This window comes from Amblyomma americanum, chromosome 1 (assembly GCF_052857255.1).
Source record: "Amblyomma americanum isolate KBUSLIRL-KWMA chromosome 1, ASM5285725v1, whole genome shotgun sequence".
NCBI lineage: Eukaryota > Metazoa > Arthropoda > Arachnida > Ixodida > Ixodidae > Amblyomma > Amblyomma americanum.
This window is the reverse complement of record NC_135497.1, coordinates 73,283,760-73,355,848: the sequence shown is the minus strand read 5'-3', so window position 1 is coordinate 73,355,848 and position 72,089 is coordinate 73,283,760. Positions and strand designations below refer to the sequence as shown.

General features: G+C 48.2%; 1 pseudogene; it reads right to left on the bottom strand.

The window, feature by feature from the left end:
* Positions 1-25,949: 25,949 nt before the first annotated feature.
* On the bottom strand, positions 25,950-31,512 carry LOC144105519 (uncharacterized; annotated as a pseudogene).
* Positions 31,513-72,089: the final 40,577 nt, after the last annotated feature.

Below are 72,089 nucleotides of genomic sequence, written 5' to 3'. Positions count from 1 at the left end.
TTCGTCATTTTTACAGTGTGCCGCCATTGCTAAAAATGGCTGCAATTTGCGGCCGTAATTACGCAAGGCCGAAGATACCCGAGTTATGCAAATGAGCGAATGCAACGCCGATTTATGCGACGTTAGGTCGCCGCAGTTCAACAGGTATTTATCTGAAACCAAAACTAAGCTGATGACGGTCTGGTTTTTTTTGCACAATGCAGTGAAATGGCGTCATAAGGTCACATGTGAAATGAACAAGGGATCAAACCGTCTTTAACCAGAGCTTAAGTGTACAGCCGCATAGGGGCGATAACTGCTCTCTCGTTGCAAAACCTTCGCTCGCAGTGAGAAATCATCGGTCCGTGCTTTTAATGTAACGTGGTAATAGCGGCGCCGGCGGTGCGTTTGGATGAGTTTTGCTTATCGTTGCATTTATTCGTCGTTTGTTAAGCCATGGAACTGCGAGAGGTGAGCGACTTGTAACCGCAACACGGTGCTTTCGAGTGGTCTCTGAGTAGACAGCTCGTCTGTGCAATCATTTTACGAGGCGTATGATGCGGTGGCTGTGCAAGGATGCACTGCGGTGAGAAGCAGTGTAGAACTGTCGAGCTCTGAATTGCGATCGCCAGCAGTGAACGTCGCTGAACGGACGGGCTCTGCGCGCATGATGAGTGGATGACAAGATAGGTGTTCGCGCGGCTGAACAACAAACTCCAGGAATGTGTCGGGCTTCTTGACGACTCATCTGACGCACTATCTCATCACAGCGGTGTCAGCAAGACTGCCTAAACATCTGTTGGGAAAGGTACAGCGTGACAAAGCTTCCAGAGTCATTGAGGTAAGGAAAACGAAAGCTGTTGCAGTGACAGTTTGTGTAGCGTCATAATCAAACCTTTTGCATGCAGGCTGAAAATGAATTTAAATCAGGACGATATTTTTGGCTTTCAATTTAGTACTAGTGTGAATAACAACAGAGATTAGTTTTAATTCAAAAGCCTTTACAGGCTCAAGAATCACCAGCGGGGATGTTCGCAGAAACGTGCCACACTATAGCTATCAATGAAGCGTGGTTGACGTGTCCACCGAGATTTCGAGATTTCAGAGCTACTGCGTCCTTTCCTCAAAACAAATGCTTTCACAGTCCTCCAGGTAAGCAAACAAGTGTCCTCAGAGTTAAATAGTAATTAGTTAATTACCGATACTAGTGCTTAATACTTGCGCTTCACCCCTCTGCGCATGCGTTTGATGCACACGCGCATGCACAAATGCACTCCGCTCTTCAAGAAGCGTTCAATTTTTGGATGCGGTAAACCTGAGTCACAGGGAAATTCTAGAGGCATGCCATATCGTCAAACAAGCAGATCGATGTGTAAGTGACACGACGGTAATTAGATATTATTACCGTTATTAGATAAAGAAATAAGATTTTTGAACTCCTTAACATAACCTTTAGTAGCATGTCAGCCCGACAACCAGGCAGACCTCTCCTGTTTCATTAAAGTTCTCCTCCTCCAAAACGCACATTGCAACGCCTACGGATGGTAGATGGCCTTCATTGAACTGTAGACGTCATGCTTTTGGTGTGCATAGAGGGTTTTCGTTGTTCATTTTAATGCACAGTAAAGGAAACTACTTTGAAAGTGAATGAAGTTCATTGAGCATTACTCCCGTGCAGTGCACATTAGTGCCATCACAAGACCTTCATTGCATCAGTGTATGGTGTAAATGTTAACTAATAGCATTGTGATATACCGCTCGAAAAGAACCAACAATTGTCCTAATATGTATGTGAAAAGGAGTGTACACAGGGAAGGTCATACAGTTGCACATCAGGCAACAAACATTGCTGAAGCCTGTTGTAGATTCCTCGTGGAGTGGACATGGCTTGCGAAAACCAATACACATCCAGTGTTATCATGCAGCATTAATGAACCTTTGCCAGAATACCACTGCCTATGTGCGATGCTGACTCCCTGAAATATTGTGCTGAGGGCCACTTTTGCCTAGCATTTCTGGCCTCCTTTGCGTGTTATCTTAGTGCTGTGATTCTTGTGCTTTTCTGGCCGTGTAGCTGTTCTTCCTTCTTAATTGTGGTGCCTGCAACTTCATAGTTTTTATTCTCCTTTGGTTCCTTCGCCTCACCCTGAGACATGTTGACGCCTAATGTGCCACGTGCACTAGATAATGCGTGTGTATGTGCACATTAACATAACAACCACATGAAGCGAATTAAGCAAGTGTCTCGCGCACTGCATGAGGCTGTATGTAATGTGGCATCGCCCTCTATCTTCACTCCCCACCTCTGTATTCGCCCCATTCCCCTAGATGGAGTAGCATATGTGAAGACTTTTTTAATGGCTTTTAATGGGTTTCTTAGAAGTTTATCGTTCAGTAAATTATGGCTCTTACTAGCCCAAACAAAAAGTAGATGGAGCAAGAGGAAGTTATAAATTAAGGAAAAAACGCGTAACAGTTGTCTTATGTGCGGTCATATGAACCATTCCTCGAGAGAAAAGCTGCAGGTGTAAAAGATAGGAGAAGAAAATGTACTACGCACTCGCATCATGTAGTGTGTATATCTTGCGATCTTTCAACCAAGTTGTTCTACAAACAAAATGGCCAGGCGTCGTCTCAACAAAATTTACAGCTTCATTTCAACAAAAAAAATGGTAAAAAAATTTGCCGTCAGTGAAATACGCTTTAACAGCATTTTTCTAATGGATCTTTGATGTGCGGTATGCACTTGATAGATGTTTTTTATTTTTATCGGGACTAGCCGCTGTTATCAGGAGGCTTTTTCGATGTGAAATTCGATCTCAGAACATAGCCACCAATGTGCATAACCATCTTGTAACATAGAAAGTTACCAGGGCCCTATGAAAGGCCGGGCATTCCGACTGCCGGTGTGTCAGTGCCGCCTGATTTTGGTTTCTTGCTCGTTGCTGACGAGAACGCTTTGTGCGGGTTTTAATTGTCACGGGCGAATATTCCCTCTCGGATATCAGCTTTGAAGGTGTTGCCGCAAGGTGTCGGCGCTATGCTTTGTTACTGACACGAATTTATAGGTTTCTCGTCCAATGAGCTTTTCTCCCTGCAAGTGGAGGAGTTGCTGCGGCAGTTGCTGCGCCCTTAAGTGCGCATCTCTGACTATCATGTGACCTCTACACAAACTGGACAGGTTCTGCCAGCCTCGTATTTTTGTCACAGGTTATTTGCATAGATATATTTACAGCGATTCCATTGCAATCAGGTCCCTTTCCGAAGCACTGTTAGTCGCAGGCTTCATGTGATTGTGTAAGTTTACTTCATGTGCATGCGCATTCATATGGCGTGTTTTCACTCCTCGTAGACAACGATAAAGATGCTGTGTAAAAAATTCTCTCTCACTCTACCTTCAAGGCGCAGCCCAAGATTGAAACACGGACTGCCCATTACTGGGTCCTGCAATACTTTCTCTTAACCATGACAGCGGGAACGAATTGCGCATGTAGTCGCAAGCACACGAACTTACATTGGATTTTTTTTAATCCCAAGTTCAAAGTTCGCCGTCGCCCGTCGAGACTTGCGCCATTTAGGGCTCTTCCAAAATTGATCTTGAGACAGGGCCATTTGTTTCTCGCCAACATCTGGGAAGGCTTCCGCCATCTTGACCACTGAAACTTAGAAGCAGCGGCTTTTTACACAGGAGCGTGGCATGTCGTTCCACCCAGTCAGATTCTCAAATAAAGACTTTAATCAGGTTTCGAAGAGCTGAGAGGAAATCTGGTTAATGCCGCGGAGACCAAAAGCTTTGTGGCTATATGAGCGTTATGTTTTAGTTTACCAAGGAATATCTATTTTTTAGGCTTTGAATTTTCAATTCTGAAACTCTTTTAACTATCACTGATCTCACTACTACTGGCGCAGTGGCTGGACATGGCACTCCGTGACTCCGAACACCGCATAACAAAACTGTTTCAGCCAACAATGTTATTTGAGTTTATTTCTTTTGTACAAAGAATAACGACCCAGATACATCAACGCTGAGAATGGCTGTGGGAATCATAACCCCGGAAATCTGCCTGTAAAGATTAAGCTGATGCCTCTTTGTTCGTTTCTGCGATTCTCGCACAAAGAAGTCGGAAGAGAAAGTTTTACCAGCCTTGTGTTATGAGCGAGAGCCCACTTCCCCTTATTAACGACCAAGGATGCGGAAGAGAGAAAATAAGTGGTTGCTCAGCGAAAAGGCGGCGTTTTACGCTCACCTGACTGGTCGCTGAGGACCATTACTGCCAGCGGCCGTGCAACTTACAAAGACGATTTGAGAAGGATGCCCTCGCTTTGTGCGCTCGCCGTCTCATTAGAAGCTCGTCCGGACTATGAGCCCGGCCCTGGGAGAGAGCATCGCTTCTTTCGTTGGGGAAGCACCTATCTTCACTGCAGACCTAGGCACAATCTATGTGCAACATTTTTGGACAAAAATTTTGAATATTAGAAAATTTTAAGGCTCTGGTATGGAAATATTGAAGGTAATGATTCCTTCGATCTAAAATCTTTCTTTTAAAATTTTTCTATCGCCCCCATCGAGCAGTTAAGACAGCCGTAGAAAAACTATAAGGAACGCTTTTAAAGATGCCTAAACCTTCAAAAGTGAAAAAAAAAATGAAAGCGGACCGACGGGAGATTTGCAGATATATTGCTTATCATAGTGAAATCTTCAAATATATGAAGAAATGCGTTCACTAACACTTCGCCGTTCAAAAATCATTTTGTCAAGAATTTCTGCGCATGTCCTTGCCATGGTCTGCTGGAACGCTCAGAACTTTTTGAGACTGAGTGCCTTCCGGTTGGAAAGAACTGAGACGGACTGAAACCCTGGCATACTACGGTGCAGATAAATCCTCCGTTAAAATATGCAGGCAAATGATGGTTATCGCACAGGCGACTGCAACTGAAACAAGCTTAGCTCTGCAACCTATCACCGATTGTTTCCTATGGCAACAGCCACTCAGTGCTACAGCTAGCATTTGTGGTGGGGGCACGTGTTCGAGACGATGAGACCAGACGTGATGACCTGGCCCGTCGTGTGGTTCGATCGACGTTGACCTGGTGAATGCAGGCCGCATGAACGGACCTGGATCACATGTATACCAGCTTCTTATTATTCTTGCCAATTTGCTGCTGTTATGACACGTATGAAAAACAAAGCAGCTGCTACGAACGTGCGCTCAGTGAAATACATTAGAATATAATTTCACAATAGTGACTCTTAATGGTACGCAATTGCTGATTAAGCTCTACAAGAAAATATGAACTCAAAAACCCCACGAAACAAACAAGGAAGAGATGTGTTTCAAAGAGATTGTTCTGACCTGGCACTTAACGCGCAGATTCGCAGATTACGCAAGGGAAGAGTTAAGTGCCTATTGCGCTGCGTTAACTATGTGAACAGAATGTGTTCGAACTGGTCGCCCTAGCCATGTACCTGCGAGCCTTTCCAGGGTCGGCATTGAGGCAACTTACAACGTGAAAACGTTAGTCCTGGCGGGCTGCACTAGTTTTATACCACCCGTGGGGCCCACAAATACATTCAGACAGTAGGATTTTGTCTCGAACGACCTGCAATGCATTTAACGTATTTTGTTTTAAGGCGACATCTAAGCTCCGCCTTAAGGGCATGATGCGATAGAGTTAATGGGTTTCTTCAGCGGGCAGGCGTCCTGTTTGGGTATCAGTTCGCAGACACGGACATTGTTCTTTCTTTCCCCTTAACACAACGTTCAACATACCTTTAAGAGTACAATGCGATAGCATTAAGAGACCTCTCCCGCGCACGTAATCCCTGTCAGTCGCCTAGGGTCTGCTCACATGCCCATATATTCTGAATTCGTCATTCTCTTTTTATTCACAGATCGCTGTGAGCCCTCATACTATGCCTGCGGAGTGGTTCTGCGCTTAAGCAATGTGGCCCTGCCTCGCGCAGTGGCTTCTTCAAATGCAGGCGTCGGTGGGGCTGACAAGCTCCAGGTTTCTCTTCTAATAAACCCCTCGCAATAAGTCAGTAAATTAACTGCCGCATGGTGTACAGTGACCTCCAAGATCCGCGGCTAAAATTTGAGACGACGCATGCACTTCGGCTGCGGAATCGGTGTCTGAACGCCAAACCTGCATTTACATGTTTGATATTTTCTTTCTTATAAAAGCCCCATTCTCAGCGAGAGGAATATTTTTGCGATCAAAACGCTGTACCCTATTGACACAGCTCTACACGACCCTTAAAACATTGTTCGCTCTCCCGTTAATTTATCTGTTGTTAATTTTAAACTGCTTTAAGAATTGCACAACAGCTTAGCGGCGCACCTTATCTGGTTTTAATGGGCACAAATCGGTCGTAGCTGCTACCAGTTTTGTTCTTAATAAGGGCTGCGCCAGTATACGTTGTGATGGACTCGCTCTTTGAGTGAACCAATTGCATATCGCCCTGTCTTACTTTTCGCCTTTTTCCAACATCGGGCGGGGGATGCGTTTTTTTTTCATTGGTATGGGTGCAAATTCTATTTGCGCAGTCAACCTCTCGATCCATCTTCTTCGGATGAAATAAGAATAAATATAGTAGTTCCCTAGAGAGCTGCGGTTAAGCGCCCTTTCCAGGCTTCATCGGCGTCGGCGTTAGCGTCGCCTGTAATAGGATGATGAGGAAAAATAACAAAGAGGGGATTGGAGAGAACGAAATTATCTAGAAGAAGGAAACCAAGAGGAGGAGGTTAAATATGAAAAAAAAGGCTTTTTGTGAAGAAAGGAGCCGAATCTTTCCAACTTCTAGGTAGACATCACAACCGTGCCATGAGGGAAGAGAAGTTGGTTGCGAAAGGAGAAAGATATGCCATAGTGGAGGGCACCGGAATAATTTCGACCACATGGGGATCATTAACGGGCAGCGACATCGCACAGCACACGGGCTCCTTCTGCGTTCTGCCTCCACTCAAACGCGGCCGCCATGGCTGGATTCGAAGCCAGGTACTTCGGTTCAGCAGTCGAGCACCCTAACCTTTGGAGCCACCGCGGCCAGGCAAAATAGCTTCGTGGTGCTAAATGGGCGCATTCCATACGGAAATAAAGAGGCAGTGTGAAATCCTGAGGGTATTAAGCAGCCATTGCTGTATTTATCGGCGGTGGTTTTGGCATAAACGACCGAAACAAGTCATTTCAGTACGCAAATAATTTGTTATGCATCGAAATTCAGTCTAAATAACACCAGCTCTCGGAAACCGCGTCTCAAGAGAGAACGTATCAGTCGAGTGAGTTTTACTGCGTCTGAAGTATGAGTCATTTACCGAAAAAAGGTGGCATTTGGAGTACCGGCGAATGAAGCCTCCGAACATCAGAAGCGTTACTAAGAACCCACCCACAATCTCCGCCCTCCGGCCACTCCTTCTTCTCGAAAGATAACTTGCCCCCCCCTTTCCCCTGCCCACCTAACTCCACCCTCTTGAAAAACTCCCCGCAGGAGCTCGCGCAGCACCGGAATGAAAAACTGACCGCGAAATGAAATTTTGAGACACAATGTAAGGCGTCCTATATAAAAGGTGTGTCGTGTTACGTCTCGCCTACGACGCGCGGTATAGCCGGCGCGGATGCAACGGACGCCGCGGCTTCGTTCAAAGTGGCGGTCATTTTGGGCCCGTTCATCGCTGCCGCAACGCCTCCCGCCAAGCGCGTCCAGGCAGGTTTCAGTGCCACGTGTCGTCGTGCGTGCGTGTGTGTGTGTGTGCATGTTGGTGCCCACGCTTGTCAAAGCGCGGCAGCCGGGCAGAGGAGCTCCCCAACTGGGAGGCGAGGAGGTCTGACCGGCGCCGGCCCGGCGGACGCGCCCGTCACGTCTGGACATGTTCAAGCGTCGCCGTATCGGACGCCTCTTCCCAAGCCGTTCCTTCTTGCCCTCGACTCCGTGGGTATAAAGTGAGCTGCCCCGGACGCCAAAGAGAGACTTCGATTCCTTCCTTCGAGTAACGTGGTCGCCCTGACCGGCTGCTCTTTTGCGATGCCAGAATAAACAAGTTGTTCTGTTGCCAGTCGACTCATCATTTGCCGGGACCTTCGGATGTTTCCAGCTTTGCCCCAGGCCGCCAGGCCAACGCTACCCTTGGGGCTTGCAACCCATTTGCAACAACTGGTTGCCAGCGGTGAGATCCCGACAATGGAGGCCAGCAGCGAAGATATGCGGTCAACTGTATGCTGAGCAGCCCAACGACCATCCGGGAGCAGTGCAACGAGCCCTGTGTGATGACTGGTTGCCTGCAGCGGAACGACTGCGCTGAATTCTTGGCTGGGAGGTTTGGTGAGTGCGGGACTTTCTTCTTCTGAGTTTTGCCAGGCTTTTGTTAGTGTCAGAAACAGAGCTGGTAATTGTGTTGTCGTTGCTGCCGGGTTAGTTTGCGGCAAGACAATAGTAGGCAGTAGAGAAAGCAGCATTCGGAGCAGCCATGGATTTGAAGTCGTTGCGCAAACCGAAATTGCTGGAGCTTGCAAGAGAGTTGGGTCTGGATGTCTCAGACAAACTCAGAAAACCAGAACTGCTAAGGGCTATTCTTGAGTTGGAGGCTGAGGATGACGAGCTGTCGGAATGCCTTGAGACAATTGAGGAGAGGGAGCAAAAAGAGGAGCGCGAACGTAAAGAACAAAAAGAGAAAGACGAGCGCGAACGTAAAGAACAAAAAGAAAAAGAGAAAGAGGAGCGCGAACGTAAAGAGCAAAAAGAGAAAGAAGAGCGCGACCGTCAACACGCTTTGGAAATGAAGCGTCTCGAGGTAGAGATGGAACGCGCTCGTAACGGAAGTCAGGCACACGGTGCAGGAGAACGGGTATCGTTCAAAATGACTGACCTGATGCGACCGTTTAAGCTTGGAGAGGACATTGGTTTGTTCCTGGTTAACTTTGAGCGAACGTGCGAGAAGCAGGGGTTCTCTCGGGAAACGTGGCCACAGCGCTTGCTCACTTTGTTACCCGGCGAGGCGGCCGACGTAGTCGCTCGCTTGAAGAGAGAGGAGGCAGAGGATTTCGACCAAGTGAAATCGAGTCTGCTAAAAAAGTACAGGCTGTCAGCGGAGGCGTTCCGTCGGAAGTTTCGGGAAAATGAAAAAGGCAGAAGTGAGTCATATACAGAGTTTGCCTACAGGCTTATGTCAAACATGCAGGAGTGGCTCAAAGAAGAGAAAGCGTTTGGTGACCACGAGAAAATTCTGCAGTGTTTCGGGCTAGAACAGTTTTATAGTCGGTTACCTGAGAACGTGCGGTACTGGGTCTTGGATAGGCCAGACGTTAGTACAGTGGCTAAAGCCGCCGAGCTATCCGAGGAGTTTGTGACGCGTCGGGCTCGCGGAGCTAAGGACGGTCAAAAGGGTGAATTTGGCTCCAAGTCTGAGAGGCCGAAGTTCACACCCATGAGAGCAAGGGGGGACACACGTAGTGCGGATGCGAGTGAAAGCAGTCCGACCGAACGTAAAGAGACGGCGGCAGCCGAAGCCGAACGCAGAAAGCGGTTCGAGAGGAGGCAAGCGCGCGTGTGTTATACGTGCCAGAAGCCGGGTCACTTTTCGGCGCAGTGTCCAGAAACAAAAAGAGAAGTCGTGTGTTTGTCATTATGTAGCACTGACGAGAACATGAAGCTTCTCGAGCCTTACATGCGAGACTTCCTCGTGAACGGGAAAGAGTGCCGAGTGCTTCGTGATTCCGCAGCTACAATGGATGTAGTTCACCCCTCTTACGTAGAACCCGATATGTTCACGGGCGAGTGCGCATGGATCAAGCAAGCCGTGGAAGCTCATAGCGTGTGTCTGCCCTTAGCAAAAGTGCTTATTGAAGGACCTTTCGGAGCAATTGAGACGGAGGCCGCAGTGTCATCTATGCTGCCCCCCCAGTACCCGTACCTATTTTCGAACAGGTCCGATCACCTCCTGCGCGAGAAGGGGCTTTTGTTTGGTGAGGCTAGCGTTCAGGCCTTAACCAGATCGAGAGTTCGGGAGCTCGCTGCAAAGGCGGTAGTTGCGGGGCCGACGTTGTCGAACAATGAAAAAGGGTCGGAGGCGCAGCAAGCTGATATTCCGAGCACGTCCGAACTGGATAAAATTGAGCCTGTAGCGTTGAAGGCACCAGGTACTGGAGAGGAAATGCCTGACACGGGAAAGTTAGAAGAGCTTCCGGCCGAGCTTCCGGGACTAGGCTCAGTGACGAACAGGGAAGACACTGATCAGGTCATTAGTGACTTAATCATTAATGCACCGCTGTCGGCTGAGCAGAAAACCGAACTACACCAACTCTTACAAGAGTTTCAAGGTCAGTTTTCTGAGAGGCCTGGTAGGACTTCTGTCCTTACTCATGATATAGAACTTACCTCCCCAGAGCCAGTACGATCTAAGGCGTACCGGGTGTCACCCCGCCAGCGCGATATTATGGAGGCTGAGGTAAAGAAAATGCTACAGCTCGGTGTTATTGAGGCGGGTGAGAGTGATTATACCTCCCCTTTGATTTTAGTTGAGGTACCGGGCAAGGAACCTCGTCCTTGCGTCGACTACCGCAGGCTTAATTCCATCACTAAGGATCAAATTTATCCGATCCCTAACATCGAGGAGCGCCTTGAGAAAGTTAGTAGCGCTCAGTTTATTTCCACCCTAGATCTTGTCAGGGGTTATTGGCAGGTTCCACTTACAGAAGAGTCTAGTAGGTATGCGGCGTTCATTTCACCAATGGGAACATTCCGTCCTAAACTTTTGAGTTTTGGTTTGAAGAACGCGCCATACTGCTTTTCAAGCCTCATGGACAAAGTGTTGCGGGGACAGGAAGAATTCGCTTTACCGTATTTAGACGACGTAGCGATATTCTACGCATCCTGGTCTGAGCATATGGCACACTTGCGGGCAGTGCTAACCCGCCTGCGCGAAGCGGGCTTGACAGTCAAGGCTCCCAAGTGCCAATTAGCACAGGCCGAGGTTGTCTACCTCGGTCACGTGATTGGACAGGGTCGTCGCCGCCCCTCTGAAATAAAGGTGGCCGCTGTGCGAGACTTCCCGCAACCGCGCACGAAGACCGATATTCGGTCGTTCTTAGGTGTCGCCGGCTGCTATCAGAGGTACATCCCCAGGTACTCCGATATCGCGGCTCCCCTGACGGATGCTCTAAGAAAAACAGAGCCCCAAACAGTCGTCTGGGGCGAGACAAAGGAAAGAGCTTTTAGCGCCCTAAAGAGCGCCCTAACAAGCCAGCCTGTGCTACGATCGCCAGACTACACAAAAGGGTTCGTTGTTCAGTGCGATGCTAGTGAGCGAGGCATGGGCGTTGTACTGTGCCAAAGGGACAATGGAGAAGGGGAACACCCCGTCCTGTATGCTAGTCGTAAGCTGACCTGTCGTGAGCAGGCATACAGCGCCACCGAGAAAGAGTGTGCGTGTCTCGTGTGGGCCGTTCAGAAATTGTCATGCTACCTAGCCGGCTCGAGGTTTATCATTGAGACGGATCACTGCCCTCTCCAATGGCTGCAGACCATATCTCCCAAAAATGGCCGCCTCCTGCGCTGGAGCCTCGCTTTGCAACAATATTCCTTTGAGGTGCGTTACAAAAAGGGGAGTCTCAACGGTAACGCCGATGGCTTAAGTCGAAGCCCCTAACGTAGGAACCCGCCTCAAAGTTGTTGGTTACTGATGTTTTCTTCCTGAGGCAGGATTTTTAACATATTGCTTTTGTTTAGTGTTTCAAAGTGATTATGTGCTTTCTAGTGCAATTTTCCAATTTGTGGACGCGTTCTGAGTGCTGCTTGACTACTGTAAGGAACTAGGCAGTAGTATAAAAGGGGAAAGAGCCTGGCAGAGCTTAGTGACGGTTGTCTCGTGTTTGCTGACTGAGCGGTTGCGTTTCGGCGTAGTTCTAACGATTGCTGGGAACGAGCACAAAAATGGCAACTCTCCCGAAGTGACTTTGCAGTGTCCTATGTGATCCAGAACCCGAGAACGAGGCCTTCTCTGTGCGCTGCGCTCAAGCAACGTCGAGGGACGACCGGTTTCGATTACGAGCATCATCGAGCGACATCTCTCTGGACAGCGGATGCAGTCCCCTGACCATCGGGATCTCCTTCTCCCGGCGGGGCGGTCTGTTACGTCTCGCCTACGACGCGCGGTATAGCCGGCGCGGGTGCAACGGACGCCGCGGCTTCGTTCAAAGTGGCGGTCATTTTGGGCCCGTTCATCGCTGCCGCAACGCCTCCCGCCAAGCGCGTCCAGGCAGGTTTCAGTGCCACGTGTCGTCGTGCGTGCGTGTGTGTGTGTGTGTGCATGTTGGTGCCCACGCTTGTCAAAGCGCGGCAGCCGGGGAGAGGAGCTCCCCAACTGGGAGGCGAGGAGGTCTGACCGGCGCCGGCCCGGCGGACGCGCCCGTCACGCCTGGACATGTTCAAGCGTGGCCGTATCGGACGCCTCTTCCCAAGCCGTTGCTTCTTGCCCTCGACTCCGTGGGTATAAAGGGAGCTGCCCCGGACGCCAAAGAGAGACTTCGATTCCTTCCTTCGAGTAACGTGGTCGCCCTGACCGGCTGCTCTTTTGCGATGCCAGAATAAACAAGTTGTTCTGTTGCCAGTCGACTCATCCTTTGCCGGGACCTTCGGATGTTTCCAGCTTTGCCCCAGGCCGCCAGGCCAACGCTACCCTTGGGGCTTGCAACCCTTTTGCAACAGTCGCGACTGGCTATACAATCCATCCTCGAATCTAAGAGCAAGTAGGCCAAAACTTAATCCAGCTGGCCAACCTACACCGGAGTGCTCACCAAGTAACTGGCCGCACTTCAGTGATGTCCCGCTACTTTTTTTTTTAAGTGATTGGGGAACTTCCGCAGAACCAGTAAAGGTATATTGCACAGTAAGCCCTAGTGAAGAAACCAGATCCGCGGCCGGGTGTCTCGAGGCACTCGCATTTCGGTTCTAGCCAGGTGACGGGTGCGGTTTCTGGTCGGCGCTCTAGTTACCATGTGGTTGCGTATCGAGGCCGTTGTTGTGGGTCCTATCAGACAAGGAAATCAAAAATAAATAAGCAAATCTGTTCAGTAGTCTCTATCCGGTGGGATGACGGCATGCCATCCTCGTGTCTTCAGCAGGCGGTCCCAGGTGAGTCGTCAATGGCTGTGCATTGTAGCCTCAAATGAAGGTAGAAGCAAGCCACAGCGTATTTCAGCTGATAGACTCATAGCTTCGTGCGAGTCAAGATGACAAGCCCAACTTCGCTTATATCCCACAAGATTTTTGCATTTTCGTTCTTGGGCAGCTATAAACAACTAGGAAAGATGTAATACGCAGCAAAGGATAGAAAATAAACCATATGCGTGGCCAAGTATCGTGAGGTATTCATCGCTTAGTTATGGCCAGGCGAAAGGTGCGGTTCGTCAGAACGTAGTCGTTACCATGTGCTTGCTCATCGGGCCTCTTTCCGTGGTAGCCATCAAAAGGACACATTCAATAAATACATAAAGACGAAAGATCACAGGGAACCGTAATTTAATTACGTACTGGCAGTGTGATATCATTCAAAGGTATTTATGCCTTTGCTATATGTGACCAGTGGGGCTAGTGAGACCCAGGTTGCTCTTCACGAGCAATGGCCTTTTTGAAATCTCGTACGCCACTTGCCACCTGCCACAATTGGCCGGTGGAGGCTTCATACAGGCGAACATGGTATGGGTCTATCCATATCATGATATGGGTCTATCCATATCATCTGGAAAAAAAAACATTGGCCTCGATGGTACGCCCTCGGCCGTACAATATTGAAATCATGCCCACTCTCCACCTCCACGGAATCGCACTCCCCTGGCAAAGAAGCGGTAAATACCTGGGTAACACCATTGATTATAAAATCAACTGGGCCTCTGCAGTGCAGACGCTGTTGAGCGAGAACAAGCGCACCACCTCATACGCGAGACGCCCCCTTGCTCTAGGCGAGGGAAATACTCTTTCTCTCCCTCGCGCTTATATGAGGTGAGTGCTTCAGCCCGTATGGTGTATACGCTCCCGCTAATAAAGTTTTGCCCACTACTCTGGCGCCAGCTTGACCCCAGATAACCCCATACAGCCATTAGACATCTCAAATACGGCATTGTGTATGTCCAGCAGATATCCAGATTTATCCACATAACATGGAGTGGACGTATACTGGAATATCAGAAATGCATCCGTGCCTCTAAAATAGGATGTTGTCCAGATGTCATGGCTGTGCACATCTAGTAGATGCGCACAGAGGGAGAGTTTCACGTCTAATGTAGTTCGTATGCAATGCTATCTATGTCTCTGCAAAAAAACTGCTTAAAGCTTTCCTCGAAGCTGGTCAGCAATAATGAGAACAATGAGCACAAATTACGTTAGGTAATTAGGGCCGTGCATTCCGAGGACCTTCAGACGGGCATTGTATACGATCGAACCGTTTGTCGCAGGGGTTCCGGATGGTGTCAAAGGCTTCGTGTGTTGTGATGCACACGTTTATGAAATTTATTAGCTGATATGATGAAAAGTATATCGGATGTTGCGAACTTGGCTGTAAGTCGCAATGGGAGTGCAAAATCCATGAGGTAGATGGCGTTACTTGTGTCTTAGAAGTAAGGTGCCTCGTAGCTAACATCCAGGCACCCCATAGGGCCAGCCAGCGAGAAGTGCCTACGCGCGGTTAAGCCGGAAGATGGTAATTTCCGCGTTGAAGGCGTACAGCATTCGACCGGATCGCGACCACACGATCCCGTTGCTAGAGTTATCATGGTTTTGCCGGAAACATATATCTTATGATCTCTGTTGCAGGGATGCTCGCGCGCTAACAGCATAGAGGAGCCGCTAAACATCACTGCGTGAGTTCTCTGGTGCCAGCAACACAGAGGGAGCATGTGAGCGGGAAAGTTCACTTCCCTGCATTTCACATACTGAACTCCCTCGCCGCACACCCGCCCCGCCACATGGAGCGGATATGGGTGCCTAACCAGTCCGGGAATCCCGGAAATGAGGTCACCAAGGTTCTCCCAACCAGGCACCGGTGGCCTCAGATCTGGGGTTCTCGAGGGTGCGCGTACACCCATTCAGGGATCTGACGCGGGCATACGGGGACGAGCATTGGCTCTCGTCCTTGTTCTGGGTCTCTTCGTCCATGAGTCTTTGTCTTGTCTCCACACTCACTTCCGGCCGCGACTGCGCTACGAGCTGGGTGTTCGCGGACTCTGCGTTTCCTTTCGCAATCTCGTGCACGCCGCAAAGCTTATGCGACCACTCAGCCCGTTATCACCTGAAGCAGTCACCCAAGGGGTGCATTGGTCACCACGATTATTATTTCTAGGACGCCATGTCATCACATCGAATGATAGGATCGCCAGTGGCGAAAAGGTAGACAGAGGCCCGCGTTCGCACGCGCCTGGCTCCGTTAAATGGTAAACAAATTTAACCGTCGCCCCCTCTCCACCGCATATGTTCCACCTCCCACTGCTTCGCAACTTTGCACTACGTCGCCGCACTACAGCAACATCTACGGTGCCGCGGCGGCCGAATTTCGGTGGAGGTGAAATACATAAGAACCCGCCGCGGTGGCTCAGTGGTTAGCGCGCTCGACTACTCATCCGGAGTTCCCGGGTTCGAACCCGACCGCGGCGGCCGCGTTTCGATGGAGGCGAAACGCCAAGGCGTTCCTGTGCTGTGCGATGTCGGTGCACGTTAAAGATCCCCAGGTGGTCGAAATTATTCCGGAGCCCTCCACTACGGCACCTCTTTCTTCTTTCACTCCCTCCTTTATCCCTTCCCTTACAGCCCGATTCACGTGTCCGCAGAGATGTTAGAAAGATACTGCGCCATTTCCTTTCCTTAAAAAAAACAATTTTCATTTTTTCAAATACATTAGACCCCTTTCTGCTGTGCGATATCAGTGCACGTTTAAGAGGATGCCCAGCTGATTCAAGTTAAACCGAAGCCCTCTTCCTCTCTTTCTTTTTTCACTCCCTTCTCCACCCTCTCTTGAAGGCGCAGTTCTGGCCTTCAGCGCGAAGTGAGACAGTTACTGCGGCATTTCTTTCCTCGAGCGTTACCACGAATGCAAGGCGAAGGCGACTAAACGGGTGTGCTTGGCTCGTGATGCGCGTGAGGAATTATGAAACCCCTGTCAAAGCCGATGTCTCGCGGCATTGGTGTAGACAGAGCATGCGTCAGACAACAAACACCGTACCTCCGTAAGTGTTTACTCCAAAATCCGTACACCATTTTTATTAAGCTTACTTTTCAGATGTTCTACCTAACGGCTAAATTAACAGGCTAGTGTGCTCGTTTACAGGCCAATCTCTTAATGCTTGCGGGCTAATATGCGTAATTCAACTAAAATGTGTAGTTATAAGGAGTAGTTAAGCTCATGATGGAGCTCGCTTTTGTGTGTTCAAAAGCCCGGCATAGAGGAACGGCTGCAGTGGCAAGCTGGATTTCAATGGCGATATAGGGTTTCGTTGCACATCGTAAAATATCAATCTTTTTTCAACCGCATTGTGTCCGTTAACGCCGAACACATGTTGTTGGTGAATTATTCAAGAGAAAAAAGTAGAGCCGCGTATGGACATGATCAGAACGTGGCTGACTCGATCGGCAGAAGCGTCAGCTGTGCAGGCGTTAAGTGAACTGCGGCACCACAGTCCCGAGCAGAAGCTAATTGAAGTCATCCTCGCCAAGAATATATAGAGACGGCTGCCAACTGTACCGTATATTGTGGCACAGTAGCGACTATTTGTCGCAGCACTCTTAAACGCCTATATATTTGGATGCGCTTACGCAATGGTTTGTAATAAAATGCGTTGTATTGCATTATATAAGCACTTTGAGCAGTAAACAGAGGCAAGAGCGTCATATGACGGCGCATTTCAGGTACCTCGTTAACAAATCATGGGTCAATACATATTTTTTAGGATCGATCCTGATCTCCTAGACCAATTCCTTTTAAACGAGTGCACTACAGATGCTGTAACACTCATTTTTATTGAGAAACCATGGCACACGTTTACAACTCTTACATCTCAGAAGTGATCACAGTACACTGCAAGAAGTAATACCACTTTTTTATCTAAAGCACGCAAAAGCAGCTCGCGTGCCCAGAATTGGCTAGTATAGTGCAGTAAGGAAAATAACCGTTTATAAATGTACTCCTAAGAATTTTTCGGCTTCTATTACATCTCCTGTATGTGAGTTTGTACCTTTTATCCAATTCCATAGAGGTTTTTTTTTATAAAACTGCTATATTTGCTGCGGAGCACCGCTTTTGAGTTTGGTTGCGTAGCTAGGCGGTGAATTCGGTGAATAATAAATTATTAGTTGCCTAACATGCAATTACAATCTGTACTGCCCTTGTGGATAAACTTAACCGCTCTAAATACCAAGGGTCCCAGCTATCGCAGATTAAAAATTTACGAAGGAAAGATATATAGGTGGAGGCAATTTCAACCGCGTTGTTTACATTGAGTGTATGCACTCAAAGTATTTTATAAATTGGTGGTTCACGGTTTCGAGAGTTTAACGCTCCAAAGCTACTCAGACTTTGAGGGACGCCGTAGGGGCTCCGGATAATTTCGAGCACCTGGGGTTCTCTATCGTGCACTGTCATCGAACAGCACACGCGACTTTAGCATTTCGCCTCCATCGAAATGCAACCGCCGCGGTCACGATCGAACCCACGAATTTCCGGTCAGCAGCCGAGTACCATAACCACTAATCCACCGCGACGGTTGTATTTTTTTTTGTCAATTTTAATAATGAAAATAATGTAAACTCAACTTTTTAGCTATTGCGTTTCCGGCGACAATTCTGGCACCAAACTGCAGAGCGGGCCAAAGAACGTCTATTTGATCACTTTTTTTATTTTGACATGCGCTGTAAATAACTTTGTTTTTCACATTGAAAGAAAGGGCGCAAGATATGAAAAAATCCCACGTGACCATGTTCTCACACGCCCCGACAGCAGCGCTCTCAAATGCAGAATCCGCGAGCGTAGCATCAATCGATGATGCTGCGAAAATGACGAGGCGGAAACAATGAAGAGGGCACTGGAGGTGAAATTGAAGGTAGCACCTGTGACCCGGCTTTTTTGACCAGGCTAAAAACTAACGTTATTTATTTCGACCAGGCTTTAAAACTAACGTTAACGATAATATTTAATTGAACTCCGTGTTTGTTGAAGGTTTATTGAAAAAAACGTGTTCTTAAAGAGAAACCTGGCGTACTTCACACATCGCGTGACACATGACTAAATTGAAAAATCCATTTCGCATATTAAATACCCCCCGCGGTGGATGAGTGGCTTTGGCATTCGGCTATTGATCCCAAATTCGTGGGATTGAATTCCGGCCGCAACAGCCACATTTACATGCCGGCAAAATTCAAAGACGTCCGTGCACTGTGCGATGCCAGCGCATGTTCAAGAACACCAGCTGGTCTAAATTAGTCCGGAACTCTCCTTTACCGCGTCCCTCATAGCTAGGTTTTCGCTACGGGATGATAAACCACGCATACCACATATCACCACCAATCAAACTGGTATTCACTTAACCCCTAATCTGGCATGTAACCTTCACATCTATAGCATGCTCCTGGCATTCTCAGAAGGTTTATATTATTGATTTCACGGAACTCCTTGAAAATAAGGCCTTTACACTGAATAGGCCAGATCCACCCCAGTTTCGCCACAGAAACCATTTAGGAACGCCTTTCTAACTTTCTAACATAAGAAGACGTCGCGCACGTCTTCCACTAGCCAAAAACCTTCACCCCTGTCCCTCGCCCTTCAATAAAGGCTTTTGCGCTCAGCTTGCCATGCGTTCTGCTCGAACCCCATTTTTAAAATAAACTGCGCTTTGTGCACGAACAACCAGTTCTTATGCACTTTTTTTTAGGCAGCACATCAGGCGCCCAGAAGGTCACAGGCTTGTTGGACCATGATCTTCCGCTGCGGGACACTGCAGCCAAGCATGCCAAGAGGCAGGGGGAGGGGGGGGGGGTGTAATGGGGGCTACACTCTCCGCTTCTTGCTACGCCCAAGTGGAACAGCCGTCGGTGGGAGCGGCTATGCATCCTTTGGCATTTCCTTGAGAATACTTTAGACAGCGCATATGCTCGTAAAGCAGTGCCTTCTGCGCTGTTGTTACGCCTCGTGTATTTCTTTTCTGCGTTTCTGCACGATGCACAAAAAACTGTTTCCGAATCAGTAGTTATTTCGTCCTCCCCTCATGTAGTGCGCGAGATATGAATTCATTAATGGATGAAGTGGAAGCCATTGCAACAATTAAGAAAGACGTGCTGATTTCAAGTTCCTTTTGGAGAAAAATGATGAGGTACCAAAAAATTATCCTCTTCAATTCAGTTTTTCATCCGGAGCCGAAGGTTGCCTGGAAGTAGTGCAGTTTTGAAAGAGGGAGCGGGTAAACCATACGTAAACCTGACACGTTTGACAACTTACTGCCCGAGGCCTGCACCCTAAATGTATTGATAAAGCGGTGCGTGCAAATCACATTTCAAAGTCTCTAGAAATGTGCTTACTTGTCTGTACACGCCTATCTAGTCGGTCAAAGCAGGAAAAAGAGGCGCTGTGGCGGAATTTTTGCGAAGATTAATTCGCGGAGGAAATCCCTTCAGGACAACGGCAAGGTCCGTCAGCGTACTTCCGAGCCTAACCAGGCACCGAGGGTTCGAAACCAAACACTCGTCTTCCTTTCCAACCTTCCTGGAAATCCCCCGTCCCCGCTCCTCAATACCATAAATTAACTTGGACCCCTCCCTGTAAATAAAAAAATCTGACTACGAGAGTGTCATGATGACAAAACCAAATGAATTTTAAACCTTGATATTCTCAAAAATTAAGAAATTTTTATGTGCGAAACATTTTTTGCGTTGTTTACGCGTGGACATTTACTTTAAGAGATTTGTTCACTTACAACTCAGCCTTGAATAATATGGTCTTTTGACTCTTATATGAGAAAGCAGTCGTTATTTTTTTATTGCCCCTCTTCGGTGCAGTTTCGTAAACAGTCGGTATCATTTTGGAGGCTTCATGACTTGCTCATTTCAGAGCATTTACTTAAAGCAACCATTCAGCGTTTTGGCAAAAGAGTTATGTCTTTATCCTCTATTCCCATTTATCGTTTTCTTTTTACGTGACAGCGTAAGGGTCCATTCTGCAGAAGAGCTGGCGTCAGCATTCTCGTTGTCGTTGTTGCGACCGAAAAATCCGGATTGGTGGAAAAGGTGGCTACGTCATACGTGGAGCGGCGGATTTGAAAAGCGGTTAAATCGTTAGAAAACTGGGATTACAAGCTCGCAACATGACTCAAACCCCATTAGGACACGTAAGTGTATAAAGTAGATGAATTACGCTAAAAAAAAGTAAGAGTCGTGAATCAAACCCTTCATGCGAGTCGGACCCGCTACCGCTAGGCCACGCAGGCATTTTTTTCTTTATTGACTTTATTTCCCCAAAACAAAATACATATTGCAGGAATCGGAAAGATGAGCCGGTTTACGAACAACCGGTGTCACTGTAAATGAATGAAGTTTCTCCAGTGCACTTACAGATAAACGTGGCTTTGCCACACGTGGCTGAGTTTCCAAAACCTCTAAGGTTGGTGCTCAGGTCACGCCGAATATACCCAGAAAAACGCAACTCGGACAAGAGTTGGTGCAATAAAGTATTTCTTTCTCTATCTGTAAGATTTTAAGAATAGAGTCACCAAAATACTGACGAATATCTCTGACATGAAAATAAGCATTCCGAAGATCGATTCTATGCTTCCACATGCTGTGCAAACCCAATAGCATGAGCGTATCATACGGCACACCGTCATCATTCTCGACTGCCGAAACCCGAATACCATGCATAGAGATCTACAGGGAAATCTTTCATCAGCGGTCGATGTAAAGCATCCCAAAAGAAACGCCATCCCAACAATCTATAAATACATGCGCAACAGCCTCCGACATTCTGCACAAAAGACAATCGACGCCGCGGTCGGGTTCGAACCCGGGATCCGGAGTTCCCGGGTTCGAACCCGACCGAGGCGGCTGCGTTTTTATGGAGGAAAAACGCTAAGGCGCCCGTGTGCTGTGCGATGTCAGTGCACGTTAAAGATCCCCAGGTGGTCGAAATTATTCCGGAGCCCTCCACTACGGCACCTAATTCTTCCTTTCTTCTTTCACTCCCTCTCTTATCCCTTCCTTTACGGCGCTGTTCAGGTGTGCAACGATATATGAGACATATACTGTGCCATTTCCTTTCCCCAAAAACCAACTATTATTATTATTATTATTACTCCATGGTACAAAAATTCTCTTATCCACCATCTATGTCTTTACGGGGAGAACCCCTACATGCAGTTGACAAAAGAAAGTTTTAACAGCAGGCTGTACAGGCATTCGTTTTACACACTTCAATACATTTTGCCATGGTCCAAGAGAGTACAATGACCGAAACACAGGAACAGGCATGACTACTTCAACATGTTCTCTGTAAAGCTGTCTTTTGGTAACACCGACTAAATAATGCAGTGAGAATCGGGTACATCATAAACGGGTTTCTTGGACAATTTCACGAAATTAGCCGTAAGTTCCACCAAGTGACATGACAAACAGTTGATACAACACACATCGGCAAAGCTCTTACCGCGCGCACCTGACAAATGGTACGTAGAAAGGGATCCTGCACATCTCGCAACCAGATGAACCGGTTAGCGACTTGACGCAAGAATAAGTGTTACAAAGAAAGGCCACCAGACCGTACGCGGCGGTAAAGGCTTTTTCGACTTGTTTTCCCACAAGCTGAAGCCCCGATAAACACTGTAAATGTGCTGCGTAGCTTTGGTGTATTCACCCTTGAACAATGCAATACTTGCCGTACATACCACAGTTTGCTGCCAAAAAAAAAATATTGCATGCGGTTGGACGTGCAAACAGTGATGTTTGTTTTGGCCCCTAATTTTTTGCTTTGTTCCTCAACTCCTTTTCTGCTGTCTCCAGTATGGGTCACTGTCCTGATAGTCACAAGTCACATTCTCAAATACCCGAGGCTTTGTTTCCAAGTGCCCATGCCAAGACTCCCTACATTTTTGTCATTTGACAGCGATTCCACTAATCCTACAAAATTATTGACCATATGTACTGCTCGACTGAAGCTTTCATTGTCAACACAGAATATGGCTATATCATTAGCGTATGTTTGCACTCGTACTTTACATGACTGCAACACAAACCTACAAATTGAATTACTTGCGAGGACAGTTCTACAAAATGATGCGGTGCATATACCGAAGAGCAATGGCAATTAACACCCTTGCTTCACTAAGCATCGAACAGGAATCCTATAAGTACTTTGTTCACGATTAGCTATAGCACTGCACGTCTTGAACGCCATGCGCCGGTATCCTGGTATCTCTGTCATCTGGTATTGCTCCGGCATGGCTCTGGTATCGCAAATATAACTTCATGTGAGACCTGCTCAAATGTCAGGCCAGTGCGAATGCTCGAGGAACCGACAAAAGCAGCACGCGAGAAACCCAGTTTGGGAACCCTTGCAGTCTAATAGCCTTACCTTCACCCGCAAAAGTATCTGTCTCATATATCGTTGGACACCTGAACAGCGCCGTAAGGTAAGGAATAATAGAGGGAGTGAAAGACAACGGGAAGAAAGAGGTGCCGTAGTGGAGGGCTCCGGAACAATTTCGACCACCTGGGGATCTTTAACGTGCACTGACATCGTAAAGCGCACAGGCGCCTTAGCATTTTACCTCCATAATTATAAACGCAGCCGCATCGGTCGGGTGCGAACCTGGGAACTCCGGATCAGTAGCCGAGCGCCCTAACAACTGAGCCATCGCGGCGGTGAGCCAGCGCTCGTCCTGTTCCCTTCCTCGTCCGTGTTGCCAGTTTGCGCTCTTATGTCTTTCAATGTTTTAGCCGGCATTCGTGGCGCGCTTGAGGTGGCGGTTTTGAAAACGTTTCTTGCCAAGCAATACAGAGGGGCAAACTCCCTAACATGGCACGAGGCATCCCTTAGGGGGCTGCCCTTACAAAGCAACGGACAGCCCTTAGAGGGCTATCCGCTTCAGGCCGTGGAAATTATGCGGTGCTGGTCAGCAGCAGCGGAACAGGCCAGGAGAGTCTCCCAGTATGACCCCGCCGTGGTTGGGGATGGAGGATGTGGGAAGGTAGGACATGTGAGGAGGACGTGGAGAAAGTCTTCCGGTTTCCCGCAGAGTTTGCAGGAGGAGAGGAATTGATCGGGGTAGCGGTCATGGAGGAGAATGGGATAGAGAGAAGTATATGGAACTTTTTACTCGTCGGACTATGCACCGAGACAATTCCAGAAAATTGAAAGAATACACCTGCTAAACCGATGCTTTTAAGAATTCTTTCTCCCCTGGAACTGCCAGTGAGTGGAACCCACTTCCTGCTCGTATGCTGCGGATGCCCCACTGTCGGGTTTCCTGTATGAAAATTGAAATACCGATCTTAATCAGTTCGCGTGTGGTGCTCCTCCACTGATCTTAGTGTTCTTGTGCATGTGGCATTATACGTATGGTTTCATTCTCCTTTTACTCCTGCTCGTTTTTTTTTCATTTCATTTCCTTTCATTTCATTTCCTTGAACGCCGTTCTTTGCCTGTACGCATGTGGTACTGGTGTGTTACTGTTAGCGTTTTTTTCGTGCGTGTAGTTTTTTAATTCCTTCTCACTCTTTTTATCTATGTGTGGACGTCACATTTACTGTACGAACAGCGTGCCGATGTGTACGACATTCTACCCACTTTTCTGGTCACAGGCCAACTGCCGAAGCGGGCTGATGACGCGTTATGTTTTGCTCGATTCCCGTCTTGTTAAGCTGTCTTTTTTTTTCACTTCATGCTATGTAGCTTTTTTTTCCCTTTTCATTGTGTATGTCCCACTCCTGCCTACGGCCATCTGTGAAGGTTCGCAGTGATTCTGAAATAAAATAATAAAATTTCGAAGAAATGGCCAGTGTTGTCGGTGAGCAAGGGCCTCCAAACATGCACAGCAATACTTCGGAGGAACGGCTTGCACCCGTAGACACCAGACTCCCGTAATCTTGTGCAAGCGCATACGACTAGGTTTTCATGTGGATATCAGGTTCGCGTCGGTTATCAACTTGATTGAGACTTCAGTCACTCGCGGCGGCCAATCAAGCAGCATCGACCGGCTCCTGACACACTTCCGGAATGACATTCCGGCTTCTGCGTTCGATGTCTCATTTCCGGACGAATGTTCCGGTGCACGTATTCACACGATAAAGTGTAGCTCAACAGGACATCACACGGCGACACAAAGAAAAACTTTTCGAGCGAACGCCGTCTACGTGTGCATGCAAGTACCTCAACAGAGCGCAGCAGACGACGTGGGGCGGGTATGCCCTTGTGACGTCAGCGATCAGAGGTTGCCAGACCAGCAAGCAGTTCGCAGAAGAAACGGAATAGATTCTTTTAAAAAATATTTACCGCGCAGAATCAACTTCGATGATGTAATGGTCGCGATCGTAATCGTCGCCCGTGTTCCGCCATCGGGCCCCTCGTGAGGTTCCCTCAATCCTGATGAAGGTGAGATCTGTAGTAGTATCCCGTGTAATCGATGTGCCAATGCGTGTATTGTATGCCGGATCCGTGAGCAAGTGAAACCCGGCATCTGTTGCGACTTTTAGTAGATTGCGGCCCTTTACGGTCGTTTTCGGATACCTCCAGTCTTGGTGCGGTGCACTAAAGTCCCCGCCAATCAGTAGTGTGTTTCCTTCAGCCAGTCGGCTTGTCTTGTGTATAAGTGCGCGAAATCGTTGCTGTCGATGGGCCGGATTGCTGTATACCGTGACTAGAAAGGTACTCTCCTTGCGCTTCTTGCACGTAATAACTTCCAATGCACAGTGCTCAACCGCGCTGTTGCCAATGAGGTCGTGTTCCACAAATGTAATTCCTTTGCGTACGAAGATACAGACTCCTCGCCCAGCTCCCGTGGCCGCGACTCGCGCCCTGGGTGGACTTGCGTGCGCGCGGTAGCTAGAGTGCTTCGGCGTGACTTCGCTTTGTGTTTCCTGTACCATAATGACATCAGGCTTGCGGGTGAGGTGCTTGAGGTGCTGTTGTAGTAGTGCTTTTTTTCTTGTGTAACCATTGCAATTCCAATGCCATACCAGATCTTTTACTGGGGCAGTCATTGTGGAAATTGTCCAGGCATGGATTTCTGGATGACGGGCTGCATTAGTAAAACTTGGTGCTGGGCTAGCTGGTGAAGCATTTCTTTGAAACAGGTCAGCGCTCATCTCTGTCGTGTCGCCGTTCTCTCGCCGTGTGTTTGTCTTTTTAGCGCTGACCTGTTTCAAAGACGGGCTGCATTTTCTGGTGATCTCCACTTAGTCCAAGGTGCGTCATAAACATTTGCAGTTGTGCTTGCACCTGCATCATCAAAGTTTGCATGTTCTGGCACGTCTGTTCGAGTTTCGAAAGGCGTTCGTTGGTCACCTTGCTGAATGCTTCAGAGCGGTCTTCCAAGTTGTCAAGTCGCGCTAAGATCTTTCGGTCCTTGGCAGCCTCGAGTGCTCGTCGTTTGGGCGTCGGTTCCGTATCACTTGGGTGAGCCCTGGGATCTTGTTCGGGCACGGATCCCTGGGTAACGGGTTCCGCCGGCGGCTGGTCTCGGAGTTGCGGTTGTGGCGGCGCTGGTTGCGGTTGTTGCTGGAGTGCGAGGAGTTGGTCCAGCTTCTCATCGATGCTCTTGTTTGTGTGTTCAAGAGCAGCGATCTTCTGCTTGAGTTACTCATTCTCCGCACGAAGGGCCTTGACGGCAGCGTTCTCCACGGAGGGTTGTCGCTCTGGCATCTTGGCTTCCTTGAGGGTATCTGCCCAAAAAATACGTTCTCTAGTTTGTGACGGTTTTCGGTTACGACTCAAACTTCACTCACTATTAGAACGTTACCTGCTACTGCCGCGTGTTTCCGACCGTCTTGTGCACGCGACCGAGGTTTGCCGCAGTGGTGGGAAGTCGGCTTCCCGTTCTGGGAGACGGTGCAGCTGCTGGCTGTGCAAGTCGTCCATCTTCCGATTACATTGTCTGCGCTTGACAACATAGGGCACATTGAACATGTTTGTGCACTCCCGGGCGCCGGTCACGTGTTGGCCACCGCCCAGCTTGCATTTAGATTTACAATGACGTTCGTGATCCGCGTTAGGGTTAGCTTCACCGCATGCAAGGCAAACTCTAGTATCAGGAAATGGGCACACATCGCTTCTGTGTCCGACTTTTCCGCACTGTCTACACATATCGAAATGCTTCCGATACAGTGCACACCGCAAGAGGGTGAGGCCATATTTCACATAATTAGAGATCTTGAGTCCTTCAAACAGAACAATTACTGTTGTCGTATTTCCCAATTCTGTGTGCCTTAATTGCCAGCGGATTGGCCGGGTTTACAATATTATGATTAATCTCGGATGGGGAGTCTTCAATCGCTCCTCCTCTTATTACTCCTTTCACTCTATCCTCTTGTTCCCCCTGATAAGTACTGACTTCATTTCATTTATTTCATTTATTTCATCCTTAAAGGCCCGAAGGCATTACATAAGGAGGGGCTTACAAATGGGTTTGTGTAAATGCACTCATGATGAAAACATAGGCACAATGAAAATAACACTGAAACTGTAAACACTAAAAAAACACTAAAAAAGGAGGATCAAGTGGTTACAAAATGGTAAGCAAAAAATTAAAAAATAAAAGAAAAAAGCACAAAAATACAAGAAAAAGTACAGGGCAATTACAGGTTCACGTGTTCTGAAAATGACTAGTGAGTTTCGCGCGAAATGTTTTGCGATCGTTGCATGAAACTATGTCGTTTGACAGGGCATTCCAATGGGTTATTGCGTCAGGAAAAAAACTGCTCATTGCTAAAGTACGGCTCTTGATGCTGGCTATGGGGTGGCTGTGGCTGAGGCGACTGGAAGTTCGGATTTGTGGTTTCAGCAGGTGGTGATTTGACGTCGGATGGTAAAAAAAGCTGTGTAGTAGGCAAAGGCGTGAAATAATGCGGCGTGACTCAAGTGTGGGGAGGGAGATAGAACGTTTGAGTTCAGTGATGCTAATTTCTTTAGTGTATTCAGAGGTGATAAAACGGGTCGCGCGGTTTTGGATAGCTTCAAGTTCGGTGGTGAGGTAGGCTTCAGAGGGATGCCAGATGGATGATGCATATTCAAGTTTGGGACGAACAAATGTTAGGTAAGCAAGTTTTTTTACTTCGGGAGATGCTGACTTGAGGTTACGTCGTAGATAACCTAAGACACGGGAGGCATCTGAACATATTCTTTGGACATGGTTTACCCAAGATAGTGAAGATGTCAGATGCAATCCAAGATACTTATATGACGTTGTTGGGACAATCGTAACTGAGTTTATATTGTATGAATGATGAATAACTGCGCGTTTTCGAGAGAACGACAACAGTTGGCATTTATCGAGGTTTAAAGGCATCAGCCATGTGTCGCACCATTTGGCTATTGTGTCGATATCTTTTTGTAGCAGGTGACTATCGGTGAGATCACGAAGGGGGCTGTATATTAGACAGTCGTCCGCGAACAGTTTTAATTTGGTGCTTGTGTTTAATGGAAGATCGTTGATGTAAATGAGGAATAGCAGTGGGGATAAGCCAGCCCCCTGTGGGACACCTGATGATACATCGGTAAGGGATGAGCGGTAGCCATTGCATGACGTGAATTGCATGCATGCGTCCTTTTAAGAAATGATCAATCCAGGTTATTAGGTTATGGGGAATGCCTAGGGAGGAGAGTTTTGCGAGCAGGTGCGAATAAGGAACACGGTCGAAGGCTTTGGACAAGTCTAAAAAAATAGCGTCTATTTGAAGGTTATTGTCCATAAAGTGTAGGATGTCATGAGTGAATTCCGCCAACTGTGTTTCACAGGAATAGTGTTTTCGAAAACCGTGTTGGTGGGGATAAAAGAAGTTAATTGAATCTAGATGGCTCATTAAGTTGGACGATATAACATGTTCAAGTAATTTTGAAGGAATGCTGGTTAACGAAATGGGACGATAGTTAGAAGGATTTGTGCGGTCACCTTTCTTAAATATTGGAATGATTTCAGCTATCTTCCAGTAATCTGGGACTTCTGCGGATTCCAATGATTGGGTAAAAATTAGATGTCGGATAAGGCTTGAGATTGAACTAGTATTTTTCAGGAGTTTACTGTTTATATTATCGCAGCCAGCTGATGATGAAGTTTTGAGAGAACTGATTAAGTTCGCTATTCCTGCCGGTGTGACTGTGACTTGTGGCATGGGTATTGCGGCAATGGCTGGCAAAAAATTGGGGCTGCTAGTTGTTGAGGAGAACACAGAACAGAAGTAATTATTGAGAATTGCCGCGCACATATTACTGTCTATGGGCTCACGGTCTGCGTCAAGAAGCTAAATTCTACAGGATCGCAGTTTGGGGGAGAGAATACGCCAGAATTTATTAGGGTTTGTTTGGAGGATAGAATGTAAGTCGGAAGAAAAAAAATTGAATTTGGCGGAGGATAATTTTTCATTGTATTCTTTAGCGCATTGATGGTATCGCTGTCAAGTTTCAGACAGGTTATGCAAGTTAGCCTTACGATAAAGACGCTTTTTCCTATTAAGAAGCCTTTTCAGGTCTCTATTGAATCATTCGTTGTTATGATCGGATTTTACAAGGAAGGACGGAATGTGTGGGTTTTTCAATGTGAGCATTGTAGTTTTAAAAAGTTCCCAGTTGGCATTGACCGAGCGAGCAGAATAGGATTTAACAAAAGAGTTATAAAATTCTGATAATGCAAGGTTATTGGCATCGAAATTCGCCCTTTTGTAGTCGTTTATTATCTTTCTCGTTGGGGACCGCTTTGTGATGGGCAATGATAGGCGGATGTGAATTAGATTGTGATCGCTAATGGCTGGTAATATGGTTATGCCTTTAACGTCATCGGGGGAGGTGGTCAGAAGTAGGTCAAGAATGTTACTTCCTCTTGTGGGGCATGTAATGACTTGGTGTAAGTTGTAGTCAAGTGTTAGATCAAGGAAGCGTTTTGATTCGTTGGAAGGTGATCCATTAAGCACTGAGAGTAAGGGCCAGCTAATGTTAGGGGAGTTAAAGTCGCCGAATAAATAGACGGGAGAACTTGGAAATTTATCTTTGATGTCGTTAAAAGCACGGCTCAGCGCGTCACAGAAGGATGAATCACTATCAGGTGGCCGATAGCAAATACCGAAAACGACTTTTTTTGCCCTGTCATTCACGGATGCCCACGTGAGTTCAAGGGTGTCGTCACTAAAGATATGAGACGAAGACAAGGTGTTCTTGATGGCTTTGAGAACGCCTCCGCCTTTCTTGTTTTTCCTGTCATGCCAATATATTGTGTAGTTAAGGTTGGGGGAAAATATTTCACTGTCTCTAATATTGTCGCTCAGCCAGGTTTCAGTGAGTAGCACGACTTCCACTTCAATATCAGTAATGCAACCTTCGAGTCTGTCTCGTTTAGGGATAATGCTCCGGATATTCGTGAACGCAATATTCACGTCGAGGTATAGTGATGGACGCTGTGTAATTACGGGTGAAAGTACTTGTTGTTTGGCGCGTCATGTATCGCTTAGTTGGGTGTTTGCGGAGGGTAGTCTTGCGTTTTTGCGGACGCTAGCTGCTGAGTTTGGGCTTTCCAGAACGCTATCAGTGTCAGCGTTATAATAATAGCATTTGCTGTCTACGTAAAGCTTGTCAAATTAAAGCTTAAAGGCACGCTTTTTTTGGTCTAACGAACTCAAGCAGCTTTGAACGTGCTTGGCGCGTAGGAAATTCAGTCTTCTCTTATGGCGTAGTTGGTCCCTTTAAGTTTCCGCCCATGGGAAAGAATGTTCTCTTTTGTTTTGAACTGTGTAAATTTTACGATAATGGGGCGCTTTTTGCCGTCGGAGTGACTTCCAATACGGTGGGACGTTCGATGCTACTCCGGTCTAGTTGAACGTCAAGGTGATCTGCGCAAAGTTGAACAATTTTGTTTTCTGATTCGGTCCATGATTCGGTGTTTGTGTCGTCAAGGCCCAAGAAAAGCAAGTTGTTGCGGCGCATACGGTTTTTGGTGTCGATGTTAGCAGCTTTTAATACTGCGATCTCGCGTTGTATGTGGTCTGTCTCTTTAGGCGTTTTGTCGGTATTCGGTGAGTGTTCTGGTGATTCAAGATTCGCTAGACGGTTGCTTAAAGCGGCTGTTTGTTTTTCGTGCGAGACTTGAGTCACACCGAGGTTAGCTATTTTTAAGCGGAGTGCTGCAAAACTTTCTTCTAGTCGGTGAATGCGGGCCTCAATAGGTGATGGTTCTTTAGGCGTGCCAGGGCCAGGGTTGAGTTCGACGTCACCAAATAGTAACAGCATGATTTGTGACAGGTAATTGAAAGCTAGAATATCAGTGAGCATGCGAAAAACATCGCGCCACTTCGAGTCGTAGAGGCACGACACCGTCACTAAAAAACGTTTACTACTGTGGTATTGTTTGCAATGGTTAAGATAACTAACCTGAAACATCAGGAGTGCGGGGAGCATTGTGCGGCGACCGGTGTCGTGCCCCGAGTGGACCGGGTGGTTTTGCTGGTTAAGTAGGGTAGCGTTGAGTCCAGTGGTTGATGACGTAACCGGTAGGGATGGTTTCCAGATGGGGACGGCGATTATCGTCGAGAATGGTACGTCTCGAGCGTGGAATAGGCGGCATTTGGTCCAAAATTCCGGGCCGCTGCGGTGTGATCATCGGAGGGCGGGAGATCAAGGCGGCACCACGTGCAAGCAGGTGGCCAGTACGACAGCAGCTGAAACATACGGAGTGCGGTGAGCATTGTGCGGCGACCGGTGTCGTGCCCCTGAGTCTTTCCTCCTATAAAGAGTCCTCGCATCCTGAGAAACAACCCTGCACGACGTTGTTCTGGGGTACTCACAACGATGATATTTTTCGCTACATTGGTGTAAATTGTGTCTTCAGCTGGCTTCCATTTTCGGTACACCTGCCGCTGCAATAATGGCCGACATGATGATCGAAGCATCCGTTCTGGTTATATTGAGTCCGCCACGTTGTCTCACAATAATCTTGATGTCGTCTTTCGGCATTATCGATGGCATACGTCCTGCCTTCGTGACTGCTGCCGCGACTCTTCTGGCATAATTAACATGATCTCGCTACCTAGGTTGATGGTTAGTTGAAGAGGACTCACCAACTTTCGAACCGACGTCGACTTGCTTGGCTGACATGTCTGAGTTCGTCCACCCCACTGTATCATTGAAAATAAGATCTTCGCCTTGGGCTACAACACTCATTCTTCCTTCATGGCCGCCAAGTTGCAACTCCAAAATCTTGCTTTCCGTCATTCATTGGCATACTAATCTCCATCGCTGTGTCCATCTGGGTCTTGATGCTCGTTGAATAGGCCTAACGGCTTGGCCCGGCTACCGGGGCCGAACCGCCCAGAGCCATACCCGTGCTAAGCCTACTGGTAGGCTTAGCGAAAACCACACGTGAATCGAGAGGAAATCGTCCGCAAAATGAGGAAATTACATGCCACTTGGGCAAATCTCGACTTAGTCGGTATCGGATACCGTTCAGCAGGCACTGGTAACCACGAAAACTTGCTACTCAATAGTTAGCACTGCGAAAACTATCATAATAGTAGAAGCAGATGAGAGACACGTCCGCTCCCTTCGATGACCGCAGCGCCACACCTTACAAAGCACGATCAATGACATAGACAGCCCGCGGGCAGAACGACCAATCCAAAAATTAATATGCAGAAAATTAAAGTATGTTCGAGAGTCTCTTAAGGAAACATCAGTTTACAATTGGCAGCGAGGCTCTGGAAGTGGTAAGGGAACACGTCTACTTAGGGCAGGTATAGTGACCACCGATCCCGGATCAGGAGAGGGAAATAACTAGAAGAATAAGAATGGGGTGAAGCGCATTTCGCCGGTTCTCTCAGATCATGATTGGCAGTTTACCGATATCCCACAAGAGAGAAGTCTACAACAGCCATATCTTACCAGTACTCACCTATGGGGCAGAAAAGTGAAGGCTAACGAAAAGGGACGAGCTTAAAGTCAGGACAACGAAGCGAGTTACGGAAAGGAAAATGGTAGGTGTATACCCTTAAGGGACAGGAAGAGGGCAGAGTTGGTCAGAGAATAAACGCTGGTTAATAACATCCTAGTCGAAATCAAGAGGAAGAAATGCACTTGGGCATGGCATGTAATGGGAAGGCAAGATAACCGCTGGTCCTTAAGACTGACGGAGTGGATACCAAGAGAAGGCATGCGTAGCAGGGGGCGGCAGAAGGTTAGGTGGGCGGATGAGACCGAAAAGTTCGCGGGGATAGGGTGGCCGCAGCTGGCACATAACAGAAACCCACTCACCGATTTCGTCGCTGAGTATCTGGCGACGCGTGTCGCTCGGGAAGAGCAACACGGGACGCACTAGCCCCTCCGGTGGCAGCAGCTGCCATCTTAAAGCAGTGGCGCATCGCTTAGCAGCTGCACCACTGCGCCATGAGTTGTATGAGGACGCCTAGTAATCTATGAACGCAAAGCATACGAGAATGGGCCATACCGCATATATGGGCATCAAACAATTAACGCTATCCCTTCATACCCTTCAGGCGGATATTAAGCGTCCCGTCCAGTTTTAGTGCACGAGCACTAAGGCCCGCACTCACCGATTTCGCCTATCTTTGACTGAAGCCTGCTTGACCTTGATAACCGAGCCTCGAGCCGAAACCGAAGTAATTGCGCATCTAATTCGCATTTGGCCTTACCGCGCTTAATCGTCCGCCATTTTTTTTTACCTGATTGCTTTGACTCCTCAGCCTTCTGCTTCAGCTCAGTGTTGCGTCCAACTGATTACCGAGGCTGACGTTAGCAGGGCTCTACGAGACCTAAAATGTCCTTTTCCTGGCTTTGGCTCTTATAACAGCATTAAAAAAAATCTATCACTTCTGCTACGCTTCCCAGTCTGTGGAAGAGAGCGCGTATAGCTCTCGATTTCAAATCTGCAGGCGCAAGAACAAATGCAGCAAGCTACAGACCTTTTCCCCTCCTTTGCGCTGCCAGCAAACTCTTGGGATCCGTGCTGCACGCAGTCCTGTCCGTTGCAGTAAAAAGCACACTGCTCTCTCAACAACGTGGTTTTTGGCATGGCCGGTCTACTATACCACCAACGTTGCATGCTTTATGTTGAAAGCCTCCGAGGCACTGCTTGAAAGGGGGCAACTCGACGCCATGCACTGCGACCTCAGCTACGCGTTCGATACTGTCAACCACCCACTGCTAATACAGAAGCTGTCCTTGATGGGGTTGGAGATGCATGAGTGTTTTGTCCACTTCCTAAGGAGCTGCCTTGAAGAACGCGTTTGTTACGCCAGCGTTAATGGGCAGAAATCCTCCTTCAGTTACTTCGCAACCTCAGCGGCTTGTTCTTCGACCCCTCCTCTTTTTTTTTTATTGTAGCAGGAGCTACACGAGGCTACCAGTCGAGCATTTCGCGGTACATGGGAGAGGAAAGTTGTGCGCATGCGCCGTTATCGTGGCAACCGAAGAGGAGCAAAGTGCGGCGTGCGCTTCGCCGTCGCCGCGGCCGCGCGCCCGTTCCACCGTGAAAGCCGAGAGTGACGTCACGCGGATGAGCAGTTGTGCGCATGCGCCGATACCATGGTAACCAGAGAGACCCCACAACTGCGCCGCGTTCTTCGTCGCCACCTCGCCACACGCCGCTCTATCACCCGAACCCCGCGTCGCATGCCCAGGATTGCGCATAAAAGCCGGATATGCAGTGGGCGTCTGTATCACGTTTGACATGCATGCAGAGAAGGAGAGTCCAGCCGCTGCTAAACGGCGGTATAGACGAGAGATTAACTCTTCCGATCCTGGGGTTGTCGTCTGGCAGTTGGCTTGAACCAAATAAGAACGCTGGAGTCTGTGTGTACGTGAAACAAGGTATCACCGCTGTCAGACATCTCCCTTCGATCGCGGTGAATAATGGTGAAGCCTGCTGTGTTCGCCTTCTGAAAAGCGGCATTATCTGCGATTTAGGGCTCCCATTCCTCTGAAGTAACTTTCATCATGCGTTTATCCTGTTCGTTATTTGTATTGTAACAAAGTAGTGCATTGTAAAACAGGGCATGCTGATAGCGATCGACCAACCAGTTGTAGATGTCCCAGATCGGACCTCTTTATACACCACAGTAGAAATGGTTCAGGGCGACCGCGTGGATGGAACTGAGTGCGGAGTGCCCCACGAAGATTTTACTAAGGTGGCGTTTATGGGACCAGAAACAACGGAAGACGCCTTCGAACACCCACGGTACCACACGAATGTGGATTTTGTGGTAACGCGTCGTTGGCGCAAATCTGGCAGGACTTGATTTGGACCCACTCACTGATTCAGCCTGAGATACGAGAACTTCGCGACTGCCAGAAATTAATTCAAGTTCTTGAAGGACTCAGGACTGAGTGCAAGGTTGTGAACTATCAGTGTGTGCCCTGTGTACAATGCAAGTATTGGCCAACGGACATGTGGGAAAGTGGTTATCTCCCTTTTCTCTCTACCCTTTCTATCTCTCCCTCCGTACCCCTTCCCACGTGTAGGGTAGCATACCGGCCTTCTCTCGTCAAGACAATGACGGAGAAGGCCGACCTGCCCCTGGTTGACGTCAGTGCTTTAAATGCGATTTAGCTGTATCGCAACCCTAAAGCAGCTCGTCGGCAGCAGGCTTCCGTCGGGGCGCACATGACCGCGCTGAAGAGCTAGGAAAGCAACTTCGAAGCTGCTCTGAATAAGCAGACGCGCAATCCTCAGTTATTGAAGAAATAAACGCCGATTTTGTGTACCTTTTGTGACGTTCCTTGTGTGTGCTACGAGGGTCCGCGCTCGACGGCGCGGCGTAGACGGAGCCCCCAGTGGCGGCAAAAGCACTCAAGGGAAAGCAATTCAGCTGGAAGAGAGGAGATCGGCGACAGCCGGGCTCGTTTGGGAAGCAGCCAGCACACATGTTTCTACTGTATATGGCTGCAAACAACTTGAGTGGGATTGCTTTCGGGCCTGCCGCCATGGACCGCACGGAGAAGACCCAGGTGACAGCTGCGTCCAATTACCGAGCCATACTCGTTGAGAGTGAACGACCAAAACGAAGGGGTTTAAGCACAACCGGACCCCCTTTCCATAGTGTCGGCACGTGTCGAACGCCGCCGCCGCGGGGAGACGGGCGTTATCTTCCCCAATTGCCGTGACCGTGCCGGGGACAAAGGGCCTCGTTTCGGCGGGCCTGGCCCCGTGACAAGACGGCGGGCATCATCACCAACACTCCCGAGCACATTCTAGGACAAGGGACCACTCTCCCGGCCTTTTAGTGACCTCGCGTTCCGGCCTTGAGTGGCGAGTGTCATTTGATGGAGAACGGAGGTCGGTGACCCGCGGGAACCGTCAGCGGGCCAGAGACCGTCTACCACAGCCGATGCTGCCTCGACGACAACCTTCTTTGCCTCGGACTCAACATGTGACGGGGGCGAGACCATAAATGCGGTGGTGTGTTTGTGCGCCCAAGTGAAAGCCCTAGGCCCCTCTCACTCCGGCGTGGGCGTCCTCAACCTAGGGAATGTGGGGAATAAGAAGGATATAAAAATCGGCAAGGGGTACGGAAGAAAAAACGCTCAGGACGACATCGTTCGCCAAGGGGGCCTTCAGCGCCGAAGCCCGACGGCGTGCAGCTTCTGCCAGCAACCGTTCAAGCTCAACTCCGGAGCCCCTCCATCGTCCCCATGAAGTCGTCGGCACGTAAGCTCGGACACCCCAGCCTCTGATGTATAATCATAATCTTGTATAATTATTGAATATATCTGTTTGTTTAAACTGAGCCATACGGTGTCTCTTTGCGTCTCCGTCCCGTGTGGACCTGCGCATTATGGGGGTCGTCACACTGGTGTCAGAAGTGGGGTCTCAAAAGCAAATGTTCTCTGAATACTGCGACATTCATGACTTCAAAATTGTGATCAAAAGGGAATCACGGGACTGATTGTGGGACTTTTACCCCCATTTGAGAGGCTTGAGGCACCGGAGGGCTTGAGCGAAAAAAAAATGTCTGTATCTGAGGGAGCTCCCACTCCACAGCCGTCGCTCGGAGCAAGCATGCTGGCATTAGGAAGCGTCATTCCGACGTTTACGGGAGATAAGACAGGGGTTCCAATCTGCGATTTCTTTTCCATGCTAGAAGAGATTGGGAAAATGAGGGGATGGTCCGATGCTCAAAGGCTGGGAACGGCGAGGTGTAAGGTGGCAGGAGCTGCTCATGATTTTGCATGGCGAGACGAAAAAGTAAAATCCACAAAATCATTTGCGGAATTTAAGAAGCTCGCGTTTGAGCATTTCGACACTGAACCACGTCACGTGCGGGTACAGAGGTTCCGTGACGCCGGACAGATGGTAGGGGAGGACGTGCGAACATTTGCGTCGCGGCTTCAGCGCTTAGCACGCGATACGTTAAGCAGGGAGGAGGAAGGAGACCAGCTAAAGAAGAAATACGCGGAGGATCTACTTAAAAAGGAAATGACCGCTTTGTTCGTGGCTGGTCTGCAAGACCCCGTGCGCCGGTTCGTGCTCTCGCGCAAGCCGAGCAATTTCGACCAAGCCGTGGCGGCCGCATTGGATGAGGAACGAAATGAGGCGTTAACGACAGCCGCAGCGAGAGTACACGTCATAGAGAGAGCGGTGCTCAACCCTGAGGTTGCTCTCTTGACAGAGCGATTAGATCGCTTAGAACAGCTGCTATCTCAGCAGGTGGAACGCCAGGTTGAAGCGCGCGCTCAACAGCGCCCATTCGATGGAAACCGGAGACCGCCACAAAGCTACAGGCGCGGTATGCGATATTTTGAAGAAATCGTATGCTTCGCTTGCCAGGGTCGCGGACACATCGCCAGGTTCTGCCAAAACGTGCGCCGTGGGGAGCCACAAAGAGAAGCAGGCGAGACACGCCCTAAGCAAGCCCACAGCGGGGCTCCAGATACCGAGACAAAAAACTAGATAGTCCTCCCCATCCTGAGGAGCGTGGGGAGAGAGCAGTGGATGATGAGGTGGTGGTAGTTTGTGTGGCTGACGAGGCATGCCCTGTTGTGCGTTGCAAGTTAAATGGTTGTTGCATGGAATTGTTGATAGATACGGGGTCAAAGGTGACATTGATTAAGCAGAGCAGTTTTAACACGCTTCGAAGGAAGGGGGACCGCGAGGTGTTGGAAGCGTCTGGTGGTATGGCAACCAAATTTGTAGGCATAACGGGGGATCCTCTTGGCATAAGTGGACTCCACCGGTTACACTTCTCTCTCGGCGGAATTGCATTGGAGCACCCCTGCTACGTATGCCCGGACACGGTGTCTCTGCCAAACGGAGTGTCAGGTATATTAGGGCAGGATTTTTTCAGAAAAGGGAAGGTAGTAGTCTCATTCTCTGAGGAAGAGGTTAATGCGGGCGGCTCAAAAGTTCCGTTTTTGAACAGGAGAGGGGCTGAGATTCGCATTACCGATATTGACACCCGTCAAACAGTGGGATCATGGAGAAGGCATATTCGCGGGTTGCCGTCAGGCTGGTCGATGAGGCGGTCGTCCTTCCTTGGTCGGAGCACATTTTGTACGCGTGTGTGCCTTCAGATGTAGAGAGCGGCGCCGTGGGAGTGCTTGAGCCGGTCGACTCTCTCAGCAATGGCCTGAAGGCAGCCGCGTGCCTCGTGACAGTTAATGACGCCCACAGAGTGCCCCTACGGGTGGTTAACTGTAGTCAGCAGCCACTGAGCCTTCCCAAGAACAAAACATTGCCTTTGTTCACCTCTGCGATAGAGAAACGTGAGCCCACCGATACGGTACTCGCAACTGTAGAGCATGCTAGTCCTTCGGCAGCTCTAAAGGCGTCGTTCGATCTTTTTCACGTAAAATACAGGGAGAAGGAGGCTCTGGCTGGTTTGCTGAACGACTACTCGGAGGTATTCGCCGCGTCCAACCTGGATTTGGGCTGCTGTGGCGTTATAAAGCACAAGATAGAAACCGGCACTTCATCGCCCGTTTACCAGCGTGCGTACAGGATTCCTTACTCCCAACGTGAGGAGATGGAGCGGCAGGTGCAGGACCTGATTGATCGCGGCATTGTCGAACACTCAAAGCCACCCTGGTGAGCACCAGCATTATTGGTGGAAAAGCCAGATGGCTCGTATCGATTGGTAGTGGACTACCGCAAACTAAATGCCGTAACTCGCATCGATCCATACCCCATCCCTAATATACAGGAGACGCTTTCTCAGCTGGGCTCTGCCAGGTACTTCACGGTAGTGGACATAGCGGCGGGATTCTGGCAGACAGCAATGGATCCGGCAGATGCCGAGAAAACCGCATTCAACACGCCCTCAGGGCACTATGAATGGAAAAGAATGCCGATGGGTCTGGCCAACAGCCCTGCTGTCTGGCAGAGAACCGCTGATGTTATCCTGGCAGGTCTTCTGGGGAGGCTGTGCTTCGTGTATATGGATGACATAATCATATACAGTGACAGTTTTGAGAACCATTTGCGCGATATTGAGCAGGTTTTGGTGCGACTGAGAGGAGCGGGTCTCAAGCTGAAGCCCTCTAAGTGCCAATTTCTCAAAAACGAGGTGAAATACCTCGGGCACGTTGTTTTAGCTGACGGCGTGCGACCGGACCCTGAGAAACTAAGATGTGTCTCGGATTTTCCATCCCCAACTAGCGTCCGCCAGGTCCGGCAGTTTCTCGGCCTGATCGGTTACTACCGAAGGCACATAGAGGAGTTCGCCAAGCTCTCTAAGCCGCTCATCGCCTCAACAGCCAAAAATGTCGCCTTTCGCTGGGACGAAAACGCGGAGGATGCTTTTGGGGCCCTGAAAAGGAAGCTTATGAGTGCACCGCTGTTGCGCCACCCGGATTTTAATTTGCCCTTCGTTATGGCCACAGATGCGTCAAAGTTCGCAGTTGGTGCCGTGCTATCTCAGGTTATCGAGGGCAAAGAACATCCCGTTGCTTTTGCTAGCCGACAGCTGAGCCCCACAGAGCAAAAGTACGGAGCTACGGAAAGGGAGTGCCTCGCCGTTGTCTGGGAGTAAAGCACTTCAGACGCTACCTTTACGGCCGCAAATTTAAGCTAGTCACAGACTGCCATCCTCTGAAATGGGTGATGAGTGTCAGGGACCCTTGCTCGCGACTCGCTAGATGGAATCTACACCTGCAGGAATACTGCTTTGAAGTGGAGCACAAGTCAGGAAAGACACATCTGAATGCTGATGCACTCAGCCGCACAGCTGCCGTGGCAGCTATAGATGAGTTTGTCCCCATAGTCGACCCCGCCGAATTACGCACAGAGCAGTGCAAAGATCCTGACCTGAAGCGAATAATCGAAAGCTTAGAGGGCGCACCATCTCACCCCGAACAGCTAGGTTATTTTATTGGCAAAGACGGCACCCTGTGTCGGCGCACGAGGCCAACCAGGCAAGGGAGACCAGAGAAAACCGCTTGGGAGAGAGTCGTCATACCTCGGTCGTGGACAGAAAGGGTTCTTCGCGCGTTTCACGATGCGCCATGCGCCGGTCATTTCGGCGTAGCGAAGACACGCAGGCGTGTGGAACGTTTGTACTTTTGGAGTGGCATGCGACAGGATGTTAGAGACTACTGTGCGAAGTGTCATTCCTGTCTCGAAAGAAAAACACCCAAGGGACGAAGACCAGCTCCAATTCAGCCGTTTCCTGAGGTTTCGGCTCCCTTCGAGCGGGCCCATTGCCCACGACCACTTCCGGAAACAGGTAAGTTTTAGTATTTGTCGATCACCTTTCAAAATACGAGGAAGCGGTAGCACTCCCAGATCAGAAGGCAGACACGGTTGCAAGAGCATTTGTCGAACAGATCGTGCTCCGACATGGACCCCCGAGGCAACTCTTGACAGATCGGGGAACGAACTTCGTGTCACAGCTAATGAGGAGAGTTTGCGAGCTGCTTAAGATCGCTAAGAAGCAGACAACACCGTACCATCCGGCTTGCAACGGCGCGGTGGAGCGACTGAACCAAACCGTGGCCGGGTTCTTGTCGCATTTTGTTTCGCGCGACCAGCGGGACTGGGACTTGTGGCTCCCGTATGCAATGTTTGCCTACAATTCCGCAGCACATGAGAGCACGGGCGAATCGCCATTCTTTCTTCTCTACGGCCGAGACCCGGACCAGCCTAGTGAAGTGCCAGAGGGCCCCCGTCGTGTCCCATACGCTTCACTGGACGACTATAAGGTTGAGCTAGAATCGCGCTTGCAAGTGGCGAGGGACATCGCAAAGGAGGCCTTAAAGAAAGTGGCGAAGCGCATGAAGGAGGTGCACGATCGCAGTGCTAGAGACGCGCCGTTTGATGTGGGGGACAGCGTGTACATTGAAAACTGCCAAAGGCAGATTGGGCTAGCTCGTAACTACCAGACGAAGTGGAGAGGACCGTGCGAGGTTGTCGAGAAGCTTTCTCCGGTAAACTTCAGAGTCCCAGACGTGAACCGGCGCTTGATAAGGATACACGCAAATCGCCTCAAGTCGACACCGGTTCAGTATTCACGAAATGAGGAAAGGGAAAGCGCGGATTTTGATGGGGACAGAAGTGAAGCGGAGCACGCAGATAGTTCGCTAGAAACGCCCTCTCCTGCATTTGTTCGGCAGGCCCCAGAGGTGACGGCCGGAATGCCACCGGATTTACTTCATGCATTGCTAGAAGAAGAAGAAGAAGCGAGGTTGCCGCGCAGATAACGCCAGGAGAGGCTCCTGCCACGAGCCCTCGCGAGTCTCAAAGCAGACAAAGGGTCACAGACTTACTTGGTATGACTCATGAAGGCCGATATCCGCTGCAAATTCGGAAAGCTAAGTCGGACTAATGGCGTAAACAGAGCGGAGTGGTGAACTGGTTAGAATTGTGTAATGCCGCAGCTCATAACATTGCTATGTGCTTATGTGTTAAGATATCGGAGTTGGTAGTCAAACCTTTCTGTCATTAAGTAACACCTTCACAGGAGAGCATGCGGAGCGCATGCAGAACCTGCCCTACTTCCTTTCGTTATCTATATTTTTGTCTGTGCCGTGATCGTGCTAGAAGTGGGAGCTCCTTTGTAACTGTGGTAAATTTATTTCGTCCAGTTTGGACTACAAAGGAGAGGCTTGGGTGCTGAGTTTCATGTTTATCTGTAAAAGAAGATCAGTGCTGCCCCTGGAGACGCCAGTTATGACAGCTGAGGCATATGGTGTTGTGCAGTGGTGTTGAGTGCAGCGAAAAGTGTTTTGTCTGACGCACTGTGCGAGGCGATTCAGAAAGAGAAGAGGAGCTGCATGGACTCAAATGTTCGGAGAGCATTCTTCTGGAGGGTGAGCGAGTGTGACGTTCCTTGTGTGTGCTACGAGGGTTCGCGTTCGACGGCGCGGCGTAGACGGAGCCCCCAGTGGCGGCAAAAGCACTCAAGGGAAAGCAATTCAGCTGGAAGAGAGGAGATCGGCGACAGCCGGTCTCGTTTTGGAAGCAGCCAGCACGCATGTTTCTACTGTATATGGCTGCAAGCAACTTGAGTGGGATTGCTTTCGGGCCTGCCGCCATGGACCGCACGGAGAAGACCCAGGTGACAGCTGCGTCCAATTACCGAGCCATACTCGTTGAGAGTGAACGACCAAAACGAAGGGGTTTAAGCACAACCGGACCCCCTTTCCATAGTGTCGGCACGTGTCGAACGCCGCCGCCGCCGCCGCGGGGAGACGGGCGTTATCTTCCCCAATTGCCGTGACCGTGCCGGGGACAAAGGGCCTAGTTTCGGCGGGCCTGGCCCCGTGACAAGACGGCGGGCATCATCACCAACACTCCCGAGCACATCCTAGGACAAGGGACCACTTTCCCGGCCTTTTAGTGACCTCGCGTTCCGGCCTTGAGTGGCGAGTGTCATTTGATGGAGAACGGAGGTCGGTGACCCGCGGGAACCGTGAGCGGGCCAGAGACCTTCTACCGCAGCCGACGCTACCTCGACGACAACCTTCTTTCCCTCGGACTCAACACGTGACGGGGGCGAGACCATAAGTGCGGTGGTGTGTTTGTGCGCCCAAGTGAAAGCCCTAGGCCCCTTCCACTCCGGCGTGGGCGTCCTCAACCTAGGGAATGTGGGGAATAAGAAGGATATAAAAATCGACAAGGGGTACGGAAGAAAAAACGCTCAGGACGACATCGTTCGCCAAGGGGGCCGTCAGCGCCGAAGCCCGACGGCGTGCAGCTTCTGCCAGCAACCGTTCGAGCTCAACTCCGGAGCCCCTACATCGTCCCCATGAAGTCGTCGGCACGTAAGCTCGGACACCCCAGCCTCTGATGCATAATCATAATCATGTATAATTATTGAATATATCTGTTTGTTTAAACTGAGCCATACGGTGTTTCTTTCTTTGCCTCTCCGTCCCGCGTGGACCTGCGCATTATGGGGGGTCGTCACACTTTGCATTTCTGGCTGTAACATGAGAAGTCCACTTACTACGAGCTTCGGATACAACGAACTCAATTCTCACAAACGTCAGGTTCGTTATAAGTGGGCTCGACTTATATGTATTTCTCCCATAGCTTTTTCTCCTCCTAAAGTGCTCAAGCACAAAGGCGCTCACAGTTCCTGGGCGCTAAAAACTATCAGTGTGTGATTTATTGATAATATCATATAATTATAATATGAATAACCGTTTTCGATTCTCTTCTTGGTGCTCCGTCAGCAATGACAGATACTTTCACTATGCACTTTGTAAGATCGTCCCAAAATGCTCTTTCACAGCCCGCAAACCTCAGCCGTTAATGCAGGCACTGCTATTACCGTCAGACCCGCGGCGGTGACTCAGTTGTTAGGGCGCTCTGCTACTGATCCGGAGTGCCCAGGTTCGAAACTCGACCGCAGCGGCCGCGTCTCGGCGGAGGCGAAACGACAAGGCGCCCATGTGCTGTGCGATGTCAGTGCACGTTAAAGATAATAATTGGTTTTTTTTTTGGGGGGGGGGAAGGAAATGGCGCAGTATCTGTCTCATATATCGTTGGACACCTGAACCGCGCCGTAAGGGAAGGGTAAAGGAGGGAGTGAAAGAAGAAAGGAAGAGAGAGGTGCCGTAGTGAAGGGCTCCGGAATAATTTCGACCACCTGGGGATCTTTAACGTGCACTGACATCTCACAGCACACGGGCGCCTTAGCGTTTTTCCTCCATAAAAACGCAGCCGCCGCGGTCGGGTTCGAACCGTTAAAGATCCCCAGGTGGGGTCGAAATTATTCCGGAGCCCTCCACTACTGCACCTACTTCTTCCTTTCTTATTTCACTCCCTCCTTTATCCACCCGCCGCGGTGGCTCAGTGGTTAGGGCGCTCGACTACTGACCCGGAGTTCCCGGGTTCGAACCCGACCGCGGCGGCTGCGTTGTCATGGAGGAAAAACGCTAAGGCGCCCGTGTGCTGTGCGATGTCAGTGCACGTTAAAGATCCCCAGGTGGTCGAAATTATTCCGGAGCGCTCCACTACGGCACCTATCTCTTCCTTTCTTCTTTCACTCCCTCCTTTATCCCTTCCCTTACGGCGCGGTTCAGGTGTCCAACGATATATGAGACAGATACTGCGCCATTTCCTTTCCCCCAAAAAACCAATTATTATTATTACTCCCTCCTTTATCCCTTCCCTTACGACGCGGTTCAGGTGTCCAATGATATATGAGACAGATACTGCGCCATTCCTTTCCCCAAAAACAAATGTTCAGTTTTTTCGCAGCTGCGTTTTTATGGAGGAAAAACACCAAGGCGCCCGTGTGCTGTGCGATGTCAGTGCACGTTAAAGATCCCCAGGTGGTCGAAATTATTCCGGAGCCCTCCACTACGGCACCTATTCTTCCTTTCTTCTTTCACTCCCTCCTTTATCCCTTCCCTTACGGCGCGGTTCAGGTGTCCAAAGGTATATGAGACAGATGCTGCGCCATTTCCTTTCCCCCAAAAAACCAATTATTATTATTATTATTATTATTTTTTCGCAGCGTGCTGCAGAGGTTTGTCACGTGATCGTTGGTGACCGCGTGCCCCACCCGAAGACGAATAATAATAATAATAATAATGGATTTTGGGGGAAAGGAAATGGCGCAGTAACTGTCACATATATCTGTGGACATCCGAACCGCGCCGTAAGGGAAGGGATAAAGGAGGGAGCGAAAGAATAAAAGAAGAAAGAGGTGCCGTAGTGGAAGACTGCGGAATAATTTCGACCACATGGGGATCTTTAACGTGCACTGACATCGCGCAGCACACGAACGCTAAGAATCGACGTTTAGGAACGAAACGACGCAGGATAGTTGCCTAGCGCGTGGCACGCATTCCTGACCGCTCGCTGCCCTCGCCTCGCAGCTTGGGATAGCGCACGCATTCTTTTCCAACGTTGTAGATAGAGCTCCCAAAAGCTGGTTTTAAAATCCCACACGCCCTATGAATTGTCGTGACACTATGGGCAAGCAGCAAGATTATCGCGAAGGTATAGCAAACAGTATGAACTAGGTTTTAACCATACCTGGTGCATCGATGTACGTCGGAGGCCATAGCATGCTAGTAGCAGCTAGTGACACGTCCGAATTCCTTATACTTTGCTGGTACCGACGACTGTTCAACGCCTCAATGCTATATGCCTGAACATAATTCATTGGATGAAATGACGAGGACTGCCGCTCATTGCATATCCCGATGCAAGCCAATGGCCGGCCGCGTTTGTTCACAATGAAAGCATTTACTGATTGGCGGACACTTTTTTGTCCACTCAGTGGTATAGCCCAGTTCCCGTTCTATTTACGTTTTCATGTATTTCGATCAAGTCCTTGACTCTGTTATCAGTTGCGGGCATTGTGCTTAATGAGTGGTGACGCAACCACGTTGGTAAGATTCAGAGCAGCAGGAAGCGAGCCGGAGAGTACATGGACGCCTGATGCTTGGTTATCGTTGGGAAAAAGTTGCCGGCGAAAATATTCGCGCCGCTGTTGAGTGCGCCGGTGCGGGCAGGACGCGTTTTATCAGCCCCGTGTCGTTCACTGCTGAATCACGGGTGCAATGCTGCTGCGCGACACTTCCATGCACTCCTTCCGTAGAACCCCATCTCTTAGAAAAACGGCTTCTTAGAGCGCTTTAAAATAGCCACGACCTACTTCTTGGAATTCAGTGACATTTAGTAGCGCACGAAAGACGCACTGAAAGCCAAGCCATAGCTCGATTTCACTGGCGCACATCGCTTAAGCTTAGAGCACCGTTTAAGGAGCACCCTCACCAGTTGAGAACTGCTAGGCAACCTCACTCACTCACTCACTCACTCACTCACTCACTCATTCACCGGGCCGGGTTCACGGCAGAAGTAGTGCTCGCTGCGAACACTGTTTCGCGCCGCGCTCACCGCAGCGCGATCCCGTCATTCATCCGCGTCGTTGTCCTTCGCTCATTGATCTGCGTACGCGGCGACTTGGCCACTCCGCCGGGGAGCTCGTACGCGGCGGCCGGTGTCATTCAAGGAGAGGGCGCGCTACTCGCTTTCGTCGGCTCCATTGACGGCGTCCGTTGACCGCGCGCGCTGCTCCGCCTGCGAGGAGGCAAGGTCCGACTGCTGCTGCCGTGTCCAGCGCCGCCGCAGTGACCGGCGGCAGTGACAGAGCACCCTTCAGCAGGCGGAACTCTCGCCGCTATGCGGCCGCCCTCCTGACAGGCCTATTACTCCGGCGGCCCCCGCACACGCTTCGTCAGTGTCAGCGGGCATGGCTTGCGCGCGGTAGTGCATTCGCCGCGGCGGCTTTTCGGTATTCGCGTGCGGAGGCGCTGCTAGAATTACGGGCCGGCCGACCCCGCCGAGGCGGTAATTACAGAGCGAAGATGACGCTCGGGCGGGTTCATATATTAGGACCGCCCATCATTTCGGAGCTCCGGGTCGACCGGTGAGGCCGAAATCTAATGTCGCCCGCACCGCCCGGGTTCCGGGACGCGCGTTACGGCCGGCGTCGGCTCTCGATCGGAACGGCGTCCCTGATGTGAGCCCGGGCCCTAGCTTTAGTACACGGACGCCGCATACCCGTGTGAAAATTGCTACCCCGGTACGAAGGAAGCGGACCAAAACACTGTGTATACATTACATATCGGAGCCAGTTTTGAGAACGTGCTGCAGCTAGCACTAATTTCTTCGCTTTAGGCGAATTTAGCGTCCTTCACCTCGCAAATAGGAAACGCATTCTTGGTGTCTACTCTGCAGGTCGACGGCGCTGCGGCTCCTGCCACCTGTCTGCTGCTGTTGAAATCGAAAGCAGAAAGTGCACGGCACTGAAGACTGGACCACTATCACTTCCGCGTGCAGACGGAAGACAGCTGATATGGAAACAGTTTCCAAAGAGAAGATTGAAACAACACGCACGCGTCGCTGTAACACGTCTGCCAAAGCGATGACGCTGTCTGCTGCGGCAGCAGACACACCCAATACCGTGCAGTCTCCCGGAAAGCAGACCTTAGAAGCTTATGCTAAGGGCACTTGGTCATGTAGTAGTTAGCTTGAAATATGTGCAATTAGTGCGTACTGATGCGTACATCAGTGAGTATGCAAATTTTTCAACGGGACCCGATAGAAACCACTTTCTACTCTAAAAGCAGTTCAACTGACTGCCATGAGCAGTGGGTGCTCGATGCCAGCGCCGCCGTTGAGGATGGACACATCTTCAGCAGCGCCGCTCTATTGAATCACATGGAATCAGCTGCGCTAGCGTTCGTAACAGCGCCGTTCATGCTCTCGGTGTGCTTCAGAGTGCTTTGACTTCAGCAGCCTTTTTCATCAGTGTCGCACTGAGCATCTTTTCACTCATAATAGCTATTCTAACATCCGAGGGTTGCTGAAGTAATTGTGCAACTTAATTTAAGGCCCCGAGTGGTCGAGGAAGAACATCAAGTGTACCGTACGTTGGCTTAAAAAATGCGCTATTATTTTAAAGATCCGTTGCCCAGCAGACGCTTCCTCTTCATGTGAGTGGAAGAAATCGTTTTCTTTCTTTCCTTAGCTTTTCTTTTTATTTTTTTTAAATCCTACGCTTCGATAACAGTCGCGCGTCGTCAGCCGGTCGCGCACTGCGGTTGTTTTCGCTTTCGTCGTGCGGGCTGTTTCTGTTTGTTCGCCTCGAAAAGACTAATGTCTACCTGTCTACTTTTTAATCCTTCAGAGTGTAACTGCGAGTTGCTAGCCTGTTTATTGCTCACAGGGGAGCAATTAAATCTGTTTACAGGCGGGCGCTGCTACTTAAAAATGCTGCCCCGTATGCCAACGTTGCAACTCCGCCTGCGTTTTCTTTCATTAGGCCCACGAAAACTGATCGCCCCTTGTTGGCGATAGAATAAATGATACCGGAAGTTTTTCACTCGTTTCATTTTTCTGACTGGGGCGCAAACCCCGCGTATCGTTGCGTGCTCTCACATGCAGACTTAGATTGCGCCATGGACATTCGCAGCGGTTGCACTGCTCCGAATCATCAGTTTGTGAAACTCATTTCTACATATATTTTTCATTTTATTTATTTTATTGAATCCCACCTGTAAACCATTCGTATAAACCTGAACAAAAATGAATTTGAGGTGAATTAATAACTGCCGTAATTATTTTCTTAAGATTTTAATTTCGAAATAAAAGTAATCGACCTTGAAAACTCATGCTTTTTGAAAAAGAGCTGACAAGAAATGGTTTAGCTTAAAAAAACTCCAATTTTCAACGATGCCTATGCGTGCAATTCCTATTTCTCCTGCAGAATTGAGTGGCGATGAGTTAGGCTTTTGGAAAAACAACTGCTACCTAAAAAATGAGCTTCGTTACTGCTCCAGCTTCAATACTTCTCCGAGTCCCGAGGGAAGCGAAAACAACGCACGCCTTTACACTTTGACCCGGAACATATTGGAACGCAACAGCCCGTCATCACGCCTACGTGGACTTCACAAGCTCGCCAGTCATGCGGTCGAACACTGTCAAACAATAGAGCCATCAGCGACTCATCCGTAGCCACTGTGCCTCGAACAACGCAAACTCAGCGGCTTGCATCGACCAATTTCAACCACTCCGACCTCCCGCTCTGATTCAAAATAGTGTCGCAGCCAAAAAGGGGCGGTGTGGAGGCGGTCAAAGGAGTGTCACCACCCTGAACGGCAGCGCTGGCATCGAGGCACCCTAAGCGACATCAGCGCCCCACGGACGGCGTGACTGTTGCGTGCACGCGGCGACATTGGCGACTCTCTTCGGCTGGGCAACGTCGCTCCGTACGGACTGTTCGGCACGCGCTCCGCTCTTCGCCAGCGGGGCGAGGAGGTGACGGGGAGAACGTGCTCCCGCATCTCGTCCCGTCCTGCCTCGGAGTATCCCCTGCCCTAGCGTGGGTGACCATTCGCTCGTAACCTTCCTGGTGAGTCGGACGACTTCTGTTCCTTGGCGTGTCTAGTTTCTAGCTGGCGTTATTGTTTAGTAGCAATAGATGCCTGTTTGTGTCAGCCAATGTGTCGTTCCTGTGTTCCCTTCAGAGCAAGGCCCGCCGTGGTCGGCGTGCGTTCGGTTTCGTACGCGATCACGGGGTAGGGTCCGGGTGGTTTTGAACGGCGTCAGCCGCTTTTAAGCGAGAACATATTTATTCTTCCCGATTAAAACACCCCAATGGTTAGGAAAACTATCTAGATACTTCTCAACAAGCAAATTGAATACATTGGCAGCCAGATTCTTAGTACCCCCCCGGGAGGGTGTCGTCAAAGTAGACCACTCTATCAGCCCGCAGGTACTTGTGCTAAAGAATTCTTTTGTACAGAAATTTTTGACAGCAGGGAATAAGTGAACACGACGTGAGGAAGCTTCTGCCTAGGCCAAAAAGTGCCAAAGAAGAGAGGTTGGTTCGTTGTAAATATGGATTTAGCCAACCTAGGAACAGGCTCCAAAGACCACAAAAACGTCCACACAGTGAGAAGCTGAAACCCCGAATTTATATCAGGTATCCGTGCCTCCAAGTACAGCACAGCATTAGCCACTGATTTAAGCAGACCTAAGCACAAGCGTAGAGCACCTCGCTCCATAACAAACAGTGGTTCAAGCTTGTACCTTGGGCACCCAGAAAGCATAACAGAGATGAATTCAAGTATTAGCCGCGCATAGGCCTTATGGAGAAAGAACAGTGTCCCGACGCATACCGAATTTTTTGTTGCTGATCCTCTCCAAACCGCCAAGGGCACGCTCACCATAAAGCACAATGCTTCTAATTTGGGCCCGCCAGTCTAAATGCTCCCGGCCGCGGCGGTCGAATTTCGATGGAGGCGAAATTCAAGAGGCCCGTGTGCTGTGCGATGTCAGTGCACGTTAAAGAACCCCAGTTGGTCGAAATTTCTGGAGCCCTCCACTACGGCGTCTCTCATAGCCTGAGTCGCTTTGGGACGTTAAACCCCCATATACCTACCCATATACCATACCAGTCTAAATGCGGGTCATATATTATGCCCCAGTATTTAATAAAATCAACTTGCGGGATTAGGATAGAGTGATATGCGACAAAGAAATGTAAAGAAAATATGCTGGTTGAAAAAGAAGGACGGCACACTTATCATATAATACGCCTTCAGAACGGACCCCTACGTTCCACCTCTTTTCCCTGTTCCATCTTCGTCTACCTGTTTCGAACAGAAGCGGGCCCCCTTCATCAAGTACAAACCAGTGCTGTCACAAAAGTGTCAGCATTTAGACATGCATATTTTAAGGTGCACGTAAACATATGTAGGATTCTCGTGTTGGAAGATTTAGCATAACCACGTGGCCGGTATGCCGCCGCCTGGGTAGGGCAGTGGAAGAACACGGCAACGGGCGAGTCATCTTCGCCGGTTCCATCCGGTTAGGCTAACCCCTCGTAGTCCGCGAGCGGGGGTGTACGTGCTGCTGGTTTTGTCTGTTTTACTTTTTCCAACTCAAAGTCACCCCTCACAGGCCCGAAGCCTTGAGCTTCTTTTGTATGTTGGTAAATTTTCTCCCCTGCAAGGTGCCCCCTTGCAGGACCAAAGTTGTTGGGGTCTATGACCCTTCTCTTGAGTGTATCTTAATTTTTCTAACTTCAACATGGCGGCAATGCTGTGCCGAAGGTGCTGAGCCTACGTGATCTTACGTCTGTGTATCGACTACTTTGCATTTTTTTGGACTCCAACACTGTGCGTGAAGCAGTAACCGCTAGTGTCGTGCCCGTTGACAACCGATGGCTTTAAAACAAACCGACACAGCCCCCCTTCCCAACGAGCCCTCCTGGACCCAGCCGCCACCGCACTCCGAGACTGCCCGAGGGTTCCAGAAGGCTGACCCCTTCGAGAGGCGCTCTGCCCGAATCGTCACTGTGAGTGGATTGCTTCCGCGCTCGCCGGTCAACTGTATGCCCTTTTTTGCAACTTCTCTTCAATTTGAACTTTTCCGCATTTTTCTTCTATAACTGCAGTGGCTGTGTGCAATCTGCATTTAACGCGATAGAATTTAAACTTGACTAAGCAGTTGTAATCGCTAGTGTAGTGTAAACACGTGTAGCAAGTATTGTGTAGTAACCTTCCATGTCTTTAAATGCGCGTAACGGCTTGCATCCGATTCACCTGTGTATATTCTTGAGAATACAATTGTTGTTTTGTGGATTTTTTGCTGACTGTTTTTGTTGCGAAGCTGAACATAAACCGGCTAACGCTGTGCATCAGTCTCCAAACCCTTGCCTCGGTTCGGGAAGGTGCCTCGCCCTCCTTTCGCAGCCGTGAGAAACACTTTGCGCATAAAAACTCAGCAGAGCCTTGTTGTGTAGAAAGCCGCTCTTCACTGCTCACCTGCCTCTATTTTTTTCCACAGCCCACTTCTCCAGGCAGTTGGGACGCAGCCGTCAGGACCAACGGGATCCCGGAATGAGGGACCCCGCCTTGTATTGTAAGGGGCGAGACCCATTACGGGCCTGTCCCCGAGAACCCCTCCAAATATAGCCAAATAAATGCATTTCTGGTGAGGGAGTGCGTTGTCGGTTCTGGTCACCGAGCTCAAGCCGCACCCTAGGACTGGTTGTGAAATTCCATCGACACGCGGAGTTTTTTTTAATCCAGTGGAGAACTGCGTGGCACCGGACTTTGCCAGCCTTGTGCAGTACTTCGCCACAACCTTCTATGATCAAATCAATTAACTCTCGGCCCTCAGTCCTCAGTGGCTGCGGCGCAACTGGCCAAGGCGGCGGTCAGACTTGCGACGCAGCGGAGGGTGCTAAGAATCCCTGGTTTCGGACAGGCCGCAAATAAAATTTGAACCTGGCTACGTTCAATGCTAGAACCTACCTAGTGAGGCTAGCCCAGCAGTGCTGTTCGATGAACTAGCAGGCATTAAATGGGATGTCATAGCGGTTAGCGAAGTCAAGAGGTCAGGTGAGGCGCATACACAACTAAAGCAGGGGCACATACTGTGCTATCACGGATTAGCGGATAGATAACAACTACGCGTGGGATTCCTCATTAATCAGGATATAGCTGGCAACGTAGAGGAGTTCAATCGTATTAACGAGAAAATGGCAGCTGTCATAATTAGGGTCAATAGCAGGTAGAAAATGAAAGTGGCGTAGGCCTACGAGCCTACATCAAGCTGTGATGACCAGAGCGTTGAAAGCTTCTATGAAGACGTGAAATCGGCAAGGAACAAAGTAAAATCACAGGACACTGTACTGATGGGCGACATCAATGCGCAGGTGGGCGAGAAGCAGGCTGCCGACCAGGCGGTAGGCGACTATGGGATGGGTTCTAGGAATAGCAGGGGAGAGTTGTTAGTAGAATTCGCAGATATAGATAATTTACGGATCATGAATATCTTCTTCCACAAACGAGAGAACAAGAAGTGGACCTGGAAGAGCCCCCTTGGCGGAACCAATGATAAATCGACTTCATACTATCCGCACAACCTGGCATCGTTCAGGATGTGGACGTCTGCGGAAAGGTGCGCTGAAGCGACCACAGAATGGTAAGGTCTCGAATTAGCTTTGACTTGCGGAGGGAACGAAAGAAGCTAGTAAAGAAGTCCATTAATGAGTTAGCGAAACGATGGAGAATAGAGGAATTCAGGATATCGCTTCAGCTTTAACTGAGGAAGACGATCTTAATAATGTTCATACATTGAACGATAATCTGAGAGCCATCATTACGGAATGTGCAGAAGAAGTAGGCGGTAGGACGGTTTAACAGGATACCGGCAAGCTATCTCAGGAGGCGAAATATCTGACTAAGAAACGCCAAAGCATGAGGGCGTCTAACCCTATACAGACAGGATAGAACTAGCAGAGCTATTGCATTTAATAAATAAGCGCAAGGTAGCCGACGTAAAGAGGTTTAATATGGAGAGGATCGAGAATGCTCTAAAAAACGGAGATAGCCTGAAAGCGGTGAAGAGGAAATTAGGCATTGGTAAAAATCAGATATATGCGTTAAGCCACAAGGAGGGCAATGTAATTAGCAATATAGATAAGGTAGTTAAAGTAGGCGAATTGCTCTACTAAATCTATACAGTAGTGAGTGTAATCAGAGCGTTAACGAGAGAGACAGTAGCACACAGCAATACGTCATCTCGCCATTAACGAAAGAGGAAGTAAAGAAAGCCTTAGGAGCAATGCAAAGTGGAAAAGCAGCTGGTGAATATCAGGTAACAGCAGATCTGTTGAAGGGTAGAGGGGAAATTGTGCCAGAAAAACTAGCCATTCTGTATACGCAATGCCGTATGACCTCGGCCGTACCAGAAGCTTGGAATAACGCAAACCAATATTTTAATTCATAAGAAAGGAGACGCCAAAGACTTTAAAAATTACAGACCGATCAGCTTACTGCCCGTTGCCTACAATTTATTTACTAAGGTAATCCCTAATAGAGTCAGGGCAACCTTAGACTTTAATCAACCAAATGATCAGGCAGGCTTTCGTAAAGAATATTAAACTATAGATCATATTCACAATATATAGATCAGGTGATAGAGAAATGCTCAGAATATAACCAACAAGTATATATAGCCTTCACTGATTACGAGCATTCGACTCCGTGGGAACCTCAGCTGTCATGCAGGCATTGCGTAATCTGGGTGTGGAAGAGCCTTTTGTGAAAATACTGGAAGATATCTACAGCAACTGCAACCCTACCACAGTCCTCCATAAAGTGAGGAATAAAGTTTCAATAAGTATGGGCGTCAGGCAAGGAGATACGATCTCGCCAATGCTGTTCATGCACCGTTTGTTTACAGGAGGTATTCCGAAGCCTGAAGTGCAAACAGTTGGGGATAACAGTTAATGGAGGATACCTAAATTATCTGCCATTCGCTGATGACATTGCCTTGCTGAGTCACTTACTAGATGAATTGCAAAGCATGATCAATAATTTAGACAGGCAGAGTAAAACGGTGGGTCTAAAAAATTAACATGCAGAAAACCAAAGTAATGTTCAACAGCCTAGCAAGGGAACAACAGTTCTCAATTGGAAGCGAGGTGCTGGAAGTGGCAAAGGGAATACGTCTACTTTACCACTTCCGGCACCTCGCTTCGAATTGTTAAGTGCTGTTCCCTTGCCAGGTTGTTGAACATTACTTAGGCCAGGTTGTAACAGCTGATCCGGATCATGAGAGGGAAATAACTAGGACAGGAATGGCGTGGAGCGCATATGACAGGTTCTCTCAGATCATGAATAGCAGGTTACCAATATCCCTCAAGGGAAAAGTGAACAGCCGCTGTATCTTGCAGTACTCACCTACGGTGCCGAATCGTGGAGGCAAACAAAAAGGGTTCAGCTTAAGTTAAGGACAACGCAGCGAGCCATGGAATGAAAAATGGTAGGTGTAACGTTAAGAGACCGGAAGCGTGCAGAGTGGGTGAGGGAACAAACGCGGGTTAATGAAATCCTAGTCGAAATCAAGAGGAAAAAATGGCCTTGGGCAGGGCATGTGATGCGAATGCAAGACAACCGCTGGTCGTTAATGGTAACGGAGTCTATTCCAAGATCAGGAAAGCATAGCAGGGGGCGGCAGAAGGTTAGGTGGGCGGATGAAATTAAAGGGACAGTGAGGAGAACTCAATCATTTTTTATTGTTAGTAAAATCTGATATTTCGGCATTTCATGGCTTTGTTGCCACTTGTCCGGGAGCAATACAGGCATTTATTTCAAAGAATTTTGGATTCGAAGTTGAAAAAGGTTTTCCTGCCCTTCGATTCAAACTCGGCGCATTCATATGACGTCACGGCGTCCTCTTATGACGTCACAGGACAGAGTGACGTGAAACGTGACGTAAACGCAGACTCCGTGATTACTGCGGCTAGCGGTGCGGTCTAGCAGCAGCCGAAATGAAAGAAACCGCCGCCGCTATTGAGCGCATCTGTCGGGGGTCGCTACCGTCGCTTCGTTTCCGTTTGCACTGGCGTCTTGTCAGCGTTACGATGGATCCCGTTCCTGCACCCGCCAACGAAGTTCTCGCAAAAACTCCGGCCTGCATTTCAGCCACCTGAGTCCCACAGTGCGTGCGATGCTATTGAGGGAGCATGATTAGGTTAGGCGCCGGCGGGTCGTTTCTCCTTCCTCAGTGAGCAGCCGTTGCTATTAAAATATCTTAACCCCAGCGCGGGGATTCGCGAGGAGCGAGGACAAGGTCGGCACGTCGCGCCCATCGGAGGCTGGCCGAGGCTTTGGAGACAATAGAATGCAATTCCTTGAAAGGCGTTGTTGCACGGTGTAGCAGGCGGTGTCGAGGAGGTTTCCCACGGTTACAAGGGTCAGGTTATTATTTTTTTGCCACAAAGCCCGGATGGGCGCTCAGGGGCGCTCGCGTTTAAAGCTGGCGGCTTGAAAGTAAAACCGATGCACGACACTTCAGCGGGTTCCGCGCGTTTAAGGAGGTACGGGTTCCACTGGATCGGGTTCTCTCGCCCACTTGCATGTACCTTCAGACTTGTACTGTGAATGGATTAAATTAGCCGAGGGCTCGAAGAGAACAGCTCCACCCAACTGCCGAAGCTATTGAATGGAGACGGAAACAAACCGGTTAGAGGAAGTGGAGTCACGGTCTCTGAAGGTTCCAAAAATCATTTAAACCTAAAGCTTTGCTGGCCGCGAACTTGCGATTTCACCGTGGCGTGCTCCGAGGAGGTACATGACGCCACACCGCGCGCCTCGCCGCGGAGCAGAACTGGTCTGGCCGGGCCGGCGGCGGTTTCCGCACTGGGCGCGAAATAGAGACGTGCTCCAAGTCTCCGCCAGTGCGGTCAGAGTGCGCCGAAGCCTCCGAACGCGTCGGCGGTCAAGCGCAGTTGCTGTATAGATGGTCTCGCTTTGGTCGACGTGACGTCGCCGTGCAGCACGCGCGCGCGTGTTACGCCGCAGTATAAACGCGCCTTAACAGAGCCTGCGCTTAACGGCTAACCGACGTATTCGCTGGCGGCCTCTATGGGAGCCACTGAAGCCACCCGTACACTCACTGAATAAAAAAAAATCATGTACTGACCCTGCGCTTAACCGCTATCCAGAGTATTCTTTGGCGGCATCTATGGGAGCCACTGAAGCGACCCGCACACTAACTGAATAAAAAAAAAAACCTGTGCTGAGGCTCGGAGTCGAACCGGAGCCTGTGGCTTTTGAGGCGGAGACACCACCTCTCCGCCACGTCGGCTCAAGCATTGACTATGAATAAATGCGCATCTAGTGAATGTACTCTTCTGATGCAGAAGTCTCCGCGCTTTCACTACTTATATCCTGGCCTAACAGAGCTAGGCCGTCAGCAATTTTTTTCTTAACTACCTTGCATCTTGTCTCCCGTCCCTAATAAACGATTTCCGTTAAGTAGTTCGAAGCTGTCTGGTACAGCTGGGAACGTTTCGCCAGGCAAGCGTACGAAGACACAAGTGCTCTTTATACTGCTAACTGCCTTGTACGATCACCGACCATCATGCCATTATTGTTTTTCATCGACCGCGGCGATCATCTGACCAGCCTTAACAGGCTCCTTCAAAGTTCAACTAGCACTTGTAGCGGCACTTGCAGTTCCTCTGCTGCTCGGCGCTTCTAAATCGAGGCGCGTCAAAAACAAAACCACGGGGCACGCAAAGCTCATAGACGCGAAGCGCTATAACATACCGAAACTCTCCTGGCCGCCTGTGGCGCCACCAAGCATCGGTTTTCTTTCCTTCCAACATTCAGGTTGTCTTTTGTCTGTCTTCCTCGTATAATAAAAGTTCACTATCGGTTTCAAAACAAAACTTACTTCAGTATTGAACCGCGCAACCTCTCTGTGTCAGCCTCAGAGATTCGTGGTGTACATGGAGTAGGAAAAATTCCTCAAAGATGGCGTCTCTTGTCGCATGACGTCATCACGCTTGTACTTGCGAGATTTGCCTGGGGCCGCGATGCCTGTATTTTTGTTCATGCTGTTTTCTACCTTACAAGAGCTTTGTTTTCAGTAAGAGTGGCGTTTTGTGATCAGAAGCTGGTATTCTAACGATACAAGCCAACTTCAATTTCTCCTCAGTGTCCCTTTAATATGTCGGCAGGCATAGGGTGGGCGCAGCTGGCAAAAGACCGGGTTAATTGGAGAGACATGGCCGAGGCATTTGCTCTGCCGTGGGTGTAGTCTGGCTGATGATGAGGAGGATGAAATGCTTTTCAACACAACCACCAGGCAGTCACGGGGAGTAGCTCTTACAAAAATATTGCTCCAAAATTGTCGCTTCCCAAAATGGTCATGCGACAGCCACCCCGGTTACGTGATCCCTCGCGCCACCACCACCCGTCGAGTACCGGTGTCTGCGTCTCGCAAAATTATCAGTGTCTCGCCACCACCATAGCCACCGCAAATATGTGTACCCTACTCCTTTTACTCAACAAGTAATGCCTCGCTCACCACAAATTGTTTATTTCAACACAGGCGCTTAACTGTTTTTTTTTAAAGTGATCGACTGAAATTTAGAGAAAAAGATCTGTTCAAGAGTTAACACGATTAAACTGTTTTCTAACGTTCCTCGACATTTGTATTGCTTGGCCGGCAAAGCCACCTTGGGAGGTCAAAAGCGCATTACTAAATATTAAAAGTGGCATCGGTGAGATAGCCTCTGCATGTGCGATTTTCAAGGAAGCAAATATTTCCGCATCAGTGACACTAATATTTCTCAGCAGGTGCAAGGCGAAGAGTTTTATCTCCCATTATTGGCTCGCATGGCAAAAAATATTATTAACAGTGGCGTAAATTTCTGACGAGTCCTGCTAGAGAAACCATTGCCTCATTTAGGCAGAACGAATCCCAAACTTCAGGCTCAAGTCCGTAAAATGAAAATGTTCAGAATGCGCCAGTAAGTAACTGGCACAAAAAAGTCGGAGTAAGCATAGGTCGTAAATTCCAGCGTGCAAGGAAAGGCAATTCCTGAAGGTTCGTGATAAGATGGCGAATTTATGACACCCGTATTCATGAGTTGAAGTTTGGAAACACTGACCGTGCGCTTGGCATCAAAAAATCAATCCTAAGTAAGTGCATGCTAGAAATGGAAAATGGTACTGTCCTTCCACTGTTTGTGGGATCCACAGTAAAGCTAAGGCCTCTGAGGCGTTGCGATGCTTATTACATCGACGATTTTCAGAAACGCGTGAAATTCGGCGCATATAAGGGAAAGGAAGTGAAGCCATCCGTATACGTGATCAAATAGTGATGTTCTCGAAAAACAGAAAAACATGATAAATACCCCGAGATTCATGAGCGCCCATGGTATGCTCGATGGATGAATTGTCAGCGCATCCTAGGGGAAACGCGAACCGGCTCCAAACCTTGTGATGAAAAAAAAAAGAGGCTGGGGTGGAAGGTTTGGAATGAAGCATGCTCGCTTCGGTGTGGAATCTCATTTCAATATTTAAGCGTCCCGAGAAGCACATTTTTCAGTGCCGGCGCTCTTTTGCGCACCGCTTAGAAAGCGATGACGGGCACCAATGGCAGTACGAATCAAAGGATATTTTTAGTGATATAAATGAAATATACACAAACTAAAATTATGACAAAAGAAGTGGGAACACGGTGTAATACTAGCCGCGGTGGCTCAGTGGTTAGTGCGCTCGGCTACTGATCCGGTGTTCCCGGGTTCGAACCCGACCACGGTTGCCGCGTTTCGATGGAGGCGAAACCTAAAATGCGCCAGAGTGCTGTGTGTTGTCAGGGCACGTTAAAAATCCCCAGGTGGTCTAAATTATTCCGGAGATCTCCACTACGGCGCCTCTAATTCCTTCTTTCTTCTTTCACTCCTTCCTTTATCCCTTCTCGTACGGCGCGGTTCAGGTGTCCGCGAGATGTTAGACAGATATTGCGCCATTTCCTTTGCCCAAAAACCAATTTTCACTTCGATGTAACAACGGCGTAACCGGCGGTTTTGCTATACGGTGAGAGAAAGCGCTGCTGCGCGAGTGCTTTCCAAGAATACGATGCGACAAAATGCATTCCGCTTCTATTTTCTGCCCTTTAAGACGTCATGCTCATCACCGTGTTTTAAACGTCGTAGACACTTCTCGCCTCCAGTGCGCCAGTTCATGCTTCCTTTGCAACTTCTTTTAACTGCCGCCGCCTTGCATCGGCAACTTTTTCCATCCATTTCGTAACGCATGGAAGTCTACCTCTTATGCTGAAGAGTTCACTGTCATACAGATATCTTTTAAAATACAAGGTAAAACCATTACGAAGAATATTTGTTTTCTATTAGATAGCACTGGCTAGAGCTCGCACCAACAGACTTTGACATTGGGATATTTTTCTGTATTTTCAATATGCAGTGTACTATCTTCGTAATTTTTCAAACTTTCAAGATGACTTCTTCAAGGATGCATCACAGTAGACTACGTAGGACTGTGACGGTATGTACGCGGTACAAATTAAGCACATGAAAGAAGTTCCTGTTCTTCCCTGGAGAGCAGATTTTACCGAAAGGCGTAATTATACGAGTGATCGGTTGGCTTTCACTTGCAATATTTTATAACAGCGTTTCCTACTGAAAGGCTAGTCTCAATTCAGGCAGGCATGAAATCTTGTGATGTAGATGCTCTAGCTGAGCAATTTCGGCAGTGAGTGGGCTGCAATCCGAGGGAATGAGAAAGCGATATTTCCAAGTACACTTCAATATGGGAGATGAGGCTGTCCGTGCGTGTGTGCGTGTGCGTGTGCGTGTGCGTGCGCGAGGACCATACGAAATGAAAAGCGTCAGACGTACGCCAACATAAATACAGTGTCCTTAGGTGTCTGCTACCGCAAGAAGACTCTCCTCAAGATTTATCGTTAAGGAAAATTACAAGACACTCTGAAGCGCCGTTCCAAAGCGGCACGTGTTTTTTTTCTTTTCTAATGAACTCTTCAACAAGTCTTCTAGCTGCCTGACGACGAGCGGTCCTTGCTTTCACAACGCACTATTCGAAATATTTTGTTCCGCGGTGCGATAGACAGTGAAGCATCACTCTTTAGGGAGTTTCAATATCCGGTGCGCTGGAGTAATTTTTCCCCGGTGTAGCTGACGTAAGTGACACGATGTTTTTTTTTTCTGCTTGTCGCTAATATGTGACGTTGAAGCGCCGCAAATTTCAAGCGAACTTCTCGCGCCTCTGCAGAAGGGACGACTGCAGCGGCAGCGAAGTAGGGCGGGAGCGTCATGCAGAAGCAGCATCCTCCGTAGCGGCGGCTCTAATTAAATACTTTCTGACGCCTGCAACGTGTAGAACAGCACGGGACATGGCGTACGCGTGGTCTTTCGACCTTAACTGCGGTAACGCAGCAGCAGTTACGGCACCGGAGTACGCCATCCATCGATTTCATCGGTGGTGCGGCTGCTAGAGGTGACGCTCTGTTACGTCACCTTGTTACGGAAGGCGGAGGATGAAGGGGCGAGATGCCCCCCTTACAAAAACTTCTTTAGAGAGTCTATTGACTGTCTATAGACTTCTGTCTATAATGTCTATACACTATCTAAACACAAACCTTAGAAAACAGTCTATAGGCAATACAAATCCTATATCCTATACAGTCTATATAGATTTATTGACATAAACTTTTAGTCGATTTTTGGTCGACTTTTAGTCGACTTTTAGTCGACTACGAATAGACAAAAATAAATATCTATAAGAAGGCAATATAGCCTATAAGAAGTCTATAGACTGTCTATAGACCGTTTTTATAGGGGCCTGTAGGGCGCAGGACGGTTAACTCCATTCCTTGCTCACATTTTTGCATGGTTTGAATTTTTATGCAGATTTCGCGCGAGCCCAGGCGCATCCGCGCTACCCGAGAAAATTAGCCAGAATATTTTAGGCTGTATTCTCGACCAAGGCAACTAACCGGCTTCATGTTAGAATGTCGGAGGTGCGCGCATACCACATAGGAAAAAAAATAGCCCGAATAATTAGCACAAAACCTCTAACTCTTAAGGTTCTGCCTCTTCGAAAGCCGGTAATTCAAGCATTCTATTCAAACTACAATAAATTTAGCCTTTAGGCTCCCACTCAAATATTGTCACGCCTACATTGTATTTAGGATACGTCACTCAGGGGGGCACTTTGTTGACCTAAAATGCAGTGAGGCGAAAGCCTTTAGCACGATGTTGCTGCTTGTGTCGCTGATGTGTGGTTAAGATGTTTATTAAGTACACTATTTTTTGCGAATATTAAATCCTGGAGACTCTGAAGGGCGTTTGGGAGGCATCCGTTTGATTCGAACATTTTCCCAAAACACTCTCCAGCGTCCTTACGCTAGACAAAAATTATTGTGGGCTCTAAAAAGAATGAAAAATAAAGTATCCCTGGCCCTTGCCAATAAGTATAACGCCAGACAGAGGTTAGATTGGGCTAAAAACAAATTGCCCTGCCCGCACCATCCTGCGACACAACTAGACACGTATTATTGTGGGCAGAGAAAAAGAAAGAAAAATAATGTTTCCCAGCCCTGGAGAACTACGTATGCGTTCGAAGGTAGTAGCGTAGTCGTTAGCACACTCGGCTGCGGAACGGAACAATGGCAGTTCGAATGGCGCCGTGCAAAAGGTGTCTTTTTTGCTTATCGAGTCATCGGTGTGACATGACTTGAAACCGGACAAGTTCATGGCCACAAATATGAGCCATTGAACGCTTTCGCCTTAAAAGAGAATGAGGAGCACAGCACTAAGAGTTAGTGCCTTTCATTTTCAAACTCGGACTGTGCATACAACTTTTTTAGATGTACAATGGTCTTTACTGAAATGGTCTTTAGCAGAAACAACAGACTCACAGTGTCGGTCCATTATGGGTGTTTTCCCCAGGCTATGTAAGCCAATTAAGAATAACTCATCTAAGGGTTCTTCAACAAGTTGCAGTGCAGTGATGTATCATAAAGAATGCGGCGTCAAATTCTCTTTTTTTTCTATTTTTCAATGTCCGTCGCTTGATGTGTCAGAAAGGTATTGCATCTTTGTAAATTATGAAACAGTGTTCAATAATTTCAGGGGCATCACAAAGGCGACAATTAACCGCAGACACAAAAATACCCTTTTTACTCTAGCCATATTTTAACCGGCAATGTCTCAGTGTGCATGTGAAAGAGAAAAGTTCGTGTAGATGATGAGAGGGCATTTTGCATACCCTCTTGTGTACGCCATGTCCCCGTAAACAAAAATACACACAGCGGCACATTAACACAGAGAAGAGCATACAAATTAAGTCCTTGTGCAACCGTTTCTTCGACATCCAAAAACGATACTCAGAGGAAAATGAGCAAGCAGAAAGCGTACAGCTAAATACATCACATGCATGAAGCCCCACAAACAGAGACTATAAGAAACATTACAAGAAACAATGTGGCTCGGTAAAGCATGAAATAGGTTAACTTTCAAGGATGTACGCTTTTTTGGGTGTGTGCGGTCTCAAAGAAAATCATGAAACGTTGAACTACCTATGGACATGGAGGTGGACAAATAAAAAAGGTCGCCAACGCTTACAGGCCAAAATGCTATCACGCGTTATAGATACAAAATACGAATCCCTCACGTGGCGAAAACTCGGGGAAAAAGTTCGGTATAGAGTCTTGTGCAATGAGTATTTTGCAGGACGTTATAAACTTTAGTGGCGAGAAACTGGTTGCATGCTTTCGCCCTGCCAAAAATCGAGAGACCATGGGGCAAAAAATGCTGAGAGTAGCGCTGAAGAGTGGGCACGCGGTCTTTCCAGTAATGGGCATTATGTTTATAGGCAGTCAAAGGAACGCCAATGTACTTTGGTGGTGTGCGTGTCACTTGAATACCAGCTTATTCGGCAGGTGTCGTTCCCCACGTACCAAACCAGGGACCGCGAATCTTGGAACGATTAATTCGCGCTGCTGACACTGAACTGAAGTCTGCCCTCAAACGAATATCCTCATCGATGCTTGGCTTATCAGGCAGAAAAACGCGAGGTCATCCGCATAGGCTATCTTCAATTCGTGGCCCATATTACAAAAACCACTGACGGTTACACTTTTTATAACACAGTCAAAGTGGTTCCAAGTATAAGGCAAACAAGAAGGGACAGTGGGCATCCCTGTTTCGAAGAGGACTGATTGCGGACTGGTCATGAGAGACAGCCATTAACATTCAAACGTGTGAACAGTTTTTGTAACAAAGGCGTATCCCAGTAGAAAGAATTCAACCATGCACAAGGTGATTTTGAAGAGAAAAAAATAAATGCGGCACCCCATCGAACGTTATTGCTCAATTTGCCACAGTGGTAATTGTTTTTGAGCGTCACATCAATACTGCAACACCGTATGCGCTACACGTACAGAGGTACCTAAGTCTGGGCCAGTTGGTGTTGATACATCTGGCCATTTGATACAGCTGATACATCTTATACAGTTCATCTGACCTGATACAGTTAATACATCTGGGTCATCTGGGCCAGTTGGTGTTGATAGCCGTCGTGTTCGTTCCCTATTGTTGTCCCCGTCTAGTTCGCGCTGCGACAAATTCTTGCTACATGTAGATTAGACCGTACTGACCAACCCCTCAAGCCCCCTGTTTAACGAGGCTCCTAAACAAAGTAGACATTGGGCCGACTTTAAACTATTTTAGCGAAGATCTTAAAATACATTAGAAAACTTGATAGGTGCGTAGCCATCCACAAATCGTAGTTTTTCCTTATCGTTCATTTTCGCTATTAAGATATTATGACTTTTGGTAAATGACTGTGGCAAAAATCCATCAACAAGAATGGCCTCAAAAATTTGGAGTAGGACAGGAGATAGCACGTAAAATTCCCATGAGAGGGCGTTAGGTCCCGGAGTTTGCGAAAGTGGTAATCGATCAATTGCATCTTCCAGTTCACCCAATATTAGAGGACAACTTGTTATCGTGCGCTCATCCTCACACCACTCCAGCGCCCTACACAAACATCGTCAGCATGCTTGAAGCGGCAGCAAAAAGAGAGTTTTAAAACTCGGTTACTATTTCATCTCTTCTTGTGATCAGGGCGCCACCACTGTGGAGCTGAGATACGCGCTTAGCACTCAAGTGGCGACGCTTATCAAGCAATGCCTGTCTAGTTGGCTCCTCATAGCGCAACGCACATTTGCTGCGGGATCGTACACGGGCCGTCCGAAAGCGTTCTGCATCGTACTTTTGAACGTGACACTTCGTAGTGGCGATTCTCTCTGTGTACAGGCCTGGAGCCTCGCATTCAAGTTCGTACAAATTATAAAGGCTCTGAATCAGCCGTTTGTCCTAGCCATGCTTAAAGTAAGACCTCATAAAGCCGTTTTCAACAACTATGCCATGAACTTCTTGCTTAAACATCTCCCAAGCTGAAAATAAATGGATTCGCATGGCCAAGCAGGATTCCAAGAGGCTCTCATCACTCGCTGCTTCAAGTCCTCCTCCTTCAGAAACGAAGAACTGAGCTTCCGAAGAACCAACTTTGGCTGAAATTTGGTATGGGCACATTCTGCAATCCGCGCAATCACCATGGCATGATCAGAGAAAGAAATAGGCACACGAAAAGGTTCATTTAATACGCAGCGAATGGTCGTTGTTTCAAGCGCGTTATTGGAGCACGGAGTGAACGCGTTGTGCTCTGTACGACGGTAAAGGGTGCTAAGGATGTGTAGGGATGTTATACATTGAAGACTTACAAAAAAAATTTGTTGACGTTCAAACATACATTTTTTCCATTCACAATGTCTGCGGAACAACATTCACTTTTTATTTATTTATTTGGTCATACTGTTAACCCATCATGATGGTCGTTACAGGGAGGGGACAAAAAAAATACATTTCATAAGCACTTCAATAAGCAATCACGAATCAGAATTCAAACTTTGTACTCCATTTCTCAAAAACATATCGACACCTAGCTCAAATTGTTGCACGTTCGCACTCTCTACAACATCACTTGGCAGTTTGTTCCATAATTCGATAACATCAGGAAAAAAGGAATACCGGTATACATCCGTACGTGCGCTAATAGGTTGTAGTACCCTGCTGTGGTTTTTTCGGGAACCACGTTTTAGAGGCGCTTTCACATAATGTTCTTTATTTATTTTTAATGCTCCTTGCATTATCTGGAAAAAAGTTTGAGTCGATGTTTTATCCTTCTAATTTCCAGCGTTTCCAGTTCACACTGCTGCATCATCTCTGTAACCGAGTCAGTACGGCGATACTTGGAGCATATAAAACGTGCTGAAATACGCTGAATTCTTTCCGCCTTCTTGTTTAAGCATTTTTGGTGTGGGCTCCACACAGCATTCGCATATTCCAGAACTGGTCGTATAAACGTTTTAGAGGCGACCAATTTAAATTCTTTAGTCGCATCTGGTAGTTTTCTCCTAAGAAAGCAGAGCTTTTGGTAAGCTCTTGAATAGATATTATCAATGTGAAAACTCCAGTCTAGATTTTGCGTCACTGTCACCCCTAAGTATCGGAAACTCTGTACCTCGACCAAGGCATTTTCTCCTATATTATATTCAAATCTGATAAGGTTCTGTTTTTTACTTACGTGAGTGTATGTGGATTTTTTGAAGTTAATTACCATGCCGCAACTTTGGCACCACGAATTTAATAATTGTAGGCATCTATTTAGTTCAATCTGATCTTCAGCGCAGGCTACACGCGAGCAAATTAAGCAGTCATCAGCAAACAGTTTAATTTTTACCGGCGGAACAACGTTAGAAGTAATATCATTAATATACAATAAAAACAATAGCGGGCCTAAAACAGACCCCTGCGGCACTCCTGACACAACTGCATACTTCCCCGACTCACTGTTACCGATTCTAACCTTTTGGTAACGATTCATTAAATATGCCTGAATCCACAATACTATAGTTTCACTAATTCCTAGGCTTCTCAATTTGGAAAGTAATTTATGATGCACAACTTTATCAAATGCCTATACACACAATATCTATCTGTTGGCATTCATCTATAGCTTTACAAAGGTCATGTACAGTTTCGATTAACTGTGTCACAGTCGAAAGGCCAGATCGGAAACCGTGCTGAACTGGGCATAATAAATCGTTTTTGTCTAAAAAATACAGAATATGTTTTGCTATTGCATGCTGTAGGACTTTACAGCACACAGAAGTCAGCGAGACTGGTCTATAATTGTTTGCACATAGCCTATTGCCACCTTTAAATATCGGAATGACGGTGGCAGCGCGCCAGTCCTGAGGTACTGAATGATCTCGCAAAGATTTTTCAAATAAAAGCTGCAAATAATACGACATCCATTCAGCCTACCGTTGAAGAAATGCCGACGGTATTTCATCTGGGCCACACGATTTTTTTGCGTCCAACGTAAGCAAATGCTGGAACACGCCCTGCCTTTTAATGCCTAGGTCTTCCATTGGGCATTGTATTGCGCAGTCTAAAGGATCATCGTCTGCATCACATCTATCCTTGGTAAACAATGATTGGAAGAAATGATTAAGTACGTTTGCAATATCTTTTTTTTCTGTCACGACTACGTCGCCATCCACTATCTGTTCTATTGCATTCTTTCTATCTGTGAAGTATCGCCAAAACTTTTGTGGCGAGCATTTGAGGAAGTTTGTAAGCGTTTTATTGAAGAACGTTTTCTTCGACTCCAGCAAAGCAGATTTTAACATTTGTTTGGTTATTGAAAGTTCTATTGCCCTGCTTTTTTTCTTCCTTAGTCTTTTTATCTTACGCTTAAGGTGTATGATGTGCCTAGTTATCCATGGATTTCTTTGCTTTGATTTCTTTATACGTGCGGGTACAAAATGATCTATGCAGTATTTGATTATCCCTTTAAGACGGTTCCATAGTTCTTCTACACTTTCGCGGTTGGATGCTATTTCAAATTCATTAAACTGTTCCAAAACGTCTAGGATAGACGTGTCATTCGCACGGCCATAATCCTTAACATGCATCACGACATATGCTTGCTTACAGATGCTTGTGTGCAGCGGTACATTCAAGCAAACCATCTTATGATCCGATAAACCATTTTCAACTGATACAGTATAGTCAGGTATTCTACCGGATATGAAAACCAAGTCCAACAATGACTGGGACTTTGGTGTAACTCTTGTGAAGTCTTTAACTATTTGCTTAAGGTTATGTGAAAACATAATCTGCATCATTTTATTGGCGCTCCTTATTTCTACATTACCCGCTGATAGACTTTCCCAATCAATATGCGGCAAATTAAAGTCACCAGCCATTATTAGTCTTGTGTTTTCATTTACATGGGAGCTAAGGAATTCATTCAAGCTATCCAAAAATTCTGGCGGAGTGGCTGGTGGTCTATACACAGTTCCTAATATATACCACATGTCTGCACAGCTGATCGTGCACCAAACCGTTTCAGGGAGACTGCAATCAAGAGTGACTGCGTTTATAGTGCTTTTCACAACTATAGCCACGCCACCACCTCTAGAATCCCTGTCGCATCTAAACACCTTGTAGTCAGGAGGAAAAATACTACTGTCACTAATTGCACTATGTAACCATGTCTCAGTCAACATCAATACATCAGGGTTTTGAGAAATTAGAAGATACTCTAAATCACTTACTTTATTTGCGATACTGCGGGCGTTTACAAGTAGAATTCTGAGCTATGACCGAGAAGAATCGCTATCCGTGTCAGAAGCCTTCTCTGAAGTTTTCAACTGAATCAATGCCTGGCTAGCAGTTTTTTCCCTCTTTTTGAATCGAAGAACCTTATCTTGCTTCGTACGGAACAGACACCGTTCATTTTTTTCACGATCCCAGACGTAGATATGATTGTTGTTCTTAAGCTTGTCATGTACCAGTCTTACCTTGTTGCCGTTTGCTCGTTCCTTTTCACTGCTTTGCCATAGTTTTTTTCGTACTTCTGCAGTTTCCTTAGCGTAGTCTTGACTTATGCTTATCGAGCTGCCTTTCAGCTTGCCACAGTTTTGCATCACAGACTGTTATTCCCGCGAATCATAAAAATGCATGATTACCGGTCGATTACTACCGTCTTTTTTCTTGCCAATACGATGCATCTTGTCGATCGAGTTCACTTGTACTCCCAAGGTTCCTTTGAATACATTCTCAATAATAGCTTGTTTCAGGTCGCTGTCTGATTCACCCTTGTCCTCATCGATACGAAAAACCAAGAGGTTATTGGATCGGCTCCTATTTTCATATTCTACCAACTTATCCGCCTGATGACGAACAAGGGATTCTAGGCTTTGTACTCGCTTGTTCAATTCTGCAATCACGGTAAGTGTAGCGGTCATTTCTTCGCATTTCTCTTTCATTTCGGTCATTTCAGCTCTTAATGCATCCATTTTAGCATCAGATGAAGCCTGATTATCAATGATTAATTGCAACATTTCTGCGGTTTTGGGCCCAGGATTTTCTTCAACATCTCCTGAAACCAACAGTGTCAACACCATAGACCAAGAGTCAACCAAAAAATTCAGGTAGCTGCGAGGGCACGGCAGGGCTAATAAAAAGCGGTTATCGCTTCTAAAAGTAGTAGCATTAGGCAAATAACGAACCTGCAACAGCAGTAACGTCCGCTTAGACATGTTGTCGCTAGGCCAGGTGCCGTGCCCACATCTCATTCATCATGAGATTTGTCGGTCGTAATTTATGATAATGACACCAGTTTTCAGTTTCCAGAACGCCATTCTCGTCGGAGCTACATTGCAAAGAACAAACATGGCAGCGACACTTAAGTTCTGCCTTAAGGGTGTGACGCGATAGCTTCACAGCCTTAAGCCTCTCACCCTAGCAGAGCCGAGCACCAGGCCACGGGAAATCTTGTACCCATTCAAAGCCGGTGAGTACCCGGCGGCACTGGGGATTGAACCCAGCACCTCCCGAATGCGAGGCGATGTTCTATCACAAGGCCGCCATATCAGCGGACTGGGGTCTCTCCTTATGACTGCACAGACACGGACGTTGTTCCTTTTTTCAGCATCACATAACGCTTAAACGACATTAAGAGTTCAATGCGATTGCTGCAGAGATCTCTCACGCGGAAGTAATCCTTATCTGTCGCCTAGGTTTCGGCCATATGCCCATATATGCGGAATTGGTCATTCTCTTCTTTACATTCATATATTCCTGCGAGTCCTCATACGGATCCTAGACGAATGGTGCAGCGGCCAAGCGATGCACCAGATCCGCCTAGGCTGGTTGTTTAAACACAGCCGCCGGTGGGGATTTTGCTACCCCCGTTGCTCTTACCGAGCAATTTCTCGCGACCAATCATTAAATGCTGCGGTGGGCAGTTTGCTTGTGATCACTGCAAAAGGTCACGTGATCTAGGAGAGAGAGTATGTGCTGAGGCACATCTCTTCGTAGGTTTTCTGTGATCGTTGCGTTCCGTGGGTTTCTGTCTGCACCAGGCTATTCAGTTTGACTGCGGGGCGTCGTTTGTTAGCTACATTCGTGGGAGCTGTGAGGCACAGGCTGCAATTTTTCCTCCTCCTCCTCCTCTTAGGTAGCAGGTGGGCCTACCGCTCACAGTGCAGACGACGACGCCGGATTTTCTTCAGAACAGGAGCATATACGCTATCCCTTTACTAATGTCAAAATCCAGTCGTGTGTCGATAAATTGCTGTCTGTCTTTTTCGGGACCACATAGCTGCCACTGAGTCAGCTCCACTTGGCTACGGCCTACTTGGGCCTCCATTTAAGAATACAATGCACTAACAGAGCGGACACACATAGTCTTGTCCATTGAATAGGTACTGACATTGCATGCAGTAATCCCATCGGCTATAGACTGCGCGGATAGCATATAACCTTCACCACAGCAAATACACGGCGCCGCCAGGCTTTGTCCACAAAAATCTTTATTGGCTGTCGGGCAGTGCAGTCGTCGCAGACGTCATCAGCACCAAGAAATCCCACTGGTTGGCGGAACGTGACATCAATATACCGACGAAGGAACACTCGACAGAGAGAAGTAACGTCACAATACCATGTTCGTCTGTATAAATCCTCCACCGGCCAATTGTGGCAGGTGGCATGTGGCGTACGAGATCTCAAAAAGGCCATTGCTCGTGAAGAGCAACCTGGGTCTCACTAGCCCCACTAGTCACATATAGCAAAGGCATAAATACCTTTCAATGATATCACACTGCCAGTACATAATTAAATCACGGTTCACTGTGATCTTTCGTTTTAATGTATTAATTTAATGTGTCCTTTTGATGGCTACCACTGAAAGAGGCTCGATAAGCAAGCTCATGGTACCGCCTTTGTTCTTACGGCCGCACCTTCCGCCTGGCCATAACTAAGCGGTGAATACCTCACGATACTGGGCCACGCATATGGTTTATTTTCTATGCCTCGCTGCTCATTACATCTTCCCTCGTTCTTTATAGCTGCCCAAGAACAAAAATGCAAAAATGTAGTGGGATATCAGCGAAGTTGGGCTTCTCATCTTGACTCGCACGAAGCTCTGAGTCTATCAGCTGAATTACGCTGTGGCTTGTTTGTACCTTCATTTGAGGGTACAATGCACAGCCATTGACGACTCACTTGGGAACGCCTGCTTAAGACACGAGGATGGCATGCTGTCATCCTACCGGATAGAGACTACTGAAGTGATTTGCTTACTTATTTTTGATTTGCTTATCTCATAGGACCCACAACAACAGCCTCGATACGCAACCACATGGTAGCTAAAGCGCCCACCAGAAATCGCACCCTTCGCCTGGCCAGAACCGAAATGCGAGTGCCTCGAGACACCCGGCCGCGGATCTGGTTTCTTCACCAGGGCTTACTGTGCAATATAGCTTTACTAGTTCTGCGGAAGTTCCCCAATAATTAAAAAAATAATGTAGCGGGATATCACTGAAGTGCGGCCAGTTACTTGGTGAGCACTCCGGTGTAGGTTGGCCAGCTGGATTAAGTTTTGGCCTACTTGTTCTTAGATTCGAGGATGAATTGTATAGCCAGCCGCGACACACCTTTTATATAGGACGCCTTACATTGCCTCAAAATTTTATTTCGCTGTCGGTTTTTCATTCCGGTGCTGCGCGACCTCCTGCGGGGAGTTCTTCAAGAGGGTGGAGTTAGGTGGGCAGGGGAAGGGGGGGGGGGGGGAGTTACCTCTTTAGAACAAGGAGTGGCCGGAGGATGGAGATTGAGGGTGGGTCTTTAGTAACCCTTCTGATGTTCGGAGGCTTCATTCGCCGGTACTCCAAATGCCGCCTTTTTTCGGTAAACGGCTCATACTTCGGACGCAGTAAAACTCACTCGACGGATACGCTCGCACTTGGGACGCGGTTTCCGAGAGCTGGTGTTATTTACACCTTGAATTTCGATGCATTACAAATTATTTGCGCACTGAATTGACTTTTTTCGATCGTTTATGCCAAAGCCACCACCGATCAATACAGCAATGCCTGCTTAATACCCTCAGCATTTAACATTGCCTCTTTATTTCCTTATAGAAGACGCCCATTTAGCCCTACGAAGCTATTTTGCCTGGTCGCGGTGGCTCATAAGGTTAGGGTGCTCGACTAATGAACCGAAATACCTGGTTTCGAATCCAGCCATGGCGGCCGCGTTTCAGTGGAGGCAAAACGCAAAAGGAGCCCGTGTGCTGTGCGATGTCGCTGCTCGTTAATGATCCCCATGTGGTCGAAAATATTCCGGTGCCCTCCACTACGGCACCTCTTTCTCCTTTCGCAGCCAACTTTTCTTCCCTCACGGCACGGTTGTGATGTCTACCAAGAAGTTGGAAAGATTCGGCTCCTTTCTTTACTAAAAATCTTTTTTTTTCAAATTTAACCTCCTCCTTTTGGTTTCCTTCTTCTAGATTATTTTGTTCTCTCCAATCCCCTCTTTTTTTATTTTTCCTCATCATCCTATTACACGCGACGCTAACGCCGATGCCGCTGAAGCCTAGAAAGGGCGGTTAACCGCAGCTCTGTAGGCAACTACTATATTCATTCTTATTTCATCCGAAGAAGATTGATCGAGAGGTTGACTGCGCAAATAGAATTTGTACCCGTACAAATGAAAAACGCATCTCCAGCCCCCAGTTCGAACACATTCTGTTCACATAGTTAACGCAGCGCAATAGGCACTTAACTCTTCCGTTGCGTAATCTGCGAATCTGCGCGTTAAGTGCCAGGTCTGAACAATCTCTTTGAAACACATCTCTTCCTTGTTTGTTTCGGGGGGTTTTTGAGTTCATATTTTCTTGTAGAGCTTAATCAGCAATTGCGTACCATTCAGAGTCACTATTGTGAAATTATATTCTAATGCATTTTACTGAGCGCACGTTAGTAGCAGCTGCTTTGTTTTTCATACGTGTCATAACAGCAGCAAATTGGCAAGAATAATAAGAAGCTGGTATACATGTGATCCAGGTCCGTTCATGCGGCCTCCTTTCACCAGGTCAACGTCGATCGAACCACACGACGGGCCAGGTCATCACGTCTGGTCTCATCGTCTCGAACACGTGCCCCCACCACAAATGCTAGCTGTAGCACTGAGTGGCTGTTGCCTTAGGAAGCAA